At 41.1% G+C, this 62,774-nt stretch overlaps 1 protein-coding gene across 1 annotated transcript; it reads right to left on the bottom strand.

Annotated features, from left to right (window-relative positions):
- Positions 1-6,697: 6,697 nt before the first annotated feature.
- ANKRD55 (ankyrin repeat domain 55) lies at positions 6,698-54,027 on the bottom strand. The gene is made up of 11 exons (XM_009587838.1): positions 53,988-54,027; positions 47,322-47,444; positions 45,327-45,457; positions 43,138-43,247; positions 39,731-39,791; positions 36,043-36,171; positions 23,788-23,972; positions 21,900-22,067; positions 19,823-20,487; positions 14,199-14,300; positions 6,698-6,966 (listed from the first exon to the last, which is right to left on the bottom strand). The coding sequence occupies exons 1-11, from the start codon at positions 54,025-54,027 to the stop codon at positions 6,698-6,700; spliced, it is 1,983 nt and encodes a 660-aa protein (XP_009586133.1).
- Positions 54,028-62,774: the final 8,747 nt, after the last annotated feature.

Consider the following 62,774-nt stretch of genomic DNA (forward strand, 5'->3'; position numbering starts at 1 on the left):
GAGGGTGAATGAACCTTTAAGAAGGTCCAGACCTCCAGATCAGAAAAAAGTACATCTGTCTGGTACTAGGAGTTGGACAGAACAGGAGGCAGAGCCTCCCTCTGGGTTAAGTCATCACTTAACAGTTTGGTTTAGCTGTTCTTGGTAATAAATCTCGGCCTCATATCCAAGAGTCTACCACAAATAGTAACTTCAGAAACAGGACAGGATTGGCAAATTTTAGAAACTGAAAATGCAGTCTTTACAACTGTGTAGCCTTTCTGGTTAGACCTTATATTTTTTCCTTCTTCAGATGATACTTACCCTCAACTTCTGTGTATGAAAGATACAGTCCCATTTCTTTTCAATCATTTAAGTGCAGCCAACTATTCAGACACTGTGGGAAGGTCTCCATAGTTTTCAGTATATGTGCAAAGCTACTTTGAACTGAGTTGACAAGCTGAAATTATAGCTGAAGTTTGTACCACTGTGTGTTCAAGTAGGGGATCTACCTCTCCTGCCGCTTACCCTCACTTGTCCTCTTACCAAACTAATCTTCCCGATGTAATCTTGATAGGGAAGACTATGACTGTGGAGTCTTTTGTAGTGGTGATCATGGCTACAGCGACACCTTCGGAGGGCTTGGACCTAGCCTTTTGTTAGTGCACTGATGTGTTCAGACAGCTTCAGTCTGCTCCTGTGTGATACAAGGAACTCCACCACATTTTTCTTCCTGAGGACGGGATCCCACACACTGAGCACAGAAACATGCACAAAGGTGCAGGAAGGCACATGTGCATAGAGTCAAGTACTCTTGGACAGGTATGAACACCCCTTTGGCTCTGCAGGTTCTTCCTGGTATTTGCAGAGCAGCAGAAGGTCACACCATGATGCGAAGAACCCTAGAGCACCACAAACAGTGAGATGGGGAATGGAAAGTTACTGCAGGAAGGTGTACCATGTAGGTGTCTGCAGACCTTACTAGGCTCAGTGGCAGCTGCCGAAGGCAGGCCCTTGACAGTGTTGGCTGGCAGGGGGGGAACGCTTGGATTTTAGGATCCCAATGGGCCTGGATTTTATTTCTTGGCTCTGTGTCAACTGCTTCACATCAAGTACTACTAACTGCCCTTGGTTATAGGTGGCTTTCATGCTGGACACCTGACAACCTCTGGTCTAAACTGCCTCTATCGTAACGTTGAGCTTTTCCAATACGGACAGCACAGGAAAATCTTTGCTTTCTTTGAAACTAAGGAACATAGGAAAACCCTATGAAAATAGTGAGAGAAAAATTCCACTTTTAAAATATAAAGGCAAATAATGTGTACTTTCAACACTTCTGTCTTCTTCTAAATGATTATTATAATGCAGATGCAGGGTAACGGGTCTGATGACTTATGATGACAGTATGATCAGATGAGCTCTTTTAGCCCTGTTAGAATTGTTTGAAAAGTTGCTATGCTTTTATGTCCCAAAGTGGTAACTACAATGCTTCTGATATTTTGCAGTGGAAAAATACATGGATTGTGCAGACTCCTCTTTGGTAATGGTAGAAGAATGCAGTGTATTCAGTGTGAAGGGGCAGAGATCTCCACCTTTGGGAGGGTAGGGGTGTTTAAAATACTTTATTAGGACTGAATTTTAGAGGATATAGCTTCCTCTTTAGGTATTTATACAAGAAAATTAGCCTGCTCATCAGATATTCTGCTCATCAATAGAATAGCTTTTCAAAGATCCCCGTAATACTGGACGATTCTTTGTTTTACATATGAACATTTTTCTCTGTTTTAAATAATGGTCTAATACTAACCTCCTGCACAGCTTACTGGAAGAGTGGACCACTCCATTCAGTATCAATGTATGAGTAAATGGTCCACTGGAATAAAGGCTGCACCATTTCTAAAAGCATTTTCAAATTCTGTTCATAAGAATGATATATGGAATGTAGAGCATGTTCCAGTGAGGAAGCATATTGTGTTTTGGTCAGAAAAGGTATCCTGTATGTATATATATTTTTTTAGCTCTCTATGCCAAGCCAAACTCCCCAGACACCTGAGTACTGCAACACTCTATGAGTTAACACTCAACTAGTGCCACAGAAGAATGTACCAGAGATATTTAATCACTAGACAGAGGAAAAAAAATCTCTGTCATGACCTACTGACCAGACATTTCTTGGCAATTGCTAATCAACTGTGTTAGCCTTTTATTGTCTCTCCTGCCATTATCTTCCAGGAAAGGTCTGAGTAAGAGGTCAGTGTAGTTTAAGTAGGTATTGGTTCATTTGTTATCTTTCATGCAGTATGCTGCAGTCAACAGTCTGCTCTCCTCTGAAGGGGAAAGACTTCAACTTAATTCGACTTGCTTATTTACTGTAGAGTTTGGCTATCAAACCCAAAAGATAAGAATAATTCCTTGTGGGAACATTTCTGAGAATAATTTTTAGTGCTTTCTCTGAGCATTAATTTTTAAAAGATCTGTAATTGGTAAATTATGAACTAGTTCTTTAGTGACAGTCTACAGAAGAAACACATTAGAAAAGTGACCTGGATTTTGGTTCAGATTACCATGCATTTACGACTGTCTCTGTTCAGGTAAGTACTGTATTCTGTGCTTACCCTTGAACAGGCAATTAGATTTGCATTCCTTTCCTGAAAAAGTCTGTTTCCTGGGTTGGAGACCCAGGGAAAAAAATGTTTCTTCCTAGAAAAAGATGAGGGAAAAAGGGGGAAATGATAGGAAAAAGTCAGCTAGCAGATGTCTCCTGTCCTGTAAACTGATTATATAGAGAGGAGGCAGTGGTAATGTGTTTCTAGCTTCAGGTGACTGCACCTGAAATTCTGCATTTTTGAAGGAATTTCATTTGAAAGACAGTGTTAACTTTGATCAAAAATTGTTCATTATTCAGCTTTGTCTGCCCATGCTGCATTAACAAAGCACTGCTGAATAGGAAAACCAGAAGCTGATTACTTCCTTTCTGGGAATGGAAGTGTCTAGCCTAAGGTGTGGGGGAATGTCTCTCCCTTTCTCTCTTGCTGTAATACTGGAAACATTTGAAATTTGTTCAAGCCTCTATGGGAAGCCAACACAGGCTGCTCCTGTATCTTTGTCTGCAGCATGGAACCGCAGCTGGCAAACAAATGGGCACCACCACAGCTTTTATACGATTGCCATTAGGCAGCCCAGGACTCTCCTGGTCCCTGGACAGGCAGGGTAACACAAGAGATGAGAGATTCACCCCCTCTCTCAAAGCCAATAATAGCAACGAGGATCCCCTTCTACTCAGGCAAAAATGGAGTTGCAGCACGTGACCTGCCTCTTTTGAGGCATCCCAGTTGATAGCAAAAAGCTCAGTTTTCTTACCCACTCAAAAGGGCTAGAGTGGCGATGGAGTTACAAACATTTGACCTCACTGGGATTTCCTTGCTATGCCATTTGGTCTTCTCTTCCTTCCACACACTGCACCCATTCCCAAGCAGTGTCTTAAACTAAAGATAATTCATCTCTGCCAGAGTGGTTTCTTTGGTGGCTCTCACTCCGCGAAGACAAACCTCATTCTCGTAATGTCTACACTGACACTTAGCATTAACATAGAGGTTATTCACTGCCAGCCAGAGCTGTATGAATTAGGTTTTCCTTCTCCTCTATGCAGCCTGCACCAAAACCGTCTGCTCTGTACCATTTGATAATGGCTTAAGGTCTGCACTGAAGCTTGAATGTTTCTAAGAACTGACTTATGAACCACTTGTCTTTTGCATGAGGCCACAGGGAGAAGTACAAAAGGGCTGGAGTCAGAATAGAGGATTTGGGGGTTGCAACTGGTAGAGTTCCAGGGCAGAGAAGCTTAGGGGCTCTGGAGAGCAGAGCAGCTCAAACAGTGACCTTGTGGAGCAGGGTGAGTGTGGGGTGAGTCCACGTGGGAGCAGGACACCCCGAAGCGCCTGTGGCCGTGGATAAGTCCATGCCAGAGCAGGTATATCTTGAAGCGTCTGTGGCCGTGGTTATGTCTGTGCTGCAGCAGGTATACCTCTGAAGGGATTGTGGCCCAAGGATACGTCCATGCTGCAGCAGGTACACCTTGAAGCATCAGTAGCTGTGCATGAGGTCATGCTGGAGCACCTCAAAGCGTGTGGCCATGGATAAGCCCATGACAGAGCAGGTACATCCCTAAGATACTGCAGTCTGTGGATGAGTCCAAGCAGGAGCAGGGGCAAGGGGACAAGTTCATTGCAATGTTAAACCTATGGTCTGGTCCAAAGCGACCAGGGGTGGAGATTGTAATGGATATAACTTTAAATTGTTATAACCCAGGATTTGAGTTGCATGTTATGGGAGTTACTATAGCAGGAGCCGCCTGAACCAATGGAGGAGAAGCCTTACAAGAAGCAGCGCAAGTGCAGCCGTGACCTGCCCTGAGCTGGCTTTGGTGCCCAATAACGCCATGCAGCACCCCGCCTCTCCTGTCCTGAGTGACCACCATAAGAGATGGAGCCCAAAGTCATGGACTAAATGAACTCACTGGACATTTTGTGGACATTTGTGGACATCCTGGACTTTTTACACACATTTTACAGGGGAGGTCCATAGACTAGGGGAATGACATCTGTGTATTATATCAAAGGATGGGAAGGTGTGTGGCGGGGTGGGTAATGAGAATGTATTGGATAGTGTGGGACCTGAGCATGACGTAAATGGTGTGGAATAAGGGGTGGAGAATGTGCTGGTTTGGGCTAGGATAGAGTTAATTTTCTTCACAGTAGCTAGTATGGGGCTATGTTTTGGATTTGTGCTGGAAACAGTGTTGATAATACAGGGATGTTTCAGTTACTGCTCAGCAGTGCTTACACAGAGTCAAGGCCTTTTCTGCTCTTCACACCACCCCACCAGCGAGTAGGTTTGGGGTGCACAAAAAGCTGGGAGGGGACACAGCTGGGACAGCTGACCCCAACTGACCAAAGGGATATTCCATACTATACGACCTCATGCTCAGCATGTAAAGCTGGGGGAAGAAGAAGGAAGGGGGATGTGATGGCGTTCGGAGTGATGGCGTTTTGTCTTCCCAAGTAACCATTGCATGTGATGGAGCCCTGCTCTCCTGGAGATGGCTGAACACTTGCCTGCCGATGGGAAGTAGTGAATGAATTCGTTGTTTTGCTTTGCTTGTGCACATGGCTTTTGCTTTACCTATTAAACGATCTTCATCTCAACCCATGAGTTTTCTCACTTTTACCCTTCCGATTTTCTCCCCCATTCCACCGGGAAGGAGTGAGTGGTGCAGCTTTGTGGTGCTTAGTTGCTGGCTGGGGTTAAACCATGACACCTGACATTTGGATTAGATGTTTAAAAATAAAATATTCTTTTATTTGTGTGCAAAAGCTCCCTCTTCCCTGTGTTGCATCAGAGCAGCGGTTGTGCTCTGCTTTTTTCTTTCTGGGACTGTCTGTGACAGCCACCAGCCATCCTTCTGTTTGCAGTCATTACCTCAAGGAAATTGGAAACTGCAGCTACTGGGACATGATTATCCTCTCTTTCATGTCAGGTTTGTCTGTTACTGTGACACACCAAAAGAACTGTTTGTACAGCTAATAAAACATTTATCTAGAGATAAACAGAAATGCCATGTCCTGGTTGAATGAGCTGCTGATGTAGAGCTAATGTAGGACAGGTTTACTAGCAATGGTGATAGAGAAGGGGTGACAAAAGGGGACTTCCCCTCCCTCCCCCCTCACACAGTAATGCCCACAGGCCCTCCATAATCAGAAGTGCGGAAGCCTCCAGAGTAACAGCAGCAAGATTTAGGTAAGAATCCTGAAGCAAGCAGAGATTGGCGTCTTTGTTGGCCTCTACGAAAGGACAGTCTTGTGAAATGGTTAGTCAAAGTCTTATAGCTCTTGCCAAGGCTCTTGACTGAACAGCAGTCTAGTTAGATTTCCACCTTCAGGTCAGTGATCAAAGTGATGAAATAATGCCTAATAACTCAGGACCGTGCAATCCTTGTTTTATGAAAATAACAGTACACAATTATATTTTTCTCACTGAGGAATATGAAGAATTATATGAAAGAGACATAAATCTCTCTGTGCAATAAACAGTTTTGAACAGTGTGTGCTATAGCCCTGTCTGTCCCACAGGGACTAGTGTTTCATTGTACTTTTTTTGCTTGTTGAATTCACAAACCCCACAAACTTAAAACGTAGAAAGTATGTGAAAAATGAAGAGCCAAAAACTGTCGTTTGCTAAAACTGCCTTTTATTTTGAGCTTATCATTTTAATCTTAAAAATATATTTTTGATGGCATACAGCCTCAGAATCAGCACCTTTGCATTTACAAACTATAGAGAATCCCTGTCAATTTATGTTTCCCTAATTCCGACTTTTAAATCATGCAGAAAATCTTACTCTTTGTTCCTGTTTTCTATGAAAGGCTTAACAGCACATTGCTGCAACAAGATTGCATGTTATGAGTATTCCATTCACAAAATAGATTTACAGCACATTCAATATTGATTTAGTAATTTCATCATAAATGAAAACTATAATGAAAATGCCTATATAAATACACAGTGCAGCATTTGTGATGTGCTATCCTTTCTTGTTTTTTGTTCATTTACACTCCAGTTCACAAGAGCATCATTAGTGCAAATTAATGAGATTTTACTGTACAGTTATCTTGTAACAAGCTCTTAGATATATTTCCACTGATTGAGGCCAGTATAATGAGTTAATTTTCAGTGTCTGGTTTGGTGAGAAATTTCTCAAGCTCTTCTGCAGGGTTAGATTTCTTCTGGCTTGGGATAGCAGGTAAGACATGGCTTGGTTTCAGAGGCTCTCCTGATAGACCAGGCAAGAGAGAATAGAGCAAATGACTCTGAGAATGTCCCCTTTTCTGGGATCTGGAGGTTGGGGCTGGTGGGAGAATAACTGCACCAGTCCTTAGGGAATTTAAAGGCAGGGACTTAAACTTCTTAGCACCCTGAGATGGTAGCTGAACTAGAGGAAAAAAAAAGAGAGAAAGAGTACACAGAAAGTGAAAAGCATGACATTTTTACAAATGAGTTTGCTACTTTCTTTGAACTGTTGTTTGTTTGTCTTGTCTTGTGTGTACTCAAACCTGCATTTGAAAAATGTGATCAAAATATGAGGAAAAAATCGCTGGCAGGGCTAATCTTCAGCTGAAGAAAACAACTCCAGTGTTACGGGATTTACTTTGTGTTTGGTGATCAATAAGACTTGATAAGTTCAAGATTTACCTTTGATAAGCGGAGGATCTATAGTTTGTCTGAAGGAGACTTGGTCTGTTTGGAGAGATTTCCACAAGACATTTTTTCATCAAAAACCACAGGCTGACCGAAACAGAAATGTTCCATGGGAATGTATTATTTTTAAAAAAACTTTTGTGGGAGGATACTCTATTACCCAGGGTAAATTCTGATCAAAATCTTAGGTAGATGAAATGGAAGAACGTGGGACACTGTGTCTGGGTTGCTCTAGGCACCGTCAATCACAAAGGTAGGTCCACAGGTGCTCTGCAACTCACAGGCCACAAAAGTACGCCATTACTCCGTAGCACACTAAGACCCACACCAAAACACAAGAGCCTCAGCTGTTGTATGTCTTGTGTGTGTCAGCAGTCTTGTAAGAAACTGTATTTAGATCATCCTTAATCTCCACCTCACACTCAGTAGTGTAACATTGTTTGTGCTTTAAAGTTAATAGAGTTCTATATTTTCTCTATATTGAAATCCTCAAGCTCCTTCATTCAGGCAACTCACTAACTAATTTCCTAATTTTTTAAAAGGAGAATTCAAAACCTTAATTGTAGACCTTGCTTTGGAATTTATTGTGAATTGCATTAGCTTCTTTTCATTTAATTCTCCATTTTATTCACAAGCTCTTTGTATACAAACTATTCGGGGTTTTCAGTTTAATCATATGAAGAGCTCCTTACTGGAGTTAACACCATCTCTGTTTTGGCTACAGAATCTTCCTTGCAATTTTTCATATTGTTTCCTTGATTGCATTCTCATGCCATCTATGATTTCCTTCCATCTGCATCTGTTGTGATGAATATATGAGAGGCTATCAACGTTTTCCTCTGAGATGTCGTCTGAGTTTCATCTTACTAGTCATGGCAGCCTCCAGAAGGTTATTTGGATTCTCTGTCTGTTTCGCTGGCTTCATCCTTTGAAACTAATCACAAACGATTCCTAGTGGTCAGGTATTAAAAACATTCTCTGAGCCAACCACTTGTCCTCAGATTGGTATCATGCTTGTGTCCTGGTTCTTTACATGCAGGAAGAATCCTGCTATAAAGCACTCTGCTTAAAAGGTGACCATCTCAGCCTGTCATTATAATGAAAACCTGAGTGTTCATGTTTGCATTTTTCCTGGCAGCCTCTTTGATTATTCCCTTTTCATAATTTCTGAAGCAATTTTCCTGGTGGAGGTTCAGGGAAATTCTACAGAAATGAGGAATGAAGAAGACTATTCTCTCTTAACCCCATGAAAATCTTGTGTAATTCCAGAGAAACATCTGAAGTTAATCTAGATTTGGACTGTTTTAATAGAGGATAAACTGAAAAATGAACTGATTTTTATTAGAAATAGCAGACCACATAATCAACTGGTATGAACTGAGTAACTACTGCAGTCAATGCACCTGTGATAAGCTGGACCTTAGAAGTCAATTTTGGTCTTAAAAAAATCCCCAAACCAAACTAAATATTCAGCACAATTGAGGAACTCATAGGTAGAATAGTGGATGGGGTTTCTTGAGGGCTGTAGAACAAAAAGACAAGAAAAGAGGACTTAAGGAATTTCAAGTCAGTTAACTTAACCTAAAAAATCTTAAATACCTAATATTCTGCCCACAGTTGGTGTTTCTCAGAAGTGAACCTCTGAACCTGTGAAGTCTGCCTGCTCATCAAGCAACATCAAAAAGAATAACGGGGACACTGGCAGAGTGGATGCAGGAGAAGTGGGAAATTACATAGTTTTAATAAGGAAGGATTATTAACTTTGTCACAAATTTTCATTAAAAAGGTAGATCCATTACTATAACATGCACATACACGATGAAAAAAAGGCACTCAAGGTGTAATTTCCTGGAGAACAGGTTTACAATGGAAAATGACCTCGATAAATTGGAGAAACAGTAAGAAATTCAGATAACAAAACTCAGCAAAGGCAAATGCAAACCACCACACTTAGGGAAAACAAACAAACAAACAAATCCCAAATCATCAAAAGTCCAAATGTAAGATGGGGAATAACTGGCTAGAGGAGTAACAGTCCTGCAGGTAACTGGGGACAGAGACTGTGCCCGAGTCAGAAATATATTGAAGAAGTTCAAGCAGAAACCCTGCAGCTTCCGTGCCTTGGTAAAGCAGAAGCACACCAGTCTTGTCATGCAAGCCCTTCTGTGTCTGTAGATTTATGTAGTTAATTAGTAAGTCAGAAATTTGCCCTGTTGAAAACAAATGTTACCTCTCTAATGTCTGCAGTGGGCACTGAAAGAGCTTTGCATCTATATTTTTTTTGCTATATACATTGTGCAAAAGAGGCTGAAGTTCTTGCCATATTCCCCTGTACCATATGCGATATACTCATTTTGTGATTCATTATTCATTTATCAGGAGCAGTAATTTTCTAAGACTCACCAGTTATCTATTTGGGGCAAAGCAGAATCTTTATGGAGAGGATTTAAAAAATTGGTAGATTTTTTTTTCTTTTCATGCTAATTTCAGTACAATTCAAGTTGTGATGGCCTGACCAGGCAGCGTTTACTAGAGCTGCCTGGCCTTTGGCTATGTAGTGTAATTAACGGGTGATATTCAACATTCATTCATGTTCAGAAGTTCAGGAAATCACTTCATTCTCCTTTCCATGAAAAAAAAAACAACATTAATACTTTGCTTTAGTTCATATTGCATTTCTGTGAATCAGGCAAGGCTAAATATAATAAATGAGCCCGTTTGTTTTCTGGCATATGATAGAATGCTTTGAGTGTGTAAGCCAAATGTGTACTGAGAGGCTCACTTGTTTCCCTCTTTGGAACTTAGGCGTATGTTCATGAATTCAAAGTTTACACCTGTGTAAAATATCTCCAGAACACTTTACGTACTAGATAAGCCCTTAATGGTGGGTTTATGTAGGGCAAAAGCAGTGTAGTTTAACTTCGCCCCCCTGACTGGGTAGCCATCACAAACCCATGCTCATACAAAGAAGTGAAAACCAGCATCCAAACATCAATGCTTTCCACCTAGTCCTACATACTGTACTCAGTTTAGGATATTCGATAAGGATTTCAGGACTGGTACATGGATGGCTTTGAAATAATACATATAATGACTGGTATTAGTATATGCATTGAAACACATGAGCCTGGATCCAGCACTGGGGTCTGTGAGAGATGAGAGACAGAACCCTTAAGGCTGGTTGCCGTATATCCAGAAGCTATATACAGCAAAAGCACCAGTAATAATTCATGTTCAGAGGGCAGAGTCAGCTACTGAAGATCTAGTGATACAGTAAGAGCTACTAATTCAGGGAGCCTTTTCCACCCAGTAGTGAATCTCGAGTGGCTGCTATTACAAACTGCAGAGGCAAGAATAAGGCTGTCAGGGAGGCATTGCCAAAGAAATATGTACTCCAGCAGAAGGGATGGCTCTTAGACTCTCTTCCTTTTGCAAGCAGTGGACCATGGTGGACCTCTGCAGAGAGGAGGGTGCTTTGTGGAATCCTTCGCTGTTAACTTGGGAAAGAAGAAACTTCAAATCATGATGAATAATAGCAAAACCGACCACTGATCCCCAGAAAATATTGTTAAATGACCTGCAGAAATAGGTCTTCTTTTTCTTTTTTTTTGTTCAACAAGTAATAACCTCACTATGGCTTCAGACTTTCTAAGCCACATGAAGAAGTGACAGCAGCAGAGAGTTCTCTAGAAGTCCCATATTTGTTTGGAAAATTATTCTGGCATTGTGTGAGCAGTGTGTGATAGTTGTAAGCCTGTTTTCCCGGGGTCCTTGGGAGAGTTGTGTGATGAGATAGAAAGGGTGTGCTGGGGGTGGAGCAGCAGCATGCAGAATAACAGAGATGCCAGGCTGTGCTGACGCTACTCAAGAAGCGTCATGGGAGGGACCTCTTTGGCCCTGGGAACATCTGGGGGTGGAAGTTTATAAACTATCGTTTAAAGTCACTCAAGTACTCTTTTCCTAGGCTACTGTTTCATTCCTATTATCCTTTTTCTAACTTGTATTTTTAAATTTTTTTGCTTAGAGATTAAAGCATCTCTTCCTTTTTTTCATTGCCCTTCCTTTTTTGGGAGATGTTTCTTCTTTCTGTTCATCTCTGAGTAGTTTCAGTTCTCTTTCTAATTTATGCTTATTTTATTGTTCTACCTCCCTGTGTGCTTTTTTTTTCCACTGGCTTTGTTGCATATTTTTAACACACATCTTGTGTAATGAAAATATTAGAGAAACACAAATGTTTATATTCAAACTTAGTTGCTGAAGCCATTTGCCTGGATAAAGGCTGTGTCCAGAACAGTTATATTTTTAGGGCTGGATGGAGGATGAGTGAAATCCTGGCTCTGAAACAGTTACTTGGAAAGCTCCAGGATCAAATGTGTCATTTGTGTTAACAAAGAAAAAATGTAATCTATTCTGCAAATAACTTTGCTTTTCTATTATTGGCTTGAACTGATGTTCAAGCAGTAATGGCACCTGGATAAATGTGCTGTGTTAGTTAATTAAATCATGATTATTAACTGTGATAATTGTATCTTATTTATAAAACACAGTTTTTGGCATGAGAGTAGAACTAAAATCCTGGCTGGTTGTATGAATTACTGCAAGAACACCACTGGTTATGAAATATTTTTTTTTAGGATTTCGCTTACAACTATGTTTTAACTAGAAGACACAGAGAACATTAGTAGAAAGCCTAAAAATATAAGACTTGGAGCTGGGGTTTTGAAAGCAGTTAGATTATTTTCTTTCCTCTGAGCAGACAGAGAATACCACCTCAGTATTCCACATATCTCTGCTGTTCTTCTTCCTCTCTTATTTACTGTGCAGCAGCAGTGCAGGATTCTGTATTTCCCCTACCCAATCTGATGTTCCCTATAAAGCTGCCTGTGCTGTTTCGTTTTTAGTAATATTGTTATAGCTGCAAAATTCCTTCTGAAACTTAGATCATAAGAGGCAATGAATCTTAAATTTAGCTCTGAAATGCTTTAGGGCCTGGCTGATCTGCAGGATGACAAATAGTAAACTGCAAATCCTCATCCAAAATACATTGGGGAATTTGCGCTTAGTGGAGCACAAGAATGTGAGGGCAGGATACCTGTGGGAATAGGGCTAGTGTTTGTATGTGAAGAACACCCCAGTCGCTGGCTGGATCCAGCCTGGGACACTCACTAAGTCTTGACACCCTGCTGGGGCTGTGGGAGCAGGGTAAGGCTTTCCCTGTTCTTCAGGACCTTGCTTCTTACTGCCTGACTGGGAACGAGGAGCTGGCTGAAAGTGCAGAGGAAGAAAAGGCTGCTGCTTTCTCAATGCCTTTATTTTAGCTCCTGTGTTATAGAAGCTACCCAAACCAGTTGCTGTTAGAATGAGAGAAATGAATGATTCCCATCCTCATGTAAAAGCTAGTCTATCCGCTGTGCTTAAGACACAGGTGCTTTTCACCTATGTAACATTCAGAAAATAACAAAGTTTTTGGAAACATGATGATCTTGTTCTAATCCTCTTCCCTCTAATTTTTGCTAGCAAAAGGACACAAAAATCAGTGTCATGATATTTTTCGTGCTGTCTGCAGAAGATTCATTCCTTATGGAATGTCTGGCTTTCATCTCACATATGCAACTTTTGCCTGCCATGCAGTCATTAGGGTGTTGTCATCCATCTCCTTACATCCTGTAAGTCACCATGTTACATTATGTTATGCCCCCTATGAAAAGCTATCAAAGTCATACAGGCATATGCAATCAAGAGTGAAGCCGAGAGTGAAAAATCCTATGTCTGTGAGAATTCCAGTCACCTCTGCTCTGGAAAACAAATGTATAACCAAAGTCTCCTCTGTATTGACATTTATCGCTTCTACTAGGACAACTCTATGAAATTCATTGGAGAAAAGGGTTATGATCAGCAGCACAAAGTCCAGCTGGAGGTGAGCCGGTCATTAGTGGAATACCCCAGGAGTTGATACTTAGGCTAATACTATTTAATGTCTTCATTAGTGACTTGGAAAATGGGGCAGAGTGCACCTTCTGCAAGTTTGCAAATGATATGAAACTGGGACGAGTGGCTGATATAGCCGATGGGTGTGCTGCCATTCAGAGAGACCTTGACAGGCTGGAGAAATGGACGGACAGGACTCTTACAAAGGGAAATGTAAAGTCCTGCACCGGAGGAGGAATAACTCCCTGCGCTGATACATGCTGAGGATCAAACAGCTGAAAAGGAGCTTGTCAGAAAGGGCTCTGGGGGCCTTGATAGACAGCAAGCTAAGCATGTGCCAGCAATGTGCCCTTGCAGCAAAGACAGCCAACAGCATCCGGGGCTGCATTAGGAAAAGTGTGGCCAGCAGATTGTGGGAGGTGATCCTTTCCCTCTACTCAGCACTGGTGAGACACATCTGGAGTGCTGTGTCCAGTTCTGGGGCCCCCAGTACAAGAGAGACACAGATATACTGGAGCAAGTCCAACAAAGGGCGATGGAGATGATTAAGGGATTGGAGTGTCCAGCCTCAAAGGGGAGGCTGAAAGAGCTGGGACTGTTCAGCCTTGAGAAGAGAAGGCAGCTCAGGGGATCTTGTCAATATGTATAAATGCCTGATTGGGGGGAGTAATGAAGAGGGAGCCAGACTCTTCTCAGTGGTGTCCTGTGAAGGGAAAAGAGTCAATGGGCACAAATAAGTAAGAAGAAACTTTTTTGCTCTGAGGGTGGTCAAACACTGGAACAGGTTGCCCCGGGGAAGTTGTGTAGTCCCCATTCTTACAGGTATTTAAAACCTAACTGGATGTGATCCTGAGCAACCTGCTGTAGGTGACCTTTCTATGGGCAGCGGGTTGGACTAGACAATCTCCAAAGGTGCCTTCCAACCTCAGCCATTCTATGATGCTGTGAAAAAGGAACATGAAACCTCTCTCAAGCCCTCAGATGCCAGTGATGGAGGCACACGGTATGATAATGTAACTGAGACTTGCCTGTACTTACTTTTGTGAGCACAGTGGTTGGGTGTGGGAGCTAGGCTGTTCCGTACAGGAGTAAGATTTTTTATTTTGGGTTGGTCTATGGACATCTCTTGAAAATTTTTACCTGTGAAAGAAAAAGATAATCTGTTACCATATGAAAGTAATTGTAAATAATATGGTGCACTGTACATCTCTGGCTTCTAGAAAAAAAGAAAACTTACTTAGTAATTCTCAGAAATATGTAATAACAAGAAACCACCAACTGAAAAAGCTGTTGCTTTGTTCTCTTTACATTCATTAAAAAGAGCGACTGATTTAATATAACCTTCACACGTACCCTTATCACTTCCTCTCATATAACATTGTAATTGGTCTTAAAACAGGCACAGTCCAGTAGCTAGGTCAGTGTAAGAATATTTGGACAATAAATTTGTAGAAATATTCAACTAGATGGATTTGATTTCAGAATTGAAGCTTTAGTTTGCAAACTTTTCTAATAGGGTCTCAGCCTTTCTAAGTATTAGAACACAAATGGAGTTCAACTGCTGGTTGGAGAATGAGACTGGTAGAAGTCTATCACCAGGTTTGAGAGGGTTTTGCTGCAGATGAAAACATAGCAGAACTGATATAAACTGATACTGATTCTTATTAAACTATGTTTATGGCAATTTCATTTTTACCCAAGAAGAATAGATACTGGAAAATGAAACGTTAATTGGCTAAATATGGCATTTCACCAGCTAAGATTAAAGCTAACTTTGGTCTAATACTATTAAAAAAGACAATATGTTAGATGATGTAATGCATTTCACTACATAAATGACACATCAAATACTATTAAAAAAGTAGAAACTCAAGCACCAAATCAACATTTTCCCCAGATCCTTTTTCTGAGTTGATCTTATTCTGTGATGTTTGAATCCCTCAATTTTTTCTTTTTTGTTATCCCCAGATCTGAGACGAGCCTTGTAAGGAGCTTTGAGTTGTCTTGCCAAACAGCTGCTCATCCAGCATGGCATTGCAACATAGCTTATTGCAGAGCAAGCATATGCTCTGTCGGCACGCAGAGACGAGGGGAGACAGAGGCTGGATGCAGTAGAACATCTTAAGCAATAGGAAGAAATGGAATGATATAAATTGCCTTTGTGGCTTTGTAGTTGGTACTTGAAAATACCTATGTATTGCTGGGCTGTGCAAGATAAAGCTATAGGAAAATAGTTGTAGAACAGTTTCCTAGACATGCACTGTAGTATTTGTCAAGACTGCTGTAGCTTTGTGGCAGACTAAAGGGATTCTGTGTGAAAGGAGCTGAAGTGGTGTTTATCAGACAAACCCCCATGTTATAGCGCAGCCTTCAGCTCAGCGTGGAGCAAGATTGTGGTCCAAAGACCACGGAAGTTGATAGACATTGGATCAATCTATGGGATCCCGTGGGTAAAGCTGATGCGTATTGGGCTAAAGCATGAAGAATCTCTTATGGATGAGCTGTGTCTAATATAAACAGACTTTGGTTTCCTTTTCCCATATTTTACTCTTTATTTAGTCTTTAACACTTCTCCAGGGTGTTCAAAAAGTGGGTGTAAAAGTTGGTAAATTTCTTCTATAGATATCGCATCCACTGTGCACAAAGAAATAAATATATCAATTCCGAAACAGCCAAGAATCAAGCCTGTTGCTCCCATTAGTGCAATTTGAGTTATATTGGTTTCAGTGATGCTTATGCTAAGAACTAATGGCTTATTATGTATGTACCATTATGCTTTGATGATGGGAGGTTGTTTTACTGTCAAGAGATATGTTTATTTCATAAATGGGGATATCTGTCAGCAAAACAACAGTACAAAGCATAATCATGTTTGCAAGGCTGATATGAGTGCTTGGAAAAGAATCCTTGTTGTCTAAAAGTTCTGGCATCAAGTGGAAGTATTCTTCTGCTCTCCCTTTCTATGCTCCACATAACATCAGAGAAAAAAGTTTTTCTTTCTTTAAGACATCATCTTTGTCATCAGAGCATATTTATGATGACATTTATTTTTTAATGAAATGGGAAGGGGGCAATGTCATTTATAAATTTTTAAAATATATGTATTTATAAAATGCAGGATTGTTCTGCATTTCATTTTGTTTACTGATATTTTTTACAGGTTGTTCTTTGATTTTGCTTTGCATTTAGGTAGGTGAACCACATTGTGGTGTGTTTTGTGGAAAAGTTGTAAATATCATGATGAATATCCCACTGTAAATCAGTCCTTCAGTTTGAGAAAGAAACAGCCACACTCTTCAGCTTTGCTCTACTCTTTCCTGGCCAAGAAGTGCTTCCTGTTGGACTATACCATACTGCTTATGCCAACATAAGCTTAATAATAGCCTATTTTTTACATTACCTGTTCAAGCAAATAGAAGGTACTGGGCTGCTGTAATAAAATCTGTAATAAAGTATCGCCTTAGACCTGGAAGGTTAGTAATCTAAAAGATGAGTGAGTGATAGAAGGAGGCTCCAGCTGGCTAGAGGGTGCTAAAAGCTGCCTTATGTTTGAAACAGGCTTCCTTTCACCCGTATCACTTGGAATTTCTCTACTTACACCACTTTCCCTGTGGAAAGTAGACAGCAGCACATTTTGCAAAAAGAGATGATTGCAAAGCTCATAAATACACAATGCTTCAGATTGTGGATGCCAGCTCAGCACGGTGGCTGGCAAGCACTCTTGCAATATGACAGTAGTTTTTGGTATAGTCTATCTTTGCTCTCCTCAGTGGAGGGCAAGACAAAGTAGTTATTCTGAGAGAAACCAGTGGCATGATAGTAAGGTAAGTCTCATTGCTATCCACAGCAACCTCTCCCCTTTGTGTAACTGCTAAGGCTCAGCTAGTAAATTGACTCATCTTTCATTTCCAGGAGCACAAAAACCCTCCAAAAATCCCCATCTATGTGCCAGCTGCCTTAGTAGCAGTAAGCACAAAAATTAGCTCTGACTTGAATAAAAGGCATGGCCATGCAACGCAATCAACACTGTGTGTCAACTGAGAAAATAATTTTCAAATTGAGTTTGCCTAGGTTATTGATACCCATAATCCTGCCATGGATATTCAGTGATTAGGAAATTATATTTAGCCCCCACAGTAATGACTTGAGAAATGGAGTATTAACACTTCAGTGTCCTTCAAAGACCAGATGTTTTTTTTCCCTCCAGTAGGCCTCCTGCAGAAAAAAACCCCAAGGAAATATCTTTCCTCAGAGAGAGCTGCCCACACAGCACTGCCGGCTGGGCTGGAGCCAGGCTTACTTTGCTTCTGATCCCTGTAAGTCCTGCACGCACAGTGCACTGGAGACCTGGAAACCCTGGAGTTCATACAGTAAATACAGTTCTAATTCACAGCAAGTCAGGTGGCTTTAATTACAGGGGCAGACAGATTTAAACCACACACATAGGCGTGAAGAGGGATAAGCAGATCTTTTTATCATGAAGAAATGTTAGACAGTATCTGGGTTGTGCAATATATTCCTGGCAGACACTCTCTCCCTCCTTATAACCTGTTAATTCACATGCTTTTTGCCAGCTGCAGAAATGTTTTTATTGTTGGAAAGTTTTGTTAAAGGGAGCTGGTACACAGAGAACTGGGCTTAAAGCAGATTCAGGCTTTTTTTTCTCTGAGGGAGATAATAAACTGTCAGAGATAAGATGACTTTCTCTTCCTTTGGACATGCAAAGACAGCTCCCATCATTGTAATAATTAGAAGATTTCCCATAATTGATATGATCTTGCCCTCATTCATGCATGTAGACTGCTGGTCCTACACTGAGTCCCTGTGCAGATCATGGAGCACTGAGTGGATGCACAGGGTCCATCCTGATTCAGCTGGTTGCAGCTTTCTGTCATAGGATGTTCATAGAAAACCACCTGTCCTTCTAACCAGAGCAAACAAGGATTTAACCATACAGTATTTTACAGTCCTAAGAAAAATCTATAATCACATTTTAAATAACATGGTAGTTACTTCCACGTCAAATGTATTCATAGTCTAGCTAATTCCACCAAGAAATGTTTCCCCATAATTGTCCTCAGGTTTGGTTTATCCGGTTTGAATTCATTCTTTCTCCTACTGTCAACATGAATGATCTCAAATATCTCAGCTTCACTGTACCCTATTATATTTAGGTTGTAAAGAAGCCCTGCAGGTTTTCTTGTCTTCCACATGTGAGCTGAACCTTGCAGAGTTCAGTGTAGAAAGAGTCATGCTGGAGCAATACAGCCGTGTGGAGTTTGGGGTTTGTATGGTTGAGTGAATAGCTGAAGAGTGCACAGTAAAAAAGTAGTGACACCTATAGACCACATCTATCAAGCTTTCAGGAACATGGCCTGATGTTCAGGAATAGCTCCTCCTTACCCTGAAAAATTATTTCCAGCCTTTACTTGCACAACGTAGAATGACCTGTCATTCTGAAACTGCCATCTCTATTCTCATTATTAGAGATGTGAACAAAGATTTGCTATTTTATAGATCCCTTCACTTAGGAATCAGTACAGTTTGCGCTATCATTCAAGCTCAGATAGTGACTTGACCTAACTGAGTGTTCTTCTCAGACAGGGTTTCTGTTCACTCCTCTTTCTACTGGAGGATAACGGCTCATGTCTGTTGGGGTGAGGGTGGATTAGCTTATTGTGTAATGTTTACTCCATGTAATGGTGTACTGGTAAGTTTGGGGATTGCTTTTGCTTACTTCATTTTCAGTTGGATATTACAGTGGTTGGAAGGCATGCTAGATGTGTTTAATTTTGGCATGGGACTAATCCCAAAGGAGATGAAGTTGTAGACGCTGATATGTTGAAGTAAACTCCAGCATGCAGGCCAGCCAGCCAGATTCATTTAAACATGGATGTGAGTCAAACAAAGTACTAGATCCCAAACCCTGCCAAACCCTGGTTTCGAGTTTACTTCAGAATTCTGATGCTCTGCTTCATTACTGTTGTATTATAGTTTCCAAACCACAACATAAAAGCATTTACTCCATCTCTGTAAATTTAGCAACCTGAATTCAGCTTTGGAGAAACCGTAAGAAGAGCACATTAGACCAAAGAGCTGACACTCAGGGTGGGAGGAGTGGGAAGGGGTGACACTACAGCCTGGAGTCAGAAGATGTCTGTAAGGGGGAAGTAGCATGGCGCAGAGCCGTCCAGCATGGCACATGTGGACTTACCTGATTGGATCCAGAAGCAGCTCTCAGCACAGTTAGAGATTTGAGTGCAGTAGTGTTCCCTTGCACATCTAGTTCCAGGACTAAACATGGACACAAGACAGCAGGCATGGCAGTGGGTGTTAACGTGCAATTCACAAAGCATATATATAATCTGGAGGCGCTTACCTTGCTCAGGGATGTTACATGCTTCCTAACTACTTGTGTGTTTGCTTGCTCATCAGACCTACTTAAATCTCTTATTTCCCATACCTAAGCACCTTGCTTCAGCTGTCAGCTAATCTCCTGTCCATATGCTATCTGTGATTGCTACTACCTACAGGGAGAAGAAACTGAAAAAGATGTAAAAGAAATAGAAATTTCATGGATCAGACTTACCTATTTTTTCTGACTCAGATTGCCACATCAGTAGAGATTATAGGATTTGGGAGATAGGGAAGAAAGAAATTACCTGATGGAGAACTGGGAAGTGAGGGAAGGCGGGGAGGGCACAAAAGCACATGGTGAGATCTATCAGAGTTTAAGCCATTTATCAGTTTGTCTGAAGAAGTCCTAGTATAGACTTTGTAGGAGAGTAGTTGGTTAGAAACTGTGTTCCAGGGATCATCCAACAAAGCCTGACAGCTGCTTCTGTGGTCCAGCAAGTTGTGTTCACTCTTACTCTTTTGAGACTTGTGTGCAAAATGGTGGGTGCTGGTGCTGCAGGAGAAGCTTGACATTGTGCTCTGGGAAGCAGTTAGGAAGGAGTTGCCCACAGTGATTGGGGGGAGGCTCTGGGTTCTGATGGGAAGAAGTCCCTGACACTCTGGTTGCTTCTTTTCTGGTATGAGGTACTTTGTGTCTGTGCTCCTTCTTTTAAAGTCAGCAGTAGTCACACACTCATCCGGAATGTCTTTGCAGTTTGTGTCCATAATGCAATCAAAAGTGGTGATGATGTCATCTACTTCCGAGGTCTCTTCTCTAGGGTATTGGTCTCTGCTTCTCTCCTTCTGACTGGTTTTCTGATCATCTTTCTTCTTTTTGCAAGAGAATATGTTGTTCAGCATACTGAATCGTCCTTCTTTCTTTAGGAGTCTGTTGTTATGGGAGGGAAACTGATGAACTGGCTCGGATCTACTGGAAGTACAAATCAAAATGTGATGTCATTGCCAAATAATGAAAAAAATACTGCCTATGTTAGCCCATGAAATGGGGTATATACTTTTCAGATACATTTGCAGGGGTGGTTCAAGGAGGCAACGACTGAAAATGATACCGTGTTACTTCACTCTTTCTTATGGGGTTCATTGCCTTACACTCATCGTAATGTAGGCTCACTGCAGCTATCAGGAAAAAAAACCAAACAAACTTTTCTGGCTTCAGCATCTACCAGCTGCAGAATCATTATTCTTAATAGTGAGGCAAAATCCAATAATAACAAGAAGAACATCCTGGGATCTTTAAAACCAAGTGGTCTTTGTATTATGTCATATTTGGAAAATGGTATTTCCAACAGCACGGTCATTGCTAATACTGTAACAAAGGTATTAGTTCACTGTTCCTTCCCCCCCTTTCCCTTTCCCTTTCCCTTATCTTTTCCCTTTCCCTTTCCTCCTTCCCCTTCCCCTTCCCCTTGCCTTGCCTTTCCTGTGCTAAAGAGGCCTGGCACATTTCGGAAGATCTATCAAGATAATTACCTACAGTGGTGTTGCTGTAGTGGTTTTTAGATGAGATTTTCACTAATCAACATTTCAGACCTACTCTGACAGGCAGAGTACAGGAGGAGGAGGATGAGGGGGAGAGGTAATGTTACCCATGTCTCACAGTTTGTAACACAGGAAATAATACTAACTGCTGACTAGAAAGGAGGGGAAAGCACAAAGAAATGTGATGATAAATGTCTTTGTAAGTCCATGGTCATTACCCAAATTGAAGAACAGAAATTAATTAATGACAGCTGCTGAAACATGAGAAATACAAAGAGAGAGGAAGATCATAAGCAATGGTAAAAGAATTATACTTTTTAACAGAAAAAAGCTCAGAATAAGAAGAGACAATCAAGGTAGAGAATTAAAGAAGGCTAGGAAAACACTCCCAAACCCTTACCCTGAGGATGAAAACTTAAAATTTATTTTATTACCTATCTAGCAAAGCTGTTTTTGTGTTCAGTCTATCCTTCTGTCTGATTACATAAACACACAGCTAGTGCATAGAGATTTCAAAAAAGTGGAAGGCATGTATCTGAGGGCTGAAATTACTCTGTAAGATAAATTTTCTGCACAAAGGTGACTGAGCAAGAGCTATACTCACATCTTCTTGGTTCAGAACCCTCTGCTGATCGACAGACTAGCGCTGTAACCACAGTGATGAGTCTTCAGTAGATGACTAATTCTAATGTTGCTATTTTGGTGGAAAACTTGAACTGAGTATTGCATATGAATCGAAGAGACATCACCCAGGGCTCAAACCCTTTAGTAGCATACAAAAAGCAATAAATTTGTTTTCTAGTGAGTAGCAAGATGTGAGCAAGGTGTGAACTTTTGCTTTACCTGCTCTCCTGAGACAGCAGCTTGATGCATGCTGTGTGCCCACAGTACATTGCATATGTCAGAGGAGTGTTTTCATTGATGTCTCGAGGGCTGCTGTCTATCCCCAGCTCTAGCAGTGTCTGCACACAGTCAGCTTTCCCTGCTGCTGCAGCCCAGTGCAAAGGCGTCCTACAGAAAAGGGGGAGTATCATTAAAATATATGAATAAATTTACTATCGAAACTATTAATGACATAATGAGGTGTGCTGCTATGCTACTCATCCAGGTTCACAACATTCATTTTAAGGAATTCCCCAGCAGCTTATCCCACACTGATGTAGCTTCCAGCGGTGGTAATAAGGCCATAGACTGGCATCTATCTATGTGCATCTATTTAGCTGTAAAGAAAGTAGCTATGGGGCTGCAGAATGCCTAAACATGCTATATAATAGCATCTCTTCCACTGCTGGAGTTGCAGAGTGGGAGGAGTGCCTGAAGTTTTCAGAGCAGAATTTGAAAAAAATCTTTGTAGTGTCCGCTGCACAAGGACAAGCTCTTCTCTGCTTTACACCAAACACAATTAGCAGCGGTTGGCTCAGGTCTCTCCATGAAGGTAATAGGAGAAGAAGCCTCCCCCAGATGAATGAGAAGGACTGGACACATCCACCAGACTGTCATTGCCCCTTGCCAGTTTCTGTGTTCTTTGATGGGCACAGACTGGAGCAGATATAATTGTCTTGAATCTGTGTGGGAGAATCAAACTGATTTTATGCTTGGCAGAAGATTTGCGTCTTGTCTTTGGAAACTTTTGTCCAGTTTCCAAATTGTAATATTTTGCTATTGTGAAAAATCTGGAAGCACAGAAAACACCATAAGAAAACTGCAAGAATAAAAAATAAAATTGACTTTTTTCTGCCTGTTTCTTTGCAACCCCAGTGACTTCAGATGGGTGCAGTCAGAAACACAATAGAATGGAAATCTACTGTGTGTTTATAGTGAACAGCTTATCTTTTCCCCTCTTCAAGTATAATACCTTCTATGGAAATAGCTGAGAATGTGTAATAGGAGGTCGTGTCTTACTGTCTTAAGTGTAGTTAAACTCCTCCCTTCGCCTTTCTTTCCATAGAAACACAGCCTTCTCAACTGCATTTTACTGATGTTTAGAAACTTCTCCAGAACCCTGTTGGTGTTATTTCTGTTCCATTTTATTGCACTTTTCCATGAAGAATGCTATTATTTTAAGTACCTGAAGGCCTAAGCCAAGAAAACCTTGGCTTTTGCTCCACTGAGCAGGATAATCAATGTGAACAGTCAGTTGGTTCTGTTTGCATTAAATAAATTTACGAGCAAAGTTCCAAGGGAGGTAGGTGTGGGGTGAAAAAGAGGAAAGATGATGACTCTTCTGCACTTATGATACAAGGATTTCATCCTGGAAGGAATCAAATGCCTTGTCAGAATGGCAGGTGAAGGTCCCCTTGTCCTATAGGAATATTGCATTAGCATCTTAAATGCAACAAGGGAACACTGCCATTTCTTAAATAGAAATAGCAGCAGGATCCCAACTTCAAGTTGTAGGATCCTGTTCTATTGTTTTGAAAAGAATGTTCACTTTTGATTAAAAGAAGTTAAGTCAAGTGGTGACAAAGTCCTTTCACACATAATCTTATCATTTCCTACCAGAAACACAAAGTTAAATAACATTCCTACTAGTCAGTTATTATACTAGATGTGATACATGTGAGCTGGACTGCTTTGCAGTGTTTCTGAGCAAGCACAGTTCTCTGTAAGTGCAGTTCATTAACTAGGCCATGGCCTGTGAAACAGGAAACACAATTATAGGATAAACAGAGCTAGTTTCAAGTTAATAGAAAGGAAGCAGCAATTTCAGTTTCAGAGTTTCCATGGTTACCTGTCATCCACATCAAGGGCCTGCAGGTTGCACTCCGGGACTTTAGCCAGCTCACTGACAATATCACTGTAGCCTGCAGCAGCAGCAATGTGCATACATGTTTTGCCATTCTCATCATCGTAGTTTATTATTGATGGTCCCTGGTAGTGGTCCAGAATGATGGAACACAGAATCCTGTTGCCACTCTGAAAGGAAGTTCAGAGAAGTAAAGCATTTTACCAAGCTCACACCAAACTGCATTTTCTCTGCTAGAGAAGGCTAAATGCAATAATGGTGTTTTGTTTCTGTATACCAGACTCCCCAGGTATGAAAGCCAAAAGATTCCAATATCCTGCTGGGAATCGGGTTTGCTTCATGAATTTCCTAGAACACTTTGAACACTGGAAAAATAATAAATAATATACCACTGCAAATATCTCCAAAAGTTACAGAGTGTAAATTACTCAATAGCTTTCTCAGAAATAGCTTGGGGTTTTTGCTGTTTTGCTAAGCCAGAGTCCAGAAAGATATGAGTCTATATATTCTCACAGAAATTTAGGGTTGAAAAGGACCTCAAAAGACCAACCCAGTTCTGTAAGCCTGTCCAAGTACACCTAGAAAAGCCATGTCAAATATTTGCTCAAATGGTTCTTGAAAACTTTCTTAGCTAGTTTGCTCCAGTGCTTCAGTATTTTAATAGAAAGTTGACATTGTTCTCTAACCTGCAAACAAAACTGAACATTTTATTTCCTAACTTGGTGGAAATAGAGAAAAAGAATTCATGATTTTTTAATAACAACATAGAAACAAAAGGCTGGAAAGGTCTTTCTAGATCATCAAATTCAATCCCTGCAATCACTTACAGCTATGTTACATCACCCCTTTCATAAACTTACTGTGTCCACTAAAAGCAATTAGGGTTTTTGTCCTCATTACTTCCAAAGGAAGGCAGTTCAAGAACTTGTTTGCTTTAATGATTAGTATCTCTAATTTCTATTCATACTCATGGCTGATTTATGTCCCTTTGTTTCAGTGCCATTATTATTTAGATTAAATTGTTCTTTCCTCTAACTGGTATTTGGTCTTTGTATGTATTTATAGACAATCATCATATCCCTTCTGAGCTGTTCTCTTGCCGCTCTAATTAGTCGAGGTCTTTTAAGTTTTCCTTGTGAAATAGGTTTTCTATTTCTCTCATCAACCTAGTAACCCTTCTCTTTTTGTGTTTTAGTTGTGTATCCTTGGAGAGGGGTGATTCAAATTGTACCTAGTCATACACAGCCATTTTTGCCAAGTCTTTATACAATGATACTAGCTCTTCCCTATTTGTGTTAGAAATACCTCTTTTGGTATGTCACAGAACTGCATTTGCCTCATTCACAGCTATGTCCCATTAGAAGCTCCTAGTCATTTTGGAATAACCCTTTACACCTCAGTACTTCTCTTCCATAGTCGTTTCCAAACATAGAGTTTCTAGTTTCTGGGAGGACCTTCTGTTATTAGCATCCAAGTGCATGACTTAAACATTTTATCCTATTCAATTTTGTCCCATTTATATTGCTCTAGACTTGAAGGCGATTCCCTGTATGATATCCCCATTCTTTTCTGTTGATGTCTTCCAGTTTTTTATTATAGGCAGATTTCATCAGAAAGCCCCTGTATTTTGTGCCAAGTTATCATGAAAATATTAAGCAAGATTGATTTCAAGCTTTATCCCTGAAAGTAATTTCCTTCCAGCCTCTATTCAACATCTTCACTTCTTGATTTTGAAATACAACTTCTTTTGCTTCTCTGTACTTTTGCCTATTTTGTAAGATGTCTAATTATTCTAAATATATCTTTTAAAGATGGATAGTCATTCATTATATCTCAAGCCTCTTCTACACACTTTTGTTCTCAACTCTTGGGATACAGATTCCTGCTACATTTTGCACTATTGACAGGATACGTTCCAGGTCCCTGGAACCTGCTGGTCCCAGAGCTTCTCAGTCCAGCTAAGAATTCCCTTAATTTACCAAAATGCGTCCCTCTGAAATCAGGAATTTTGTTTTCTGTGTGGTTTGTTTACTCACCTGTTTAATTTAGAGTCTACTCATGATCATGCCATCCAAGCTTATTTTCTATGACCAGGCATTTTATAACGTCCTCATTAACCATGTTAAAATTGTTACTAATTTATAGTTGTCTGAATATCTAATGAAAAAAGAGTGTTGATCTTCATGTTCAGGAATAGCAAGGTCCTATGCATAATTGTTGTTTTTATTCTCCAGTCCTTATGCCAAATGTCAATGTCCTCCATACTAGCATAATTCTCAGTTACCTGTTTTTGGTCACTAGCATCAGAGAAATTTCTAGGGACATTCAGGGCTAACTGAATCTAGAAGTCTATTATATACTTCCAGTACTACCACAATAAATACCTATCTGTTACCATCTTTCCCCAAGTCAGTTTTGATACAAAAAATTATTAACATGCAGTATCTTACTATTTCCGTATTCGTGTTCTAGTGGCACTACTATTGCTCTAGTTTTATACTGTCTTCCTAAGTCCAAATTTCACATCCTGCACCTACAGTTTCAGTCCCTCAATGTTCTTGCACAATTCTTAATATTTGCATAAGAAATTTCCAACTGTGCTTACTGGCATTTTATACATTTACAGCCTGTTCTGTCTCCCACCAATCTTCCATTTTCTAGACTAAACAAATCATTTCAACCTCTCTTCATGGGTCAAGTTTTTCAACCCACTTATCATACTTGGTGCTTGCTTTTGGCCTCTTTCCAGTTTGTCTGCAGCTTTCTTCAGCCATGGCACCCCAAATGACATAATTATCCAGCTGAGGCTTCTCTCCTGACATTGAAAATGACATTGCTACTTCCTGTAGCCCACATGTATCACACTTCTGTTAATATGTCCCAGAATTATGTTTGTTTGCTTTGTATCAACACCATAATTTAAACTCCTACTCACTTTGTATTCCACTAGTCTACTAGTCTACCATTCTCCATTTTGTGCAAATAGCTTTAATTTTTCGCAGTTCCGTATATAGTGCTATTTTATTAACTTCAGTTCATTCCTACAATTTATCAAAATAATTTTGAATTTCATCCTGACCCATGAAATGCTTGGTGTCCCTCTAATTTGGTTCTAGCTGGTTATATACGTTTTCTGTATTTTGTCACCTCATTATGGAACAAATAAAAACATTCTTAAGATAAATCCCTGGTTGGACTGTCTGTGAGATGTCCACCTCCAATGATTATTTGAACTGTCCTGAATGTGGCTGATAGAGAATATGTGATGTGTGATATAAGTCCCTGGGTTAATTTTGATTGCACTTATTCTTTCCCACTGGGACATTCTATCTTTGGACTGAATTCTGGGTCCATTATAGCAGGTTGTACTTATAGAAATTGTGCTATTGACGTAATTCAGTGTGATTAAAATTGCAGTGTGATTAAAATTGTACTGCTCAAACCAGAAAGGGACAAAGAACTGGACTTTTTATGATTATTCTATTCACCATCTGCTTAACAAGCTTTCTGTGCCACATGATGAACTTTATCTTGTTGGCACTTTTCCAGTATTTCTGTGTTTTACTACATGGTATTAAACTGATTAATTGACATTCAAACATACTATATCAAATAGCTTCTTATCTGAGGAAGCAATAATTGCTTTGAAGATGGCTATGAAATTTCTGTCCTGTTTTAACAATTGAATCAAATTGTTAATTACATTTTCTAAATAATAAAAGAATAATTCCTAATATTTTGAACGTTGTGCTGAAAGAGATCTCTGGCCAACAGCTCGGTGGCTTTCCAGCTCTCTCTTCTTAGGAATGCCTTCTTATCTTTACATTCATCTTGGCTTTTTTAAGTTGCACACAAAATTCTCCTAAAACGCTTACACTGCCCTTATTCTTAGATTGAAAGCTTAGAGCTGAGGTCACCAAAAATGTAGTCTTCTTGTGGTAAATTTACCATAAACCACAGTACTATTGTTAGAGCAGGATGTTCAGTGGTAAATTTACCATAGGAAAATTACATGTTTTTGTAACCTTACTGTATGTATCCCTACATTTCATCTTCCCTTTTTGTCTTCAAATTCTTTTCAGCAACGTTCTCAGAGATTATTAGTTATTTTTGCTATGTGTTTCTATATTATTCTGCAGGGCTCCCCTCACATTTTTCTTTACGCTTTTGTCCCATCTCACACCTTTATCTGCTTCCACCCATTATTCGTTCTCCTCAGTGAACTTTTCTTTCTTAGATCACTCATCTAAATTAAACTTACTTCATGAAGAAAAATTGTCCTAAGGCCTTGATCCAGGAGACCTTGCAAGGCAAACTCTCGTTGTGCTTTATGCAAGTTTTTGTCTGAGATTTGTGTCATCTCCAGACAATGGCAAACAACAAATTCACTAATAGGGCCATTAGCTCTCCCTTTCATTTGATTACAATTCCGTTTTCTTTATGTTTGTTAATGAAAAGCCCAACTTCTGGTAGTTGCATCTCTCAGTGCTTTCAAAATAAGAAAATAATTCTTCAGGAAATATCATAGAATCATAGAATCATAGAATCATTAAGGTTGGAAAAGACCTCTAAGATCATCGAGTCCAACTGTCAACTCAACATCACCATGCCCACTAAACCATGTCCCTAAGCGCCTCATCTACAAGTCTTTTAAATACTTCCAGGGTTGGTGACTCAACCACTTCCCTGGGCAGCCTGTTCCAAGGCCTGACCACTCTTTCAGTAAAGAAATTTTTCCTAATGTCCAATCTAAACCTCCCTTGGCGCAACAACTACCGAATCAAGTACCATGAGGAGAATCCTGCAAGTTTGGGACACTTTTCTGGTTTTGACACTTTTTTCACCTATGTCTACTCAATTGTTATTCATTGTTACTCTACCTCATTGTTATTACAGCCATTGTTCTTATACTTCAGCCCTTTGTATGTCCAACTGATATGTAGAACGATAATTTTACTTGAGAAGTTTATGGTCAGTTATGTAATATTCTACCGATACATTGCATTTTATTCTGCCAGGTCTTCAATCACACATAGTACAATGTTTTCCTTGTTCACTGCACTGTATAGAGGGTTAATTTTTTCCCCTTGTCAGAATACTCTAGTGGACTAGCTATTTCAATGCCAAAGAGAAGAACCATATGAAGAGCATCTGCTAAGCAGGCTTGTGGCTATCAGTAAGGTAGAGGTGGAGGGGGAGAGGGACAAGCTATGGACCACTTAACTGTTTTCAGGAAACCCTGACAAAGTATTTTTCTTCCAAGTGAATGCCTCTGGAGATTATGTGGTTAGGTTGTATTAGTTGTCCTATATTTTCTGTCTTTTCATATTAGTGTGCAGTTTAAAGCCTTCCTATATTGATAGCCAGCTTTGCTGCATGGAAATTCCCCGCTAACAGCTCTTGATGTTGCTTCTTATCATTAGCATTGCACTTTAGGTCTGTCTGTGTTTCCTCTCCTTCTACATTCCCTCTTTTTTCAATTCCACACCTGTGAATCCAAAGCTTTGACTTTCTCTTTGATGTCCTTCTGCTCTGACGCTGAATGGCTTGACATTTTAACCATTATTTCACTCCTTTCTGCAGCAACAAGCAAATACTATTCCCATTGCGCTACTCTCGGAGCTAACTTACTTTTATAAAGAAGCACCATAAATTACTATAGATTAAATAAAATTTGCATCAGTACTTCTGGATTCCTCCTGGAATCCATCTTTGTGCATCATTGGGTGCTGTTTGAGTTTTATGTTACAGAATGCTGGCTGGTTTCCCAACCCTTTTATCTTTCCTCTTATCCTTCACAGACACACATCGCATATTTTAATATGAAATTGACTGTAACAAGAGCAGGGCCACTGAAAAAAAAAAAGCAAAGATTTTTTTTCTCCTTTGCTGAAATAAAGAAACATGAGCCATTTCAAATATTTGTTGAGCAACCCATAGCAAAATTTGAACAAATAACTTGTCTGTGGACTTTTATCCTTTATAACTCCAGTTGAGGTTATTACATTGTTAAATACATCTTTCCTTTCAAAGTCACCTTTTTTTCCTTTTTGATTCTGAAATTCAGTATTTACTGAAAACAAAAGCCATTCCACAAACTTTTCCCACATAGCTGTTTTGGTTGGGGCTTGGAAAGTCTTGATCTTTGACTCAAGGCTTTGCTGGCAGAAGCCCTGTGTTCAGTTACAGCTCTACTGGCAAAACTGAACTGTTCCTCCAGTACCATTTTTTCCCTTATGGGATTCATTTCACTGAAGTGCAGTTTTTCTCATGTTCATGTTCAGAGCACCATGGCAATGTATTATGTCATTACCTTTACTGTAACATGATTTCAGAATTTCATCTTAGAATCAGAGCAAGACAAACATAACGTTGCATTATCAGTGAGGATATGTCTGGCTGGAATTAGATATTAAGGCTGTATCAGAACAACACATCCCTGTGTTCTTGTAGGTGCAGTGTCTGCCGTTTTAAACACGTCGAATGCCACTCAAGAGCAGAGACATAATGCAGCTCCTTGTAGTCTGCAGCAAACGTAGTGCAATGAGAAATGTCCATAAAGCTAGCAACTTGGGTTGCTGACGAGTTTTGCACACACGGGAGCTTTCTCCCATTGTTAAGGACACCAGCATCCCGCCTCTGTACCCCAGACTAGGGAAAGCTGAGGAATGGAAGCACATTCACTCTACCTCCACTACTGCCATGCCCTGGCTGCCAGATGGCTGTGTTGGCGGTAGAGAACCAGTGTAAAAATTCAGAGTACCCTGTGGTTTCTCTGCCCTCAGGGGACAGAGACAACTGGGCCCTGTGCTGAGGAAAGGAACAATCCGTAATACCATCTTCAGCTTTCCTCCTGCCAGGGAAACTTTGCCAGAAGTTGCCTGGATGCAGCCCAGGCACTTCACAGGGTGTGTTTCTAATGGCAAACCAATACAAATTAACAACAACTCTGCTGACGCCGCTGTAGTTACATTGGTGAGACTCGGCAAGCTCAGAGAGAAGCTCATTTGTCTTCTCCTAACCCTAGTGCTTCAGCCTCAGACACCCACTGAGACAGTGTCTCTTGCAGACTCAGAGTGACCCAGCTTGGCTTGACTTTGTGGTACTCGTAGAAAGAGAATGTGTTGTTGTTGTACAGGATACTTTGTCCTGTGGTCCTCAGAGCACTGCTGCCTCTGGTACAACTAAGGGACATGGTGTTTTTAAAATATTTATCCTCTCAGCAGCCTTAGTGGGTGTTGGAAAAAGCTACCGAATGACAAAGGCAGACATGGAGGCATATGTCCATGGCTATCATATGTCCCTGCCGCTCTTACCTTCTCTTTGCTTAAACAAAAACTGCATGAAATACTGGCCAAGTGTCTCTGAGAATTTATTTTCACTTGAAGTCTTCTATAAGTGCTTATGATTTACTGTGTAAATGACTACGGCTATGACTAAAATGACTCGGCAGCTTTCCCCTGCTAGTACATTGTTGTGAGGGCTGATTTCTCTAGATGGAACTGTTTATGTGCTTTGAGAAAGAGGTCATCTTTTATTCCACAGTAGAATAAGGATTTATTCCTTACTACTATCAGAAAAATGGAAACATTTGTCTTCCAGTGCCTTTTTGTCAGGCATAGGAGATCAGGACATTTATAGATACGCAAGAAGTGTGGTGCATGTACATTACTCATGTTCTGGCATCCACTTGCAGAGTTACACATAGACTGTGTGCTGGGAAGATGTCTGGCAATTAACCCGTACTTACCTACAGGTTTTGCCTGAGACAAATTCCTACTAAGCTCAGTGGGAGTTCTGCAATTGATTTCCTTGGAAATTTGATTGGCGTGAATAATTACACTGCCTGGCATGTTCATACTTGAAGGACTTACTGTTTAACAGTCAATTATTTCAGGTGAAAGCAGTTTTTCTGATGATCTGGTTGTACTGATGAGTTTGTACATCAATACTGCTGCACCATATACAAGTCTTAAAAGGGGCTTTGGCTTATGAACTGACATAAATTAAAGTGGAGAAATAGGTTACAGCTATATAAAAAACTAAGTAGCGCTAGGGAACATCCCTGAGCATCAGAACTCGGTTGTCTGTGCCGTAAAATTTTTAAAATCTTCCGTGGCTTGGGTCAATTAACACTTTCCCCACCAGTTCCTGGACATAGTTCAGGAGCTAGCATGGGCCACAGATCATTCCCAATAAGTGGTTTGCATATGACCATCCTGTTTTAGAGAATAAAGGCTTAGCAGTAGGGACACAGGCTGTCCTGTGATGGTTGGCCTTGGTGCCAGAGCCAAGACTCAAGCACATTTAATTTGCTATTGCAGACGTTGTCACAAATGTTTAGGGCAGTTTTTGGCAAAAGCTTCTGATGGTATTGGAGCAAGTTTATTTCTTACTCAAAACTATTTGCAAACTCTCTTCCTCCTTGTTTTGCAACTTGACAGCTCACTCTGTAGAGCCCTGCTGCTATGCAACAGTTCCAGCCTCCATGAGCAACAGCTGTACCTTTGCTGGAATGACAATATTTACACAAGAAAGGGATTTCTTAAGGGTGTGCTTAAAAAATGCAAATTTAACCTGTTTTTCCTTTGTTTGCTAACAGTCAAAACTGTCTTTAAAGCTTAGTGACATAAAAAAAGAAATCACTACTCTCCCTTTCTAGCTATCTCCAGAAAACCGCATGAAACAAGGAGAAAACAAGTACAATTTTGCAATGAAAGAAATCTGCCTGAAACCAACCAGACTGTGAACCGTGCCTAGCAAATGCATCTTTTTTAGCCTAATCCAACAACAAACATGTCTTCCATGGAGAAATACCCACTAAGTTTTAAGAAGTCTTTGGAAGCGTCTCTGAATTCTTCCACTGGAGGCAGCCCACAGGAAAAAAATGGGGTGCTGGGCAGAGAGATCCCTTGGGAGAGACCCTAGCCCTGAGCCACCACTCCTTCCCTGGCCCCTTCCTCTGCCCTGGCTGGGTGGCCAGCTGTGACCTTCAGATGCCCTGCAGCAACAGAGAGATTAATTCCTAGAGATCCTGAAATTTAAGTGTGCTCTTACCTTCCAAGTAATTACAGAGAGGCTGCCACGCTTGCTCAGCCAAACACAAATGAATAATTGCCTATGCTTTGCTTTTACAATGTGTTTAAGATATACAAGTATTTCACTCTGCTCTCAGGAAATGAGAGAATGAAATAATTGCATTGTTGCTATGGAGAAAATATGCAGGCTCGTAATTTTTTAAAACTTTGCACTCCGAATCAACCTATAAAAAAATCGTAAGTGCAGCTCCACATGGCAGAATATTATTTTTAATGGCTTCTTTTTAGTTGCCTTCTTTTTATCCCTAGAGGTTTGCATTTCTTCACTTTGGAAGAAATCTTTGATTGATTGTTTGTTTATACTTTGAATGAAAGCTGATATTTTTACATAATCATATGACTTTGGGAGCCAGTTTTAAGAAAGAGACAAAGAAACTTCTGGTAAAAATCATGACAACTGGCAAGGCAGGACTGGCAGGACAACTGGCAAGGCATGACAACTGGCAGGAAGACTCCAAATCTTGCCAGGCTGTTTTCAAGGTACTACTTATACTATTATGATACGGTGGTATGTAGTACAATAGTATATACTGTATAGTATATTTTATTAGGATTTCAATGACACCATTATCTAGAACTGTTAGAATGGCTTTACACTTTGTTCCAGTACGAGTTAACAGTTTTTTGTTACAAAGATGTGTTTCCTTTTCATTATAGCAATTATTGCTGGCTGCAATGAAAGGAGAGAAATACCTCCTAAGACACTTCTAATATAGCCCTATCTGGACCAGCTCTTAAAAATATTGCATGTGTAAAAAAAGTGACATGAGATATTCTCACTTCAAACCAGAATGATCTGTGTTTTTGACACTGATGTAACACATTTGCACTGAAGCGGCAGGATGTTGAGCTTTTCAACAGGACAGACCTAAGTGTGGGCAAGGTCTGTCTAGTCACACGGCTGGGACTCCACAGCCACTATTTGTCTGATGGGAGACCAAGTGCCAAACATGCAGTCTTCGAAACAGCCAGCGTGGAACAATTATTTCATACGAAACATGCCTGAGAATTTGGTTTCGACGAATGGGCAGGCAATGGGTTTTATGTGTTTCAGCCCAGTGTGGCTCTCTGTTTCAGCCCAGTATGCACAAACTGCCTCTTTCCTACAACTTCTGAAACAAGTTTCTGTGCAGTGCCTGGTCTTCCCCTTGCTGCATTTTTTAAAAATGAAATTAAACACAGGGCCCTATTCAGCTGAAAACAACCCCTGCAGCTGTGACTGCCTGAGGTCTGCCAGTCTCTTGTGCTCTGGAGATATTAATACAATTCTTAAAGGAAAAATATCCCCTTTCCAGCAGCCACTGGAGGAGGCTATTAGACATGATAATCCCACCCAGAGGAGCTGTTGTTCTGCTCTCTGTCATAGCAGAGAAAGTCATGCCTCTCCACAGTATCTATTTCTCCTGGGCCTAATAGGGCAGCAGAGAGCACTGGCTGAAAGTATTTTTTCTTGGCCCAGCTTGAGTAAGAGAAATATTAACAGATCTATTCCGTGCTCTGGTATTTCAATTACCCCTTCTGGACCTAGAATATGGAGAAGTATGTGGATGGAAGAAGCAATTTATAAGGCTTCATAGCAGGAATCTCTCAAGAAGAAAAAAAGAGGGGTCATCCTGCACGTTTCCTCTGATTTCTGGGAGCAGCTTAAAGGGAGAAAGAAGAGGGATTTGTGATTTGCCTCCACCTGAGGGCAAGTGGGTTTTGTGCAGTTTTAATTTCCCCCTTTCTCAAGAGTTATTCTGCATGTTTGTGAGAGAAAGGTGGAGGTGGGAGTTAATGGTGGAATTAAATAATAAAATTTACAAAACACAGAATTAAAAGGAACTCTGAGGGCCCTGATATGAAGGGGATTCCCTTTTGTCTTTCTGTTTGAGAGACAGCTTGTTCCCAGAGCTCTGATCCAGACCACTGCCTAGCCTGCAGGAGCTTGCATGAGTTTCAGAGATTTCCCACTGGAAGCAGCCTGCATTGGAGTAAGCCTAGTAAAAATGTACAACAGGTTTTAGAGCAGATACCTTTAGTCTCCTAAGGCAAAATAGCAAGGGATGTAGCCCAATTCCAGACTGCTTAGGATTAAAGAAGAACAAAACTAGTGTTGAAATAATACCATTTGCAGAGGCCAAAATATACCTCTACTTCAGAAAAACAAAGTTGAGCCTATTGTACGTGAACTATCTGTGGGAGGCTGTGGTTGAAAGAGACAGATTATTTGTTCTAGATGTCCTTACTCATTTACAAATATAGCATGTGGCAGTTCAGAGCTTTTAAATTTCTTTGTTGACACATTTTTTAAGATGAGTGAACTTAGACCAAAAGGTGAGGATGCAAATATTTAGTCATTGTAGGAAAATGTTACTGGATTTTCATGCAAGTTCTATTTCTGCTTATCTGGTGTGCAGGTGTTTTGAACATTGATACCAGAACTTGCTATGGCAGGTGAGCAAGTAAAAACATATTTATATAATTTCATCTGGGAAGTTTTCTGCAGTAAAGTTTAGGCATAACTTAGTAAATTACGCTATCTTTTAGACCACTTACTACCAATTGCATAATAGTGTTTAATGCCTTATTAAACCTGTGTGTTTTTCTGCTCTAATGATGGCCTGAGTAATTTTTAGCAATTTGACAGTTTTTTTGCTTAGGAGATAGGAACATACAGCTCAACAGGAAATGTGTTTGGCTCTGTGTCTTCCTTAATCGCCAGAGAAGTAGGGCCTCAACCCTTCAGCTAATTATTCCACAACTATAGCTGTTTAAATATGTTTTAACTTGTGTTTACATTATTTTATTCCCAAAGGCCTTTGGCAAGGTTATTTAAGCTGCTGATTTCTGCAACCCTGATTTAGTGAAAAAATTTAAGCAAGAGTTCAACATGAAACATACACATAGTCTCAGTGAGATAAATGATAACTTTGTTTAGGGCAACAGTGCTGAGCCTATATTAAGTATGCCTTGCTCTCCAAAGAAGGTGTTAGATCCTTGATCCGTGCCCACTGGCAAAATGCTGGGGCTGTTAGTGGGCATTCCCAGCATCCACTTTCCTCATTTCACAGCCAAAATAATTGCTTTTGGAGTATTTAGGACACCACAACAGTCAGCTCAGCTCAAGCAACTGTCTGGTGAAACCGCGGCCGAGGCTCACCTGTACCGCCCAGTGCAGAGCTGTTTTGAAGTCTTTGTCCACCAGAGTCAGGTCTGCTCCCTTGTGCAGCAGAGTCTGGGTATGCTGGGGCCTGTTGTGGAAAGCAGCCCAGTGGAGTGAAGTCATTCCCTGAAAGCCACAAACCGGGAGAGCAAATAATCGTCAAGTCTATGTAGATAAGCTAGACAGTTCTGAAACCATTCAGGACTGACAGACTCTTCCCTCTCCCTCTTGATTTGGAACAATTAGTAACAGCTTCTGAATTAGTGGAGTTGTAAGAGGGAACCAAGCAATTAGCTTTTTGGAGTTATTATAGAAAATGGATACAAATACGAATGCTTCTTTCGTACGTGACTATAGCCTGTTATAAATAATGCATCAGGACTGTCAGGACCACGACGGCTGGGGCATGGTTCCTCACTGCTCAGTTTGGATTCTGTGAATAAAGGCTGTTTTAGACTGGTGCTTTGACATGATGCAGTGTGATGTTTATTTTAGGTCTTATCTTTGATCCAAAATAAATATTATAAGCTAATATTCTAGCTGGCACTAATCAGCAAGCTAAGGAACTGGCCCTGTGATGTCACCAAAAAAGTCACAATCTAAACATCTCATATTTACTATTTAGGGAGAAAACAAAGCTATTGACCTGCATTTTCATTCCATCTTAGCTGTGTTCAGTCAGTCGTGGTAGACCAGAGAATTCATGGTCTGTATTTGCACCGTCATCAGCATTGTGATACACACCTATATTTTACTCTACATCCATAATATTAAAGATTTTCTGTATAAAGTTACTCATTCAATGTGTTTCTGAAAAATTGCTAGTGTTGTTCAGATGTGGTAATATTTTACTTTTGGCAGGTGTTGTTTACTACCTCTTATCAAGGAAAATGCATTTCAAGGGTCTTGCCTCGTTTCCAAAATGATAAAAAGCAAAAAATGTAGAGTGGAAAAGAAATTAAAACGTGACATAGAACCCTATAAAGCCAATAGGCAACAACTGAGGTGAAGTACGAGCTATAAAACATTGATGCAGACAGCTTATCAGTGCATTAATAGTGGAAGTTGTTAGCAGTGATTTTCTAACTAAAAGCTTGAATACCCTAACATTAGTTTCTCTCACTCATCAGCTATCTTATAACGCTTTTCAAGTCCCCAGATGGCTTAAGTACACGTGATGACAAAATAGAGCAGTTGAACAAGGGCAGTTTTGTTTTTAGTTAGGGTTTGCAAAGCTTAATCATGGGCGTTTTGGTTTTGTAAAACCAAAAATGAGGGTAAAATCCTGCCCTAACTGAAATGAATGGGAGCTCTGGCATTGACGTCAGTGGACCAAGGTTTTGACACAAGGGACTTAGTACTGTTGATGGACACTCAGTATCTGTGAGTGCTGTGAAATGAGGCTTCAGTGAAGTGATTTCCAGCTGGGAAATGGGTCCTCACCCCTAGTCCTGGAGAGCAGGAAAATCACTGAAAGAGGAGAAGCTACAGTGTAGTAGGGCAGCTTTCTGTCATCCACTCTCAGTCCATTGATATGGACAAAAAATCCTTGAAAAATCAACTTTCTCTCTGTTTCTTCTTACAGCAGAGTCAGCTGTAACATAAGAGTGTGACAACTGTGGCTAGGGATCAAAGATCTCTCTAGTGCAGGGACACAGCTCAGAGAAGTCAGTAGCAGATGCCTAGGGAGAAAACATAAGAAACAAGGCTTGGTGATATACAGTCACCTAATATTTGGTAATCAGGCTAAAGACTTCCTATGACATCCAGATCTCCACAGGGTAACGATGCCTTTTCTGAAAAAGTAATTGTTTTCATTTTCTTTAAAACTGCTGCCTGATAATTTCTGTAGGTGTCCCCAGAATTTTAGATGTAAAAACCAGTTAATAATAATTCTCTTTTCATCTTTTCCATGCAATTTATGATGCCATGGGCTTGTATTACATTATCCCTCTGACACAGTTGCCAAGCTGAAAGTCCAGTTGTAATTAGTTTGTTCTAGATGTTAGCCTGCCCATGAAAAGAAGCTACTCTATAACTATTACCATCTTTGTACTCCTTTTCTTTTCCTGTTCTTGTATATCCTTTTTCAGATTACTCTTGCAGTTGACATTCAAGATGTGGGTGTACCAAGAATTCAGACAGAGCGTAATGCTGCTTCCTGTTTTGTTTTCTATTTCTTTTCTAATAATTCGTATATTCCACATATCCTTTCGGAGCACCCAAGTGAGCAAAGAACATTGAGCTGGTTGTAGCGGCAGCTCACGCGTGGACCTGCTGCAGTGGGCAACGGCTGTTTAGCCCGCACCCATCTGATTTGTGCATGGTGATATCACCCTTGAGTGGCATCTGTAGATAGAATACTGTTTGTGAGAGGAAGTATGAGAGTGACAGCAGAACTGTCAAAGCTGAAGATCCAGCAGAATATAATATTAAAGGTGAGACAGCCAAACAATTGCACGTTTATAAAAAATAAACAGCAACAGGGGACAGAAAAGGAGAAAAAACGAGAAATGGCTGTGGGAAATATAGTGTGACACTTGTTTTGCCCAGATTCGAGGCTTTTTCAGGGAATGTTTCTTCACGTTGTCATCTCACAGGCTTCATAAGTAAACCCACAGAAAGCCACAGTTGTGGAAACTATGAAACCTCCAGATGTATTTCTTACTGTTTATGCGTTCATGCATTCATCGGGGTGTTTTTCTGGAGTGTAAGATGGGAAAACTGAAGTGTTCTACTTATGCCAAGAGAACAGCCCTATTAGCTGCAATCATTTGTGAGGATCCATGTTTTTCAGAAAACATGAATATTCAGGGCTTGTATTGACACTTGAACAAATATCTCCTCAGTGCCAAATGACAGTGAGCTGGACTAAAAGTTCCAAATTGCATGTAGCGATGCATTACAGCAAAACATTACAGCTTGAAATTACGATCCGTGGTTCCATGCAATTCATTAGCAACATAATTCTACACCAAGACAAAGCATACATCTGGTTTAGGTTGTTGTGAGCAGGGTCTGCAAACCATCCAGTGGATAAGGAAGGTCCATGGGAAGAGGGAAAATTAACAACCCTGTGGTGGTTCTGGCACTGTGGAGAAGAGATGCATCCTTGAGCAATTTTTAGAGTGAAGAGAAACATATGAAAAGACATTCAGAGTCTCTCTTGTGTCTTGGCTTCTCTATTTGGAGAAGAACACATTTGGGAAGTTAACACTCTCCTGTGTATGCTCTCTCTATATATGCAGGGCACAATTCTTTAAGGATCAGAGGACAGCATAAATTTTTGTAGCTCCATGGCTGTTATGTGTAATACCAGCTTTCTGGTATTTTTCCTGAGAACAGTACTTTAATGATGGGATGATTGGTAAAGGTGAAGATTTAGCCCAATGTCTAACTTCAGAAGAATCGAAAGCAATTAATGTCTTGGCAAGTGAGTTAAGAAACTGATTCCAGGTACCTCATAGGTGGCAGTATATGGAGAAGGTTTATTAGCCTAAAGGTGCATCACATATAGTAGGAAAAACGAGATAATGCTTTGCAGAGTTCAGCAAAAGCGAAATAGAAATTTTTGACTAGTACATAGTCTCATCATAAAATTGATAGTACAGTGTACTTTTCTGAACAGCATGAATTGTATGCCCCCAGAGCCTGGGACTGTGACTTGTAGCACAAGCTCACCCACCTCGTTGTCCTGGTGATTAATTTCACTAAGATTTGACTGCTGCAGAAGCACGTTCAGAAGCCTGCGGAAGCAATGACATAATCAGTGTGCTGTACTCCTGACTAAACCTGAAAAATCGACATTTTTTGAGAAACAAAACATGCAATTTCAAGAAAAATCAGTATTAGTGATGGGCACAGGTCAGAATCTTAGGTCTGAGCTTTGTCATATTAGAAAAGCAAATAGGACTTTGTGGCTTACTGTAACGACAGAAGTTTAGTGCTGGGAATTAAAAGCAGATCCACTAGGAAGAATTCTTGTACTGATTGCCAGGCTAGAATCAGAGTGTGTAATAGTATACATGTGTGCAGTTTTTGGTAGCTTAGCAATTCATTGTCATCGTATTTTATAAAGTTTTCAACAAACAGAAATGCTAACGACCAGTTTCTACAAGGATTTTTCACTCTCCTTAACTCTTGGAGTAATGTGATGTTGTGTATGTGTTTGTGTGTATATGCATGCATACACACACACAAACCAATAGTATTTTACAAGGCCTTACGTGTGTCTGGTGGGATAGGGCCATTTTTATGGTACAAAATATAGCAATGCATTGGTTCACACTTTATAGAATATCAGACTACAAACACTCCCCTCTGGTGGAGGGAACAGTTACAATAAAATAGTTACATGAGATATTATTCAAGCACAATAATATTTTTAACACTGCATGGATTTTGCTTTCCTTTTCCTTTTGGTATCCTATGAAGATGTTCTGAAATCACTATAGGTTTGGCGAAGATGGTTGTGTTTTACAGTCAGGTGCTAAGTGTGTGGATCATGTACATGGGTGGGACAAAGACAAATAGCATAGATCCTAATACGGATGTACAGTTCTTATGATTCTAGCAAAAGGAAAGATACATTCTCAGTGGATCCCTAGATAAGATCATAATGCAAATCTGTGGTTCATCTGAATTTGCTAGAAACCTTCAAAACATGGACATTTAAAAGACATGCTGCTTTGCCGGGAAACTAAAAGATGATGAAGTGTCAAGGAGGGAACTCTGATAAATGTACAGATAATGCACAGATAAATGTGTACAACCATAGATTTATTCCCATGTATAGGAGACTGAATGAAAATTGTTTGCTGCTTTTCATCAGGACAGTCTTCAACAACTTCCAGTATGTTTTCTGGATTGAACTGTGCTCAGGTGTGTGGATCAGATCAAGTTTAGAATGTTGCATCACAAATCTGTTCTTTTTTTTTCTTCCTCCCAGTAATAAACAACTATGTATGTTGTTTATTGTAATGTAATGTATATTATTCAAAAGAATGACATTTACAGTTGCTTAGGGATGATTTGGGCAATTCTGCAGATGAAAAGCTTATCCATTGGTAACTTTGCCAGAAGTCCAAATTTAATTTTTTTCTAATTAGTATATCCCTAAAGGGTGAAGGCTGGGCAGTTCCTAGTGCTTTGCTAGGACTTCAAATCCATTTGTATATGGATACAAGTACTTGTAGAAAAGGGGTGTTACACCTCCTTTTCTGAATCACACAACCAATGGCATAATGGAGTCATACTTTAGGAACTGTGAAAAGGATGACATTTTAGGATTGCTGTGATTAGTTTGGTAAAAAATTGTAAAAGGAAAGAGACATTTTGTAGTCATTTGGGAAAATGACTCAGAATCTCAAAAATTCATTATCTGAAAACAGGTCTGGGTAAAAATAGACTAGTGAGCAGAAAGAAAGTGAGATAGCCAAAATATGCTTGTAAACCCCATTTATCACATAGTTTTATAATCTGATACATGGTTCTGTAGTTTAACCCCAGATATAATCAATGAAACCAGTGTATGTGAAGGAAATGTCATTCTTTGAGTGTAAAACCTCTATGAACAACAAACTTTGGCTCACTTGTATCCTTAGTTCGTTATGGCAACATAAGTGCTATCACTCAAATAATGTAGATACTCAGCCATGCAGCTGAGATTTCTCTCATATCTGCTCTTAAAGGCATAGATCAGGAAGTCCATGGATTCTCTTTCCACCTTTCCTTTTAGGCTCTGTGGAACGCACTGAAACACATAAATCAATTATCAACTCAATACATAAATTGGCTGATCACTGTCTCTGTCTTTCCATGTGGTCCATGCGCTGCCTCCAGCACCTGGGGTTGTAGCAGTGGGCTGCCAGCTTTCAAAGTTGGCTGAAAAAGCATTTCATATACCCTTTTCGCAATGACATGGGATTCAAGAAAGTAAAAATGGAAAAAGCCTCCCCTTCAGTGCGCCAGGCATGTCTTCTGGGCATGGGGCAAACCCAGTGAGAAGACAGAGGAAAAGGAATTGAGCAACTGGTAAACTCCTGTGCAGAGCAAAGGTCTGCCCATATCCATGAGAATATTGAAAACGTTCAGGGAACTCTGTGTGCTGCTGGTAAAGCAGATTACTGTTCCCTTTCAAGTAACAGCATGTGCAGTGTTGTACAAACATTGTCTTCTTTCTGTGGAGGATTTGTTTAATGATAGTGATCCATACTTTTGTAGAAACCTCAAACTATTCTCTCCAAGTGATGCATGAAAAGCAATGATAACGTGGAAAATGAATAAAGCTGTTAAAAAACGGCTGGAGAGCAAGATCAGCAGAAACGCACAGAGGTCTGGGCTGGTCTGATATGGCGAGAGCAGCAAAACCGTGAACTCAGTGATTAAGTCACATGAACATTTTCCTTGTACTAAATGATTTACCTGTCTCTAATATCTTCCTATCCCTCCAGACTTCCTATCCCTTCTTACTTAGAAGACTTTTTTGAGTGAATTTATCTAGATGTACAAATCAAAATTTGTTAAGCCTTCCTATTATCACAGGCTGGAATGAGACAAAGAGGATCTTTCTTAAGACGTCTTGTGAAGACACTCTGGAGCTATTACTCCACCTTCAGTAAAAGTAATTAAAAATGAGCCAGTCCACAAAACCTCAGCTTCCCTTTACAGTAGAGTCTCTCAGAGAGGTTGTCGTGTGGAAAACTTTTCTCACATTTGCTGTGCTACTCAGAGGAGAATTCCAGAGAAGGATCTTCTTGTAGTATTTCTTGTGGGGAGGTGGCAGAAAGGTAATTCGTTGGGAGAAACCCAGGGTTTCAACCTCTATTATAATTTGGTTTTCCCTCCTGCTGTTGTGATCTTAAACCAGGCTCCTCACCTTACTTGGCCATATATCTCTGTTACACAGGTGTTGTACAATGCTTTTTCTCCCCTTTACCCCATTTATGATAACCACTGAACAAAGGAGCAAGTCACAAGTGTAACTGTCACAGCTAACCTTCTGACTCAGGTTCCCCTTTGGGCTGGGTAGCTTGTGTGGGTGACTATCTGTTGAGATTCAACCAGCAAATACTGTTGGAGCCTGGGACATACCTCACGTCAGGTTCTGCGGTAGCAGCGTGTAGTGGCAACCTCCCGTTTTTGTCAGGTATGTTCTGCTTAGCACCGTTTCTGAGCAGGCTGACACAGCCTTCCAGCCAGCCCTAAAAAAGAAATTAGAGCATGTCAAAGAGGAAAGTGAAATGCATCAGGCAAGATCTTTGCTTGTTGGTTCTGGCATCTGTGTGTGACTGTAGCTGTTTCTGCCAGCAGTGGAACTGGTCTTTTGTTTCCCCAACAGAGATCTCAGCACTGAGAGCAGAGTCTCAGACTAGCTCGGTCATTTGTTTCTGTGATAAAGTGTTTTCTTTACACTGCATTTTGGTTTTTCTGCAGCTGTGGCAAGTACCGGCTGAGTAAACAGTGATTAAAAACCTGCTAATTCCTCTATCACTAGCAAATGCTACACATATTCCTGCATGTGGATTTAATTATGCTAGGTTAAACCAAGAACATGAGCACTTAATGTCGTTTCCTTTATGAGATTTTAACAGGGATGGCAAATCAACAGTAAGAAGCCTTAGAGTGTGGTCTTATAAACATTGTTGCAGAAGTTTGAATTAGTTACAACGTTAGACTGAAAAAAGCACCAAAACAGATGGGATGAATCAGTTCTTGGACTAAAACCTTCTTTTGATCACCTCAACAAAAAAAGCAAGTAAACAATCTGGTTGTGACTGCATAAGTCTTTCAGCATATACTTAAGTCCCAGGGAAATCAAGCATGTGTTTAAGTGTTTTGTTCAAACCTCTGCAGGCAATTCATAAATACCGTTCCCTCCTGTTTGAGCTACATCAGATCAGCATTACCAGCATTTATAGGGAAAAGGTGTGGAATGATGGAATCAGAACATCCCTGTTGCAGCTGCTGGTGGAAATACAAGACCACTGAATTCTGCATGAGATTGTGGCTGTGGAGCTCTGCTGAATTCAGTTCTCTGGACAGACTTCACGGCCAAATGCTCTCTAGACCTCTGATTATATCCATCACAGAAACAGAAGTGGAAACTTCGAAGCCTGGGTGGTTTAAATCTTTTCCAGTAATTTCTTTTTTTCCAAAGAATATTTTTTTCCCTTTGGGAAAAGAGGAAGGAAAAAAGGAGCATGACACTAATTATGGGATTTTTTGAAAATATCTGGCAGAGAAAATGTTTATTCTCAAGTAAGTGGGGCATGCTCCTTGCACTGAATGAGACTGCCTGTTTTGCTATTTTCTACACTTATTTTCTGGCTGAATATCACATAGCTGAGCAGAAGCATTGTTTTTGTCCTCAATTTGCAGGAAGAAACTAGATGCAAGGGATGTGATTTAATTAGGCTTCCACGGTATCTCTTTAAATGAACTGGCGGTCATCCAACCATAACTCATACTATGCAGCATGGGTGAACAATTCTTCCTCCTTTCTGTCCAACTAATAATGGAAACCCATTGTCAACTCCTCTGCCCAACTAGCTTGGTCCCCATCCTCTCTCTGAATCCTGAATTCCCTCCAGCGAGGGAAGACTAAGGAGAAGAGGACCATCCTTGTGTGCTTCAGACAGAGAGCACCACATCTCCATTCCCAAACTTCTCAATGGGATGTCTGCCCCTACTATCACTTGCATGTGGGTTGACTGGGTGATTGGATTGCTTATGATCTGAGTATCTGCACTGGCACCTGCAGCACCTTGAACCTAAGTTCTTAACCTGGCCATCCAAGGTCCAGAACTATAGTGAAAAAAAGCAATGCCCTGGCTCATGTGGTGTGCAGGAAAACATGCGTGCCGACCACCAGAGTTTGAGATAGGAATGCCCTTTCTGGAGCATAAAAATCTGATGCTGACAGTGGGAGGGGAGAAGTTAGTCTGCATATTAAGAACAAGAGAGGACCTTCCAGTGCACAGAAACAAGTGGCTTTCTTGAAACCACACAGAGGACCTTGGATCTAGGGGAGATGCCCATACCGTGCATTGATTTTTCAACCTGAAAGAGAAAGGACACTCTGACAGGAGTTCTGATCCTTTTCTAATAATCATTGCTTCCAGCTTTGCATTATAATAAAGTTTCCAATTTCACTGTTGTCTAGAACCAAATGTTTTGTACTTTTTTTCTTTCTGTAGTATAAACAGAAATCTTATTTGGTCTGCATGTTTACTCCCTTCACTCCATCTATTTTTCCATCCTTCTCCCCCAATTCTTGGTACCAGGTAAGTTGCCAGAGATAAACTGGTACGTCCACAAGCATCTTGAGTATTAATATTGGCTCCCATCTTCAACAGAAGCTTCACTGTATCAACCTGGCGTCCTGACACAGCATGCATCAAAGGTGTGCAACCTGGGGAAGAAAGTCAAATGTTCTTTTACAATTTTTATTTTGTCAAAGCCGTAAGATAGAGATATTTTCTTATTTGCTAATGTTAGCATTGGCAAATTAACAAATCCTTTCTCTGAAAACTGTCCAACAGTTGTACTCAGCTTTTTGCAGGCAGGAAGCAACTGCTATGCCAGTTACTGACCACTGATTTTAAAAAGAGCATGACTTCATTAGCAAAAGCCTTGCCTCATTAACTCTACTTCTGGAGGGAAAAGTGTTTGTCTGTTGACAAGCTCCCAGTATGAACTGTTGGCTTTGTACACCATTTTGGAGGCTGATATTCTTCAGAGTGACTAGTAGCCAGATGGTGATTGGCTAATTTTCTCAAACCCAGCTTCATTCTGTCTCTATGTATTCAAAACATTTATGAAATTAAGCCCCGTCCAGAGCAAAGGTGTATGTGTGTGAATTGGTGCTTTCTGTAGACAAGAACTTATTTTAAAGACTGGATTTGCTCTAGAATATTTTCTTTCCTGTTGTCATGAGAATTTATTTTATATTCTGCAAACAATTTCTGTGCTGGAAAAAACCTGAAATCTATATTCAAACCTAATACTCAAATTTCATAATGAAGTATTATGATATCTTTTAATTGCTTCTGCTTCCTTCCATTCTGTTAACTGCTGAATAACAGCAAAAGATTTTCCTGCAGAATCTGAAAAAGCAATTTAAGGTGACTAAGCTGGGAATAAATATGAATTTAGAAACTATAAGACTACTATAAACTTCAGACACAACTGAAGAATAATTATTCTTACTGGATTCAATGAGACTGCTGAACAAATGCATGCTTCTCAACCTGAGGTTATGCAGACTCTGCCATATGTGCAGGATATGAGCCATATGTTTTGTCTTGCAAGATTGGTCTTTAGTTACATTTGTATGTATAACCTAGTAAACAAGTTTATTCTGGAGCTGAAATACTTCTATTTGCTGATCAGCCTATCTCCACCTGCTGCCCTTCATACCTAGTCCCTCTCCCATTAAAGATCTGGACTGAGAGCATTTTAGCTTGATTAAGCATTTTCCCTACTGACCAATAGATGTTTTAAAGATAACAGTTAGGATGTCTGGTTTAAAGCATAGGAAAAATTGGTAACTTGGTAAAAGCTGGTAAAGATTAGAATAGACAGTGTTCATATGGACCCTTTAAAAGAAACTGCAATTAAAAAATACTTTTGAATAAGCAAAGTCTTCCTTGAGAGAAGCTTCCGCAGAGTTCTGTGGCTCTAATTCACTTGGGAAATAGGTGCATATAAAACCCAGCCAATGGACAGCACTTTGTTATAACATTAAATAGTAACCTGAACACAAAATGAAAAGGAGCACAGTCTCACAGATGAAACAGATTATTTAGATCATTGCACATTGTACAACCAACCCTTTGGCAAAAATTATATGACAAAATCATTCAAACTGTGTCTGTACACATATTTTTTAAGTGCAAAAGACTGGAACTTTCTACTATAGAGATGTGCAGAATGTACAGCATTTGGCTTTAATAAAAAATACTATTTTTCCTTGCCCGAAATGACAACAATTTCTCAACATCTCCCTAAAGAAGCTAAAATAGATTCATGATAAATTACTGTCTGATTATAGCAAAGCAACTTATTTGTATCCATATAAAAAATCTTACAATTACAGGGGGAAAGAAGTATCCATACTGAGCATTTCCAGTGGATGTTCCAAAGAATAACTCAAATTTCCCATATTCAGCTACTAAATATAATTTGCTGAACACAAAAATCAGGATAAAAAATGGAAAATTTAATTGCAAGCTGAAGCAACTAATCCCCTGAGAAAAAGCTCAGCCTTCATTTACCCTCACTGTCGCAGCACTCCAAGATGGAAGGATCTTCTCGAATCACTGCAGTTAGTGTGTTCACATCGCCATTAGCTGCTGCTTGGTAAACCACAGTCAAGTCAACCTCTTCTGCTGCATCACCTGCAGGGGAAGAGTATGTCTATGAGTAAGCGGAAAGCAAGTACAAATGATTAACAGTGAAAATAATGACGTTTATTTCACTGAGTTTTTATGACTATGTAACTCGAGGTGGAACAAAGTGTATCTAAACAGCACTGTGGTTTTTCTTAGTCATCTGAAACTTGTTTTTCAGCATAACTTCTTCCAAAAACTGTCAGATGTAGACACTGAGAGGACAAAAGAAAACTTCTGGAAAGTTTCCACCTCTTATAAGTAATCATACTAATATTAATGTAACATGACTTGAGAAACAATGAAGTAATAACTGAACTAGCTCATAATATTGCTGGCTACACTTCTATGAGATAGGATAAAATCAGGATACAGGTGTTTTCATTTCAGTGTTATCCTTGCACCAGTCAGAAGACTGAAGCTTTTCACTTCCTTTCCCTGCGGTGTCCAGGGGAATTCTCTTCTCAGGAGAGTGAACTTCTGGCAGCAATAGTTTGTGTTAATAATTCCTGCAAAAAGGAAAGGTGGACTGTTGCTTCGAACACAGGAGAGGTTTATTTTATTTGGCAGTTACAGTATGAGGTATTATTTAAAGCAGATGCCTTGCAGGACCTGTTCCTGAACACTCCTCACATTTTTGTTTCTGGAGAAATTAATGCGATGATTCTCTCTTTGCTTCTTTGCTTGTAACTTCCTTCCAGACTGGTCATCCCATGCTTCACATGCCTATACCTCCTTCGGCTTCTAGTGAACTATTAACATGTTAGCTCCAGGAGTCAAAAGAGTTGATTTTTTGGTGCAGGGTCAAATCTGATGTAATGGTAAAATGCTCTAGATATGTATTGTTGGTCAGCCACATGTTTAGTTTTAAAAAGAGTTTCTGATCTCTATTAACTCAAAAAGAAGTACAGCTGCAGTGAGCTGTGGTGTTCACCGTGGCTCAGGGTCAGAGCTACAGAGCGTAACATCTGTCCAGCCACTGCACTACCTTGATAGCACGAGAAAGTGAAACTGACTCTTAAATCACATTAGAGAGTTGGTCAAAGGAAAGACAGATTAGTGACTGGTGATTTATCCTTACTGTTGTGTCTTCTGGAGATAGCATAACTGTGTAAGCTGTGCAGAAAAAAGGGAGATGGTTTAAAGAGAATTTGAAAAGTTAGTAAAAAGTCTTTTTCATAATCAAATAATATATTATTATTAACACATTGATGTAAATTATATTTTAAACATTGTCATATATATTTTTCAGTGATAAAAGATCTTTAAAGATAATTTTAAAGTATTAGCCATGCTATTCACATTGTGATCAGATGTTGTCACAGCTGAACCCGCATGAGCTCCACACTGGGTTTTACAGCCCAGCGTAGTTCCCCACATGTGACCTTCTCTCCCCAGGATGCAGTCGTCGCTCTCGACTTCAAAACTTGGCTGCCATGGAAACACAATCAGCTCTTATTCTGGGAAAGGTTAGTCTGTCAAAGCTGGAGCTCTGGTTGTGGGCTTGGGAAAACTACAAAGCTGATGTTAAATTTGCCTTCATCAGTGCGCAGAATCCCTCCCCATCACTACTCAACTGAAGAGAATTTATTTTCTTTCTCCTAGCTGGTCTTTTAAATTACACATTTGATAAAATTTGTAGATTAAAAATGTTAACTTGATTTTTATTCTATTGGGGAGTCTATTGCTGAGGGAACTGTTCATTTGGCTCAGAAGCTTTGATCTGGGTGCTTGGGAGATCAGGAGAGACTAAGAGTCATTGCCTCTGGAGAGTCATCATCAGTGACTAGTAATTGAAAAAAGAAGTGACTTTACCACGGGGCCCATTAATCAGATTTCCTTATCATGCCAGATCTGCAGACTGTTCTCACAATTGGTAAACTCAGCAAAGACATGTTAATAACAAGGTCAGGTTTGAGCTACTCCCTTACTCAAAGAGGGGTATAGTACGGGCTGGGTGAAGGCAAGGAGGCGAGGCAGAGGTTCATTGCTTGTGTTGCTCCTCTTGCCCAGTCTCTGGAGGTACACAGGAGGTGCCAGACACAAGCACCAACACAGCTCCTCTCACAGCTGCATGTGGTGGTTATTATATGGGTATGGTACTGAGAAGATGCTGCTACTGGCATTGGGAAAGAAACCATGAGAGGTACTGAGACAGACAGCGGATCAAAGGGGCCCTCACCTTGTTTTATGCATCACTCATGCAAATTTTGTACATTTTGCTGTTTAACCTTGTAAGTACTGTTAAATTTTCCTTCTGTGAGTCAAGAGCAGAGCAATCCAGCCACAAAAGGAAATTCTCCTGAGCAGAGCAGTTGCTTACCTGCAGGGCAGGATGGCAGGAAGATGAGGACATGGATGCACACCTGCATGTGGGTCCCTGACTCCCTCTACCCTTTTTTATCTAACTAAAACCAAAACGCCTTCTCCCCTGTGCCTTTGCTTGTGCTGGGCTGAATCTGCTTTCCCCAGAGCAATATCCCCCTGTATGAGGAGAGGAAGCAAAACTCTGAATGGATGGATGGATGAATGAACAGAGACGTTTTCCCCATGCCTGCTCTCGCAAAACACGGGCTCCACTCCTGTTAAGGGATGTTGGCGTGAAGCCACATCCAAGATTCACACTTTCCCACCCATGAGTCCTAGCTGAGAGAGCAAGGAGAGGCAGGTGGACCAGGCTGTCACCCTGCTGGCGAGGGGGACTGGCCCAGAAGGAATTTATGAGTGCCCATATTGTGCATCTGACATAAAGTAGACTGACACAAATTCCCTTTCTATAGGGTGACACGATTTCAAGTGGGGTGTCTTTCACACGACCTGTGTGGCTTTGGGTGGGGGGCAAGGAGGAAGGCAGATGCGTGGTCTTCTGGCGCTTCACATGACAGGGAGCCGGAAATGCCTGGAGGGCTTAGATGTCATTTATGCTGGATGCACTTGGCTCCAGGTGACACAGTATCTCCCACTTCATCTTCCTCCAGTTTACCCTGTCAAGGAATGAGGGGGATGGGTGCAAAGCTTGTAGGCCATTTCTTTTTGCAGACACCTTCCTGGGCAGAAGAGGAATGGTTCAGAGAGTGGGTGTTTTGCAGAAGACTGACAGTGAGGTACTGAGCGCTTGTGCCCCCTTCTGTGAGCTTACCCTTGGCTGTGGCTAGGGTACCAGCACTACGTGGAATAAAGGGACTGGGAACAGCCAAATGCCTGGCCCTCCATCTTCAAATGCGTTAGCGTTACTTCATTTATTATCTTGTAGTTCTGTCAATGCCAGTAAGTACTGGTGCCATTTCAGATACATTTTACATTTTGTTTTGGAAAATTGCTGTGCTCCTGGTGAAAGTAAGCTGTCAGTCAGCTTCAGGAAGGCAGAAGGTCCAACTAAGAGCCTGCATATGGAGCAAGGGTAGGGAGAAACTGCAGGCTGGCACAACAGTGGCGTAGAAAGGTCTGGAAGAATCTTATTGAGCAAAGACCAAATAACATACAGGGTTGTGACATCTTCTTTCATAGCTAAAATCCTCAGAAAGAATCAAAGTTAAAAGCCAATCTATCTGAAATAAGGTCCAGTGTTTTAAAAGAGCATCATTTCTCTAAGACAAAGTAGTTGTCTTTTAGTTGGAAAAGGGAGTATATAAAGAAACATGCAGAATGATCACAGGATTCACAGTAATGAAATTACATAGCTTGTGACATTAATTCTCCTCTGACTCTCCTATGAAGAATGTGTTTTTTACACAATTTGTGATGTCAGCTGATGTGTTGTTTTACAAAGTGCATGTTAGATGTACAGAAGTGCGTGCTTTCTCCTGCATTGGATTTTTAAGGTCTAAATAAATTTGCTGCAGCTTAGTGTACGTGGTCTTGACAATGACTGATTTAGACCTTGCTAAAACACTAAGTTTTGAAAACTGAAGGCTGGATAACAGGATGATTTATGTTCATTGTGAAGAAGAAATATTTATGTATATAATTTAGTCCCCTCTTTCCCATAAACCCTCTTGTCTCCACCAGTAACCAAATGCCTTATGTGATTCCCACAACTTGTCAGTAGGACACAATACTAGGCAGTTTATTTGATTTCAGCATGTCAGTGTCAAGGGTCAGTGGGAGGTGGATGAGTCCAGTTTTTGGAAATTATAACTGTGAATGTACCAGTCCAGGCCTTTGTCTAGCTTCTCTGTTTAAACGGTAAACAGGTACGGCACACATTTAAATAGCACACAAGCTGTATTAGGAGGGGAGGGGTTTCTGATGTTGGTTGGCTTCTTTAAGTCCCACATTGCTACTGCTGTTACTATTGATAAGTATTATAAGATATTCATGAGCAGTACCATAGGAAGTGTTGCAAAGAGACAGTATGATTTTCAATCTGAATGCTGTTTTTTTGCTCTGTAGCTGGGATAGTTTTCTGATGTATGGGGTGGAGAAAGGGTTTGTAGGGAGGGGTGGATTATTTTATTGGACCAACAGGTATTCATCTGGTGTGTTCGAAAGTGTATACTTCCATTTTTATAAATTGCTCCAATGAAAGATATTCCCCTTCTCCTTGTTAAAAAAATTATGCCTGCTTAAATCAGTAATATGCCAAGACATTACCATGCTATTTAGATAAAATCCATCATACACTGTAAATTTTGAATAGAGCTTTCTTTGCGTGATAACCAATAGGTTCAGTGTCCCATTACGGTGTGTTGTCTGCTCCTGCTCCCCATCTGCCTCCCACGCAGCTAGCAGGAAAGGCAAACAGTAAGTCACAAATCACCTAATGAGCCAGCATCCCTGCAGTGGTGGTGAGGGGAGATGATGAATTTATCTGGAGGGGACCCTCTTGCTGGGGAGGTGCTGTGAGTGGAGTGTGACATGGGGCTGGAGATGATGTTGGACAGGAATAAGGATGGGTCAGTGTGGACAAGTGGCCTGGCAGGAAGAGGGGCTGCAGATTAGGAGCCAGGGGAGGTACAGGCAGATGTTGTCTCCCAACTCTCTCACTTCTATCCAGATAAGTGGTTTGGGTCAGTGGTTTCCTGCATTGCTGTCTGCCCCCTTATCCATCTGGAGATTTGACTTCTCCTTCCCCAGTTCTGCCTCATTCCTGGCACCACTTCCATCGGCTCCCTGGCAGTCATCCCCACGGCACTGAGCGTGCAGGTTTCCCCTCGCCCTCCCCAGTCTGAGCACTGCTGCGTTGGCAAGTGGCACAGGGCACAGCAGTGCCTGCAGAAGGAGAGCTTGAGAACGGCTGTTTGGAGCTGCAGAAGCTCAGTCAGCCCCACACCTCTGTCCTGTTGGGGAAAATGCTCCTTATGTCATTCGCACATGACCTAGGAGCACCTCTCTCTATTCCTGCAGTACAGATCCCCCTTCTCCCATTGCACTTCCCTTCCTCCTTTATCTTTGCTGGTAGTATTTTTTGTCTTTTGTCACTCAGTTTTGCTTGATGACTTCCCACCTTTCCCCATCTACTCAGGGTGGTGTCACGGCTGGGCTGGTGCAGACCAGTACTCTCAAGACTGGCTTCAGGCTTTGAGCACTACTGTGGCTGAAAGGCAGCCATAAGCCCACTGCTTTACATGGAGTGTATTTACTTTGGGTTCACCAAAGAAGCATAGGCAAGCACAAAAGTACAACCTGTGGGACCCAGCCACCCAAAAGACACCTCAGCGTCTGTCTTCCTCCTGCCCTTCACCTTTTTTCTACAGTCAGCACCTTTGCTGTGGGGCCAGCATGGCCATGTCAGCTTTGATGCTTTGCAGATGTGCACTGGAAACTGTGGCCACTGCACATACATTATTTGGCAAGCTGACTTAAAGAGAAATTTGTTGCAACATGGATAATCAAACAATGACAGCTTCCTGCCTTGGGAACATAAAAGGAATGCCACTACATTCCTTATAGTGGATTAAGCCGTAAGACATAAAAGCTTGTATTGGCAAATAAAGACATGAAATTCAACCATTTAACTTAAAAACAGACAACAAAGAGACATTTGTATTTCCATAGCAACCTTACCATGTAGAAAATCTTCATGTTGGGGCTTTTAAAGATATCTTAAATTCACAATTATGGCAATACTTACCTATACAGCTAAGATTTGCTGAAGCAAAGTCAATCACTTGTCAGCATCTAGTCCTTTTAATATATACAAACTAGTAAACTTATGAAAATCAGCTTTTCTTAAATTTTTACTCCATTTTAAACTGCTCTGTTTGCTAATATTGCAATTGTTCTTTTATATATATATCCATAAAAGGACCAATATATAATATAAACAATAAATATATACATACATCTCTCAATGCTAAGCATAAGAGCAATCAGATGCTGTTGCTATTCTGCTGAAAAAAATTATTTTTAAAAATCACTGTAGCAATATGCTGAAATATCCATGTCTAAAACGATGGAAGAAATTCCTTCATGTGTAACCAAAATAAATCTCTATGAGACCTGATCTTGTCCAAAAATTCTTGTTAGTCATTCTGTCAATTAATCTTAATACATTTGCCTGGGAGGCATAGGAGGACCGGAGGATTTTGAAATTAGTAGCAGGTGACTTACCTTTGTGCTGATCAAACACTGATGAGGAACTGAAATCCATTGTGGTCTGTCTCATTATTTACAACCAGACCAGACAAATGCCATCTCCAGGGTTTTCAGGGAAGAATCCCATATGTTACAGAAAACAATGCGATAGCTGTCGCCAATCTTCTTGTCGGAGAATTAAACTCACTTTACGGCTGCAGGTTGTTGTCACTAGCCTGATGGGAACGGTTTATTATGTTTGTCTGTTATGGACCCTCTTAAAATAACATCCCTGGAAGCTTAACTGAGCTTCTGAAAAACGTCTTAGCTTCTGCGAGCGAAACTGCCGATGAGCAGCTCTGAGAGATGCTGCAGCTCATCCAGGCTCAGCAGCCAAGCACTGCCCGTAGACAAACAAGCCTCGGAGGGTGAGTGGGACTCGGCTGGCAGACGGAGCATGTGCAGAGCTGCCAGCGCAGGTCGGGTGCAGACATCCTCGCTGTGCTGGCTGAGCGGCATGTGCGGCACTCACGGACAGCCCGGCGGGCAGGCTGCCTGTACCACTGTGCTGTCAGCATGTGTCTGAGGATGGTTTGTGAAATGATGTTTCCAGAGATTACTTATTTCCTGATTTAACTCCTGCATGGAGACCACAAATTAGCAAGCCCTTTCTACCTTAGTTTAGTACTACCCAATTACAGCTAGTTAAAGTACAATGTTTAATGAAGAGATAATAGTTGAGAGCACATTACCATGGCTGAAGTGGATAGTGATAGCTCCAACAGCATGGTGCAACAGGTATAATAGTTCACAGCCGATGCTCCAAACCCAGTGTCTGTCAAACTAAGAGTAGACCCACAACTTAACGCTATTTTTTTGACTGGGCCTCTGCCTCCCTAAGTTGGGAACTCAGACTCTGTACTGTAGAGGGGAGGAGACCCTGGTGAGCTTTGCTTTTTGCTGGGTTGTTTCCATGGAAGAAATAACAATAAATGGGCTCACGTGGAATTTACCTGGAACAGTAGATCACCAGCAGTGCCTAGGGGCTGGTGGTTGGGAGGGATACAACAAGTTTACTTAGCACTGGTGCACTGGAAAAGACACATCACTACTGCTGAATAAGGCAAACTAATATATGAAAATTAGGAAAGGCAGGACACTTTTAGCCCCAAAGTGCAGACAGGACCTACACTAAAGCTATGCCTAAGTTTGGTCAGCCTAAGAAGCCCCTAGACTTTATTCACTGTATTTATTCTATTCTGGTGTTTTGACCGATTCCTGTGACTGCAATGGATGCTAGAGACATAACGTACATGTGGGCACTGTAGGAATTGTATCTGGAGCTGATTCACATCCCAAGCATCTGCTTCTGAACCTAAATCCAAACTATGTGTTTGGAAAAAGATAGTACGGTCCAGGAAGCAATACAGCCTCAACAGCTTGAAATGAAAAACCAGAGCTGAAATTCTCCAAAATGTGGCAGTGTGATCTGCTCAAGGGTCCTAAACTGTGGAGAGGCATGTGGTGGGACTATGGAGCCAGAGATTGGCTCTGTTTCTGTCCTCTACTGCTGACTGGTTTATGCTTTGGCTCATCTCAGGCCTTTTTTATATTGAGGAGAGATCCACCGTGTGGCAAGTGCTGTCTATGCAATCTGGGAGCAGAGTATTAGTTATGCAGATGGTCAGCTCCTAACTGGCATCTCCTTGCCAGGAGGGTGGCTCAGGGGGTGGCACCGGCAGGTGACAGTCCAGTCTGTCCAGTCTAACACCCTGGCTCTGCTCAAAGAGATGCCACGGCTGCTGACTTCATGCAGGAGGCACTGGAGCTGGAGATGTGTCAGCGGTCAGGCATTTTGAACTGCAAATTATCACCCGTGGTGATCTTCAACAGACCCCAAAAGTGGCCTTTGCTTCCTGCATGTGACAAGAGGCCGTTTGTCCTCTGTGTACACAGGATTTCTGACCCTGGGCACTGCTGCAGTGCAGATTACGCAGTTAGCCGGCTGCTCCACTGACCTCTACCTAGTCCGATCAATTAAATACTTGCAGTGTTACCTGCCCATTTACCATTTCTGGGTTTCTGTCCTTCCACTCTGCTCCTGAGATGGAAGCAATAGGCTTTGGAGGTTACTGGTCCAGTCTCACTCTTTCAGTGCATTAGTCTTGAATATTTGCAGGTATGCAGCCAGTGAATTTGGGGGAGAAACACCTTGCAGCCAATTCCTTGTGGGTCCCACGTGGGGCACACAATATTTCCTATGGCACTGTGTACATTTGCCAGGGGCTCAGCTTGCCTTCAGCTATGGGAGAGCCAAGCACCTCCTCTGAGATAGGTGTCCACAGCCCACAGGGACAGAGTGTGTTAGAGAGCCGACAACTCCTGCCCTCTATATCCATCAGAAGAGAAGCAAGGCCAATGTTTTAACAAAACACCTTTCCCCATGTAGACATGAGCACCAGGTGAACACAGTTCTGTGCCTCAGCTATGGTAGACATATCACAGCTCAGAGGCTGCCAGAAAAGCTCAGATTTAGGAGTTGGGGTTGGGTCGCTAACTTCTCTGTAAATATCTTTTTATTGCTTCTTTAGAAGACTTGAAGGAAATGTCTCCAAATTTCTCAGGGCCTCCTGTGCTCAGTGTCTATGAAAGTAACCCTGGCTAAGGACAGCAAAGCCACAAAAGAGGTAGAGCCTGGTCTAGGCAGCACATAAAGATGATAGCTTTAATATTGTTAATTTACATTACTCTTTAATTTAAGCAAAGTATTCCTGACTTTTTATGCTGTCAGGGGCAGTTGGATTTTTTTAGTGGAAGAAAGCTCTGGTACAGAAAAGTGGTGAAAAGAGAGTAGCAGAAACACAGAGCTTTCTTTGCATGTTTGTTTGCCCACATTTGCCTGTGCATCAGCGTTTGGCTGTATGTAGGGTAGTTAACTCTCCTTTTTCTAACTGTTGTTCATCAGGTGAATGCAAAAGTTGTGGTGAGACCACAGAGAATGGTCGAAACATATATTCAAATGCTATGTAAATGTTATTTACTGGGGTGAAGAGCAGGGCTGAAGACTGGCGTTGCAGAGATTGAGAGATTATCGGTGCTTACAGCTGACAGCACCTGCTCTGTGCCACATTGCCATCGTAAGCATAGACTTAGCCTACACATCTGCTCTTCTGCTGCCTCTGCAGAAGACATTGGGAAGTGGGCAAGGGTTCCGCATCCATTTTCACCCTGACACAGTCAGTGCTTTGGAGGAAGGATGATCTTCTGCTTTGCAAAGCGCCTGGAGCAGCAGTGCCCCCCTCTGTGAAGAGCACCGCCAGGCAGCCAGCACCGCAGAGACAGCAGCTCCTGGGGTGAAGTGTTTCCATGCTTTCTTCACGGGTGTATCGCAAGCCTGAATGTTTACACCCTCTGTATTGCTTGGTAAGCATGTAATCTAGTGAATGGAAGTCGAAATGAACAAAGGGATACCATCAACTTTCACTTTCTGCTCCTAATGAAATCCAGTAATAATAATTTGATTATAAAGTATTTCAAGAACCACGCTATATATATAAACTAACTCCTAATTGGATTTGAAGCTCCATCCTCAATGTTGGGAGTGTTACCACCAAGCTCAGATGTGTGTGGAGAAGTCAGACCCCCTAGCCAGGCAGAAGGATTCAGTGTGCTGTCTGGTGGGGACAGATCCAGGGTCCACCCAAATGAGCAAAATCTCCGTTAAAATGTCAGCAGATAAACAGTGACTAGAGAAAGGAGAATAGAGTCACAGCTACATCTTAGAAGTTCCCACATGAAATGTAAGACAGAGTGAGGATCTGTTCTGCTCTGCTCCCTGCTTTATAAGGCCAAATACATCCTCTGCTAAGTCAATATGACTTTTTGCCCTTGACTTCAGTGGGATCAGGGCATCTCCTGTGGTACAATTTATTGGGATATCACTAGCATCCTGTGAGACAAATTTACTAACAAGCCAATCACTAACAAGCCTGAGAGTCCACTCTGTAATTAAACAGTAACCTGTTTTATGGGTATAATTTTCCCAAATGATAATCTGTTTGTAATTAACCAAACCAAATTTAATTTTTTTCTCAGACTGATTGTTATACCCTCTTCAGAAGGAGTGGGGAGTCTCCCACTGAGTTTATCACCCTTACCGTGCTGCAGCTTTCCCTTGCTACCCTCCAAAGACTTCCTCCTGATATTTTCAGGTCTAAAACTGCATTCAGAACCTCTGGCATGGTGTAAGGCTGGTTTGAAGAGGCTGGTGGAGTGGGCAAGTCAGATGTGCATCTGGAGGAGCAGATGGGGTGGGTGCTGAGACCTGCTGAGTCAGAAGAGTCAAGGTGCAGGAGTGTCTGTCCTGTGTACACACCCCCGTCTGCAACACCAGGGAGCTGGAGCTGGGGCATGTCACATTTGTGGTATTACACTGGTAAAGGGAAAACTATGTGCAAACCTTTGCCTTTTTTTTTTTTTAATTCTATTATTGTTTGTTCTACAAGATAACATAAGAAAAAAAGAAGTGTCTGTTCCAGGTCAGATAAAAAGTTCACCTAGCTTGGTAACTGCAGTTTCTAAATAGCACTGACCAGAAGCTGTCTGGCAAACTGCAGGACAAGTGTGTAGTGATATTTCCTCTGCGTACTCTCCTAGTCTCCAGCTTCTTTCAAATTGTGCAGCGTGAAGAGTCTCTAAGGCAGTCCTGTGATTCTGCAGAGTTCCAGTAGATGGTGGGGTGGGATCAGCACTTGGTTCTTTGATCCAGCAGAAGCAGCTCTTAAGTAGAGACACTTGCATTGTTTTACTATTAAATCCTTTTAAGCGGAGGAAGAAAAGTTCATTTGTGGGAAACCGGTAATATCTGACATTATGCAGTGCATTAAAAATGCCTGCAAATTAATAACGTCCCATTCCAGATATCAACAGTACAGAGCATGACTATCATCTATGAATTATAAGCTTTGAGAGCCTTGCTGTAAACCTTTGTGATAGTAAATTTGCTAAATACAGGAAAAGCTTAACATGTGTTTTTACCTCTTCGACTCCAAAATGCTCTATCTTAAAGAAGAAAAGTTAGTCATTTAAAGGTAGATAGCAAATTACAGGTGGGCTGAAAACAGTACCGAGAAGAGTGGATCAAAAAGACAAAACAGACTGATTTGTGTATCTCTGTATAGTTAAAAGGCAAAGGGAGAAAGTCACCCCTTGCAGCACTCAGTCAGGAGAAGGCGGCTGCCTCTTCCCCAGCAGATGGGGACGTACACATTGGGAATCCCAGTCTTGCTGTGCCACTGACTTGCTGGGACAGCTAGGTCAACTCATCTTTGTACTGGATCCGGAGTAATAATACCCAATGGATGTGTGAATGTCTTTTCAAGGCTATTTGCACCATTCTGCTTTTGTGTGCTTGCTGTACCAGTTTTCCTATGAGACACACAAAAGCGGGCTAGTCGCTCTGGGAACACTACCTGCTATAGCAGTAATTGTGTCCAGACTCTGCAATGGGACACATGGATGACACTGGCAGTGTAACAAATCCAAACAGGCACAACTAAACAGAAAACAGGAAATTTGAGTGAGAAAGTCAGTTCTTAGAGGAACTGCTTAAAAAAGAAACTAGTTCATCCCCTGCTTCTGGGCACTTTTATATTATATGAAAGGCAAATATAAAGCATCCTGTCCAATTAGCTTTGGTTGTAGAAACAACAGGAATCTATTTATTGTGTCATAGGATTATTATATCACACAAATCTCCTCTGTTCCTCATTAATCCTTACAATATACTGCCACCAGCCAGCCACGCTTCATATTTTTTCAGCAGCAAGCCATGGAATCACACATTTGCGTTCTAGTCCTGTTTCTTTGAATCTGTTTCTCTGCCTCCTAATAAAGAAATCAGAGGACAATAACAAGATTACATCCCACACCCGTATCTTTATGTCATGTTCTTTCCAATGATTTCAGTTTCATATAATAGTGGGTGTTTCTGTGCCAGAGTAAGTGCCTGTCTTTGAGATGCTGGCCCCTTCTGTCTGACCTGTGAAAACCCAGAAATTGCTTACAACCCTTACCCCGACATCTCACCATCTGGCTGGGGCGGTAGCACGCATCAGGGAAGCTGGCTGGCATAGTGAGGAAGTTGTCAAGGCATGGCTACAGTCAGTGACAAATCAGAGTCATGCATAACAAAAGTAAAGTGGTTGCTGGAGAAAACAGTACCATGAACAAAAGCGTTTTCACGGGGCCATGTTGCAATGGCAGATGTCATTACAAAGTTGAGAATCAGAATTTACACAGTGCACGGAGAATAACTTTTTGCTTCCTCCATTCATGTCTTGTTATTGTCTTATGCAATTTTTCTGTTTACAACTACAACCTGGAACCAGTTTACCTTTTCAACTGCTGATCATTTTTCTAATGTACATTAACTCCAGCACGTGCAAGCAGAAGTAAGTACAATGCAATGACACATGCCAGATTATTACTTGTGCAGCTTTAGCAATGACCAGGGTAGTCCAGATGTCAACGGGTAAATAACAAGTGAATAACGCAGCTCCATAATATTGCATCAAAAGCTGCTCCTCTGACTCTCTTCAGTGTGATTACAATGAGGTGTGTAATATGGAGTGAATGAGCTGATGACTTTTATCTTTTTTGTGTTTGGGGTGATTGAAGGTATGTGTCCATTAAAGTCTTTGATCAGCAATATTTTACATTTCATTGCCAAGGTATGTCAAAGCCCCAGATATGAGGGAAAAAAAAAAGTGTCTGTAACATGCAAATTGTGGCACAAAGGATTTAGTCCTGCATTCCTTGCATACCTGGGACTCCTGTTGATATTTCATCCCAGATTATAAGCTTTACTTCAGGTTTGCAAGGTGACAAGTGCATTAGTAGTAATGGAGCACACAGGTCTGGGGTTTGGTATTATTATACTTACACAGAAGTGGCAATTTAACCATGTGCCAATGAAACTCAAACAAAAATGCAAACATTTAACTCAATATACATAGTGCACTCACTGTCAAAAATTGAAGTTAAGCAGCTGAGCAGGTCACAGCACCAGAGGTAGGTTCAGGAGAAAGCCAAGCACACTGGGCAAAACAACATTATCCTTTTGAAGACTTACGCTATTACAGCTGCTGAAGGTGCACCAAATCTGCAACTCAGCAGGACTCCGGATTGCAGCAGCGTTTATTATTGCTTTGATGTAGCCAGGATATTTCCCAGACTTAGAAGACCTATTTATGGATGCCTCCTCCACCTCCACAATAACTACTGTATTTATTGTGAAATTATGGTGGTACTGGGAGGGCCAAGCAAGTACTGTGCTCCCATGGTGTCGTGCAGGCTGAAACCCAACCTGAAATGCTTTTGAGGTCCCAAGATTTTCCTGTCTACCTAGATAAGATATAAAAAGGTTAGGAAAAGTCACCGAGGTGGAGTACATTGTAGAGGTCACTTGGAAGGCCAGAGCAGGGTCACGCACCCAGCTAGCAGTCCTGAGACTAACAAAGGGCTTCCAAATGACCATGGCAGGCTAGTGCTGGGTCACTCGATATCCTGGCTGTGGGAGCAAGGGTGGCCTTACTTGTTAAATACTAAATTGGGAGATGGCTGTGTTCTGCTGCAGTCTGCTCTCATAGGCTCTGCTGTTCCAGTTTACTGGAAATAATAATATTGTAATAATATTAATTGGTTATTCATAGAAAGCAAAAGATTTGTACACAGAACCAATGTGGTTTTAAATGCTTGAGTGGATATTTGCAGGAGGACTGTTGTAAAGTTTGCTCATTTCTTACTGTGATCTCTAGAATCAGTGTGCAACAGAAATGTAGAAAACATATTTTGCTGCTGACAAGTGGCTTTTATATGAAGTAATTTTTGTACTTCAGAGGACCTTTCCTGAGATTACAAAACCATCCAAGTGGGTCAAAGTGTGGCCTTAAACTATGTGGATACTTTAACTGGCAAAAGAAACTGGAAGCTCTTTGGGACCACTTGAAAACTCTGTGTGTTTATTCCGCATATGATGGACAGGCACGAACTCGCTCGATTTGTGCTCTGACACAAAGACAAGCCTGGTTTGTTAGCTCAAGCCAGTGTCAATACTAATGCAGTCACGCATTTTTCAGCTTGGGTGTCTGTCCACTATATCCCACATATACACATGGGAAAAAGAAGCACAAGGAGGAACTTTTCCTCTACAAATATAACTGAAACCTCCAGATATGTTAGTCAGAAGTAACTTGTGGATACGCAGGTAGATGTGCAGGAATAGGAACACGGTAGCAGACGAGAGGAGTGCTGAGGGTACCTCAAGCACCTGCAGCTGAACGGGACGCAGCACCCGCGCAGGGGGGCCGTGCCACGGGTCCCGGCGTGCAGCGCAGCACTGTGCGTTGTGTCGGGTTTTCCGTGGCACAGTAGGTGACAGATGAAACCCCACGGCTTCGTCCCCGCCCCGCGGAGCCCGCGCTAGCGTGCCTCCCCAAGTACAGACCTTCCTGTCAAAATTGCCATGCTTCAGATTTTTTTCAGAGGGAGTGAAATGTTTTTCAGTCTGGTTAGGCAGGCTTAAAGTAAAAAAAAAAAAATCCTGGAAAAGAGTGAAAACGGGTATTAGCTAAGCAAAAGGTGAATGTGCACAGCTTCTTTGGAGACGTAGCTGGTAGGAAAATGTCTTTGCTTTGTCTCAGCTGGCTGAGAAGACAGCTTTCACGGCAGAAACTGTCAGTGATGGCAATGCCGTGTTTGCAGACCCCGCCTGGCCTGGGCAAGCTGGTGGCTGCAGGCGCACCGGCAGCCGGCTGGTGTCAG

Source organism: Fulmarus glacialis, unplaced genomic scaffold (assembly GCF_000690835.1).
Source record: "Fulmarus glacialis isolate BGI_N327 unplaced genomic scaffold, ASM69083v1 scaffold8611, whole genome shotgun sequence".
Taxonomy (NCBI): Eukaryota; Metazoa; Chordata; class Aves; order Procellariiformes; family Procellariidae; genus Fulmarus; species Fulmarus glacialis.

Excerpts from the sequence above, each read along its gene's own strand:
- ANKRD55 (XM_009587838.1), bottom strand. The coding sequence starts at position 54,027 with ATGGATTTCAGTTCCTCATCAGTGTTTGATCAGCACAAAG. Across the intron at positions 22,068-23,787 it reads GCCCTTGATGTGGATGACAG|GACGCCTTTGCACTGGGCTG; the intron begins GTAACCATGGAA and ends CCTTTTCTGTAG. Across the intron at positions 14,301-19,822 it reads ACTTCCCAGTTCTCCATCAG|GTAAAAATTTTCAAGAGATG; the intron begins GTAATTTCTTTC and ends TTTCTTTCACAG.